This window comes from Orcinus orca, chromosome 17, assembly GCF_937001465.1.
Source record: "Orcinus orca chromosome 17, mOrcOrc1.1, whole genome shotgun sequence".
Taxonomy (NCBI): Eukaryota; Metazoa; Chordata; class Mammalia; order Artiodactyla; family Delphinidae; genus Orcinus; species Orcinus orca.
The window spans coordinates 60,074,950-60,147,038 of record NC_064575.1 but is presented as its reverse complement, the minus strand read 5'-3'; the positions used below and the strand labels follow the sequence as shown (position 1 = coordinate 60,147,038).

Sequence of the window (72,089 nt, the reverse complement as noted above, 5' to 3'; positions counted from 1 at the left end):
GTGTAAGCAATTACTTCCCCCTTGACTCTTAGCCACTGAGTTGCATGTGGTTCCCTCCAGCAAGAATGCACTGGTGCTGTTAAAGCAAAACAGTCTTGCTGCTAGACTTCCCCTTCTGGGGAGCTCTTGAAAGCCCAGCTCCCTCACCAAATTAATCTCTTCTACTTAATACGATCAGAAACATTCTAAAATATGAGTTTCACTTCATTCTGCTCTTTTCCATCTTTGAAGAATTATGAGAATGAATTCTATTAGCACACACAGAGAATACACACAAGTAAGCCTTGAAAGCTGTTTATACATATCTCCTCGACTAATTCTATGAGTCATAATACAATTCTACTATGTTACAAACATAATTTCAGTAATCATACTGCTACCTTCTAACAGGCCATAGCAGCCATGTTTGTTTTTTTTTTTACCAGACTCTAGGAAGCATCATACTTTCAACTTATCGCACTTCCAACTTGGCCACAATGAGTAATAAACTCAATTCTATTCTCTAGCCCTTTTTTTTTTTTTTTACAGTGTTACATGTAGCCATGCACCTAGAGCCCCAATCCCTTCCAAACTTCCCGAGACTCTAGATTTCTCCCTTGTTCTCCCTCCCTGCAACCCCATTTCTAACTGGATCATTGTGAGTTCCGACCATCCTGTTTTCCTTGGTCAAATTGCCTGATTAACCCTTCCCTGCTTCTCTGGGCCATTTCCTCCTTTCCTGTCGCCACAAGCATCTTTGTGGCTGATGGCCTTCCTCATTTTTCTTCTGGTAGACTAACTTTAGAGCATTGTCTAGCGTAATAGAGACTTTCTTTATATTTTGGTTGGAAGATAACTTTTACGAACACAATGTATTTCCCATTCTTCTGGAGACTCACAATAATTGGATTTTATATAAGGCTGTATCATTGCATAAACTGTACAAATTAGGCATTATCTTTACTCAGAAAAAACAAAGCTAGCAAGAGTTTCTTTTATGTGTTCATAGTTCAGTAAAGAAACAAAATTATAAAATTAATATTCATTTTTTTGTCAGTCAAAACTATTTTTCCAGTTTTACTTAGATATAGTATCGTATAAGTTTAAAGTGTGCAGCACAATGATTTGATATGTGTATATATTGCAAAATGAGTACTACAATAAAGTTAGTTAATATACATGTCAAAATTACTTATTAATATATATCTTAGGTTATACAACACAATAAAATATAACTGAACAAAAGTACTAAATTCAGTCCAGCATTCATGTTTGTCTATATTCTACCACATAAGGTACTTGGCAATGTCTGAATATTTATATACAATACTGACAAAATATTCAAATGAGAAACTAAACTTTTCACTTTTATTTAAATGTTTGGCATCTGTGATATGATCTTTGTCTCAGCCCTTCACTTTCATTCCATGGCTACTTTCGTGCAAAATAAAATCTTATGTGTACAAAAAAAGGTAAATTAGAATGTCCAGAGATGCAAGTGTGGATGATTTAGTGATTTACTGGAGCACCAAAAAATCCTGAGTTCAGGGCTTCCCTGGTGGCGCAGTGGTTGAGAGTCCGCCTGCCAATGCAGGGGACACAGGTTCGTGCCGCGGTCCGGGAAGACCCCACATACCACGGAGCGGCTGGGCCAGTGAGCCATGGCCGCTGAGCCTGCGCGTCCGGAGCCTGTGCTCCGCAACGGGAGAGGCCACGGTGGTGAGAGGCCCGCGTACCGCAAAAAAAACCCAAAACAACAAAAACAAAACAACACAAAACAAAACCTGAGTTCAAACTTCACCTTATTTTTTTCTAACAGTTTGAAATTGAGAAACACCCTAAAACTCCCCAAGCCCCAGGTTCTTCTGTAAAATAGCGATATACATATAAATATTAAATGATGGTAGAATTAAGTGCCTAATATCACAGCTATCACATACTAGGTACTCAGTAAATGACAGCTAGTGTTTTCCATCCTGAAGTTATCTTCAATTTGTATACAATATCCCACAATGAAGCACAAGATTGTCACAGATCAGGTTCATCTTAAGCTAAGCCACATTTAGCAAGCTAGAAGCCTTAACCTACATGAGTCAAACTTCCCTTTTAAAAGCCTGATAGCTTGTGCAATCTCCTTCAACTCATGAACTTTTATTTATTAAAGTTCCACTCGTAAGGTAATAGGCATAGGAGTGCCTATAAACACAGAAACATCTCTTTAATAGATACCAAATTGCTGATAGAAAAGGGGATTTAATTTCCCCTTGAAGCCAATAACTCCATCTCCCACATTTACTTTGAAATAAAATAGATTCGATCTCTTAATAGCATTTTGTGATAATACTTAGCAATTTTTAAAATGACTAAAATGCACCTTTCCCTGCCCTAAATACATAGGCTAAAATTTTTATACATTTTTATTGCAGAATTTAAGAATTTAGCTCTTATATTAGCTGCATAGATGGCACTCTAATAGCAGTTTATCTTTTTCTCACTTGGATTAACTGATACAATACTTATGCATAGTAATATCCAGTATTTCATTCTGTGCCAATAGTTTCTTCAAAGGCTGTAAGCAGCCAGGTTTTAAAATGTAATTTTTTTCAATGTAATATTCTACTATTATACTCTAATTTATTGAAAGTACATGCTGACCTTTAAAATTTTTAGTATTTAAGCAAAATTGAATGGGAAAGTGGTAAGCTTCTATATCTGGCATGTAGCTAATATGTGAGATTCCAAAAGTTTTAATAGTGAGAAAGTGTTGCAAAAACATACTCTCCACTGGTTTATTCCACCAATGGACATCTGGTTTGAAAGACAGCAATTAGATTTGGAAGTTAAGAAAAACAGCAAAGCTAACATTTGCCTACTTGGGTAAAATGTTTTCAAGTAAAATATTAAATGTCACAGACTAGTCACTCAAAAATACAATATTTTTTTTCTTCCAAAACTGCTTAAGCCCCTAAAAGAGAGTAGCTAGGACAAGGAGTAGATAAATTTCTTCTTGTTCCCTAATTTTTATTTTATTTTCACTACTCAGCATAATAAACCCCTTTCCCCAAACTACCTCCCCCATCTGTGTTCACTGACATCCAAGATCACAATTGATCACCTAAATATACATATGTGCATGCACATGCCTATATGCACATGTATACATATACATTCATCTATGAAATGATGTACTGTCTCAAGAATCATATTAGTATAAATTAAATCAAAGGATCATGCAGTATTAAGGACACATGTCTAAGGACTTCCCTAGAGATCCAGTGGTAAAGAATCCTCCTTACAATGTAGGGGACACGGGTTCGATCCCTGGTCAGGGAACTAAGATCCCACATGCCACAGTTCAACTAAGCCCGTGTGCCACAACTACTGAGCTTGCGCGCCACAACTACTGAGCTTGTGCGCCACAACTACTGAGCTTGCACACCTCAACTAGGGCCCACCTGCCACAAACTACAGAGCCCATGTGCCCTGGAGCCTGCGCACCACAACTAGAGAAGAGAAAACCCACACGCCACAACTAGAGAGAAGCCCACATACCACAACGAAGAGCCCGCACACCGCAACAAAAGATCCCGCATGCTTCAACGAAGCATGCCACATGCCGCAACTAAGACCCGACGTAGCCAAAAAAAATTAAATAAATTAATAATAAATCTTAAAAAAAAAAGACACACATCTATTTTCTCCTTCCCAAATCCCTACAAAAAGGAGGTTGTTTTAAATGACAAATCCACAAGGTAGGAGAGGACAAGAGAGGGGACAAAGCAGAAATGAATTTTTTGGAAATTGAAAAGCAGGCACATTTGAGAAAGTAAAATCTTAAACTACAATGAGGAAATCCAAGAAGCAACTCAATTTACACTGCAGAATCACCGAAGAGCTCTGGAATTGGCAGCCAATTTTTCTGGAAGTTGGGGTGAAAAGGAGTGATTAATAAGGAGGGTTAATTGAAAGTCTGCTTAAGAAACACTCAAATCTCCAGATTCCTTCCCTCGCAGTAGCAAAAACTAGTTTTACCCTTTGCAATAGTAAAATAGAGAGCTCCTGTGTATTAGGGAACACATGGGGTCTTTCAGGACAGGGTTGCTGTTCTTAATCTCCTCATTTTTAGAACACACGCAGGGTACTGGGACTCTGACCCACTTGCTTCTTGTATATCCCAGAATGCTGACACTTAGGCCTTTGCCCTCTAAGAGGGAAATAGGAAGCTTCTGCTTTGAGGAATATACACATTGTGGCTAAGCAGCCCTGCCAGAGAGCGTCCTGCAGTGAAGCTCACAGTGGACAAACCCAACCGTATTCTCAGTGTGACCTTTAAGTTCCTCAGCGTTACTTAAGAGCAGCCACCAAAGATTATCAGACACATAAGGGAAACCTCCACTAAAAGATCGAGGCAAAGTCAAAAGGCAGAAAAAGAGCAATTTAAATGAAACAGGGACTGTGCAGAGATAATATGCATATATTAAAGAGAAAAGAAAATATTATAGTAATAAAATTAGAACAGGATGCTATCAAAATGGAACGATGTGATCATTTTTAAAAAGTGCTCTTAAAATTAAAAAATATAATAGACATTTTAAAAATCTTAATAATGTGAGTTACAAGGTAAAATTTAGGATGTCTCCTATGAAGAAAAATTTTAAAGGGGAGATGGAAAATGAGAGAGAAAAAGATAAAACTAAGTTAGAGGACCAGTCCAAAGAGTTCAATAACCAAAAAAAAAAAAAAAAAATAGCAGTTCCAAAATAAAAGAACAGAGGAACACCAGAGAAAGAAACTAATTACTAAAGCAATTAAGAGATTTTCCAGCAAATAAAGTCATACGTTTCCACACTGAAAGGACCTAGCAAGAGCACACATGATGGATGGAAATAGACAACTTTGGTTATATTATCTTGAATTTTCAAAACACTAGAGACAAAGAATAATTTCCCTTAGCTTCCAGAGAAAGGAGAGAAAAAGTCACATACTCTTTTTTAGATCAGGGACTAAGTTGGCTTTATATTTCATAGCAGAAACACTAGAAATGTAAACAAAGATTATTTCAAATTTAGAATTCTATATATATCTAACCAAGCTTGTACATGTAAGATTTATTATTCAAGGTACAATGCAAAAACCAGAATCCACCCCAGTTAGTTTTAAGCCATATTGCACGGGGTTGAATGAGGAAACAGACTCTAGGTTGGGCATTCAGGAGTGAGTTTGAGAGCTTTGCTGCCAATCCAGGGCACCAAAGAGACTGCTGATTCCTCTGGTACCCAAAAGCCAGCATACTGAGGAGCTTCCATGATCAAAAGACACCTGTCCACAGGGATGCTTGCCAGCAAAGCTTGGCACCCTCCTCACTTACACCTTCAAAACCTGTGTGAATACCTCACTGGCACAAACTACAGCGTTTCTGGGACCCTGCTATGAGGAAATTTGGGCAAGGAGGTTTCTAGCTTTCCAGACTGAAGCCACACCAAAAAAAGTTTAAAATTAATGCTGAATGACAATTCACTATATCCACCACACAAAGTCTCAAAAATACATTTCCCAGGCACTTGAAGGGTATATTTCATCAAAATATGAGTTAAGCAAGAGAGAGGAAACATGATACAGGAAACAGGAGCCCCAACATGGGCAAGAAGAAGAAACCAAACCAGGTTGAGCAAGTCCAAAGGCCCCAGGAAAGTCTTTTTCAGGAAGATAGAATAAATAAAATACTTAATGTGTCCACAGCCTTGATTTTTAATAGGCAACAAATTTGAGGCTGAATTTGTGACAAATACATAGAAAACCAAGCAAATGATAAAACATGACTACTCCTGGGAAAAAAAGGTGAGCAGAAAAGGAAAGTTATCCAGGGTTAATTGTCTCAGCATATATTATCTGTCTTGGCATATGTGATATGCCCTCGGAAAGGAAAGAGAGCTAACTCCTCCTCTTCTCTAATGCTAAAACAGAAAAAAAAAATCAAGGAGTCGGAATAAATATGTTATTTAAGGCATGGAAGTAAATATTAAAAATCAACTAAAATTAGGTATGTGTAATCGCTTTAAGGAAAAAATAGGGGAAAAGCAGCAGGCAATTTCTGTTTTCTGTATCTAATCTTATACAATTATACAACTATTTAAACTATGTACATTTATTTATCTGGTAAAAATTAAAACCGGCATTGAGAGGAAGGTGGGGATTGAGAAATAGATCACAACTCTTTATATTGCTTCAGTCTTAAAATAAATCTGTTCTACAAAGGCATTCAAACATTTCCCAAACTATTCTCACAATCAATTCCTCTTCCAACCTTAGTTAGATCTGAAATAGCAAGGGCTCAAAGACTGGAAACAAGAAGACAGATGATTCAGCAGCAGCTTTAAAAATGTTCACATGCTACTGGCTTTTGAGAATTCATTAACCATTCACTAGATGGGGCTAACACACTGCAGAGAGTGACAACTAACGAAAATATTCCATTTTGTAAGTAATACACCTTTGAATTAAATTCTGTAGACTTGTTAGATGGAAATTTGAGGTTAGACAACATATTACATAAATTCTGTTATTTTGTAAATACAGAAAATTTTTGCATGTAATTAAAAAAGCAAAGTATTATTATAGAATCTTAGGTTAAAAAAAAAAACAAAACTGGTGATCATCTAGTTGAACTTTGTGATTGTGTGTGTAGGAAAACTATGGTCCTGAGAAGAAGAATTTGCCTGCCATAGAGCTTGGTACAGTGGCCAAAGTAAAGACACAGATCTCCTGAAAGTCCACCAGCCCGAGGCATATAGGCAATCAGTTTACATACGAATACATATTGTCATTGGGCTAGACACTGGATTTGAGAAAGTTATAAAGGTGAATGAAATATAATTTCTGTCTTAAAAGGAGCAAACAATTTAATGAGAAAGGTAAACGTCCAAGGGAGTTAGCAAAGCTTAGGGCGAGTTAGCAAAGCTTAGGGCGGGAGGAGTGCTGATAGAAGAGGGACTGCTATGTTTAGTGTGTAAGCTTCCAAATTAGGAATTAGTCATGGTTTCCTAGGAAATTCAGTCTTGGGAAGCATAGACTGATTCCACTGGGATATAAAGCAGGAGAGTTGAATAGATGGAAGGGCTGCCTTTAAATACTTTTATATTGAGAGACCCTATTTCAGCACTGAAATACATAAACCTCACAATGTTTAATAGCTAACAACATTTGATTAAAACAAGACTTATTTTACCTTTACCAAGATCTCTTTACCACCTAAGTAGGCAAACACTTTTTAAAGACTGATAATGCTCGATATTGATGAGCTTGCAGAGAAACCCCCTAATTCATATTCATTTACTATTGATGGGAATCTAAACGTTGTCACTATAAAATTGTAAAATATGCATGCCATTGACCTATTATTTCAATTTCCAAAACTTATCTTAAGTATTGAGTTACATAAATGTGCAAAGTTATATTTACAGATATTTATTGTAGCATTATTTATAATAAAAAATATTTGAACCTAACAGTTGTGAATTGGATAAATAAATATTATATTAATCTCTCGCTGAGCCGCTTGTCCATCATTTTATTTCCTAGGACCCATTCTTTACTCATGTACCTGGAAATAGCAAAAGAATTCTAGCAGCCACTTCACACAGTGGCGGTACCCTCCTTCATCTAAGTTGATTGGACCAGGGTTGGCCCCACTTGGCCCAAACTGGAGCTTACCTTTGGAATTTAGAATCAAAACTGAGAGTAAAAAGTCAAAGTCTGTGCATGTGCAATTATAATGTGCATATTTGAGTTCTATTATTGTAAGTACTTTCTGCCCTGTGGGCTATATCAAAGTAAGCCATTGTGCTGGGAAATGGGGTAGGGAGAGGATTATGAAGAAGATGCCTGTATAAAAGCCATGAGTGTGGAGTACGATATTACTCAAGTCCTTGCATCCAGCTTGCTCTTAGGACCACAGCACTGTTCCCCTGTTCTTGATTCTGTGAAACAGTGTTGTTTTGTTATAATATATTGATACTTTTGCATCAGTTGGCTCAAAATGTATTTTTCTAACTCTAAGTAAAATGAGCCCTATTTTAAAATGTGTATCTCCCTGCAGTGCAGTACTATGCATCCATCAGATTATACTATAAACACACATACATTGAAATGGAAATATGTCCAAAATATGTTAGTGAGAAAAGCAAATATCAAAACAGTGGGTAAAGCATGGGCCCATTTATGTGAAAACAAAACAGTACATGTGTATGTGTGTGCACACATGTGATTGTTTATCTACAGAGCAAAGTTTAGAAGGAATCATACCAACCTCCTAACGATGGCTAACTCTGGAGTTGAAAAATGGCAAAAACTGTGAGCCACACAGAAATCCCTAGGGAAAATAATCTGAAAATGCCTAGGAAAATATCTAATGTGATACAGCAAATATAAATAATCAGAGCTTTCCAAAGATCTAAATTTTATTAAAAACATGCACCTACAATATAGAATGACTGTGGCTTATTTATTCCATCAACAGTGCTCACCCTCTTTAGTTACCACTTCAGATGAGCCTATTGCTTATATCACTTTTAGTACCTCCTACCTGTGGGCAGTGCCTTATAGGCCAGAGAGTGGATTATTACCAATGACTAGAGAAATGGAAACATCACAAGCCAAATTCCAACATGTAATTACTCAGTTATGCTTCAAGGAATCCTTCCGACATATCTGGCAAGTCAAATATATTAATGAGCACTAGATTCGATGATGCAACTGCCCAGTTGTATAGGAAACATCAGCCCTTCATAAGAATGTAATTATTGATGAAATCTCCAAAGTCAAGTTGGCAACTGGTCATGCTGATTTGATCTGAAAGCTCCCAAATATACAAGCGTCTAAATGCCACATCAATCACATTCACTAGAAGAACTCCAGTGGGTCCATTAGAGACAACTGCTACCCTGAAGCCACTTGAAATATGCAAAGTCCAATCTCCCCTTAACACCCATAGCCCACCCTATGAAGGATCAATTTCTACACTCCATCACTGAGGCTCACTCTGACTAACTAAATGCTAACCTACTCTCCTTCAAAGAAGGTCATTTGAGATGTCACATTGGTGAAAACATAGATCCAATATCTTGTTCATGGAAAGGGGGGCAAAGAATTTAATTTAGAGATAAATATCTATCTGGAGATATATTTTGTTCATAGAAAGGGTGGCAAGGGATTGAATATTTTCATCAGATCTGATGAAGCTGTGCTTACATTACACATTATCATGTTGCCTGGAAACAAATCTGAAAATATTCAGCATGTACTTCTCTTGGATGTCATATCTCCATCCCTTGGTATTGAATTTACTGTGAGAATTCTGACTATTTTATTCTTTCCACCAAACCCCTGTCTTTCTAAGAGGATTATGAGGTATATTATGATAGAAGGTAATATCTTTTTTATTAATGGAAGTTTCCTTCCCTCATGTTTCTTTGTTGCCCCTACATTCTCCTAACATTCAGTCAGCAATGCTAATTTTCTATTCATACCACCTTCAAAGACACTCAGCTCTTAACCTGTGTAATTCTCTCCTCCAGTCAAGCCCGTGACATTCTAAAGAAAATGTTTCCCCTGGATACTTGACCTCTTGCGGGAAGGTGAAATATATTGTTTAAGGAGAAAGTACTAAGATGCAGAATCTGGATGAATCATCACCACTGTGGGTTCAGGAATTCTAGTAACCAAATATTCTGGGTTACTCATATGCTTTTAATTTAATCAAGGTATGCAGTAAACATGCATCCTGCATGTAGAGCACACAAAATAAGCTGTCATTGGGTTCTGTCCTTGTACCACATGATTTAAATCTTATACAAGGTCATTAAGCCATTTTACCATTTCTTAGCCCAATAGACATTTCTCTTCATGAGCAGCATTTTCCAACTGTTTCAGCCCATGAAACATTTTCATTCTTTTGACTATTTGGAACACTTTTGGGGGGGGTCAGAAAAAGGGTAATGCTAAAAACAAACTCATCCATTTCTACATTTTCTTCCCACTATACTATATATAGTAAATACCACTGTAAGATAACAACAATGAATTATCTTACGAGATTATGGAAATAATACATACTTGGAATCAGTGAATCTGGGTTTAAAACATGTTCTAACCAAGTGCCAACAAAGTGACAAGTCATTTCACTTCTCTGTGACACAGAGAAGTGTGTCATAAATAATTAATTTATTAATTAATAAATAATAATAATAATAACTTGACTGGGTACTTCATGCCAGACTCTGTCCTAAGCACTTTTCATTTATTAATTTATTTGATTCTCATTAAAACTTTATAAGTTATAACTTTTAAAATCTCACAGATGAAGAATCTGAAGCACTGAAGGGTGAGTAACTTGGATACAGTCACACAGCTGTACATGGCATATCCAGGATTTGAACTCAGGAAGTATGATTCCAGAATCTACATGCTCAACACTACTATATATCACCTCTCTCAGAGTTCAAAATGGAGTTAGTGGTAAATTTTCAAAAACTTCTTCTAAGGTTTAAATGAGAAAGTATATCTAAAACACTCAAGACAAAAGGACTTGGCAGAGTAGAAAATCAATAATATTAGTTGTCTTAATAATTTGCAATTTGATGATATACAAAATTCCTCCCATTGTCCCTAAACTTATATTTCCATCAGTCTCACTCAGTTAAAAAATAACAGAGAGGACTTGTTCGAATACCTAAATTAGTGGCTGCCCTTTACAGCTTTCATGTCTGAATGTCACCTGCTCCTAATCTTGACTCCAGTGAAAGAACAGAAAAGAAAAATTTCCTAGTCAATAGTTATGATACTGAAACCCAGCAGGACCCTGCAGGGCACCAGGGAGAGACACCCCCATCTCGTGTACCCACCCCTCTTGTTTGTAAAAAAGCATTAGCCTTCTAGGCCTTCCCTGAGTTCCAAAAAGAAAACTTTCATCCAAAAAGTGAAAAAATGCAGAAACAAAAGAAAACAGTCAAGCAAGGCAAAATAATAATAGTTTAGCCATAAAACAAAATCAAGAACTTTTAGGTTCTCCTCAATGGCTGTAGATAATATCCTAAGCCATATCCTTGAGTTGTTTTGCAGACACTAAAACCCCCCACCAGGTGGAGGAAGTTAACTGCATGCTGACCAGCAGCATGTAGACACCAGACCAGTTGGAACCATAAGTTTGATGATTGAGATTCCTGAAATATCACTCTGTTACCTTACCATCAACAAATCAGAGAATCAAATGTGCATGAGCTGATCACACACTTTGTGACCCTCTTCCTCATACTGTCTTTAAAAATCCTTCCCTAAAAGCCATTTGGGGACTTCAGGTCTTCTGAGCACGAGCGACCTTGCTTGGTGCCATGAAATAAATGCTGTACTTTCTTTCACCACAGTTGTGGTGCCAGTAGATTGGCTTCACCGCACATCGGGTGAGCAGACTCAAGCTTGGTTTCATAACGACACCAAGCTGAGATATGCTAAATAATTTGCCTCCTTCCAATATCAAGGAAATGGTAGTGCCAGAATTTTTGCTTAGTTCTTCTGGCCTGAAGTGTTCACTATATAATTCTGCAAAAACCTCAACAGATGGCACTGAGACATGGAAGCTAGGTGACATGCAGCTTCTGAATGCAATAAAAGGCACTATCATACTACACTGTACAAATGTTAAGTAGTACGGTCTAATTTGTATTTCCCTGGAAATTTTAGTGCATAATGCACTTCTGACACAAATAATTAATAACAGTTCATAAAATCCTCATTGCCATAAAAGTTACAGTTTTTATCATCCTGTTGGATTAAGGAGCAAAACATGATTAAAATTGGGGTCACTGTAAATGATGTGTCTACAACCATGACCGTTATATTTCTGTAAGTAAATTTGTACAAAATACAATAGAGAAAGAAAGAGTCTGGGTAACTAAACAAAGATCAATAACTTGGTTTAATAGTTTATTTCTACACTTCAATGAAAAAAAAATCTGTTGCCATGGAAATAAGCCATCCTTTGGAAAATAATTTTTTCCACTGGAAAAAGATACATTCTACAATTGGGAAATATTACAGAAGTTTTGTATTTCTATAGTTGACTAATTTAGCTGAATTTAAATAAAACCAAGATAACAGCTATGTTAAAGATACTTGAAAATAGTAAAAGAGTAGGTTGGGATTCCAGGAAAGGTGAAGGGACGCAGTATGGCATAGTGGTTAGACAATTGGGCACAAAACTACCTGTATTTAAACTGAGGCTTCATCAGTCATTTGCTCTGTGACTTTAAAGGGGCTACTTAAACATTCTAGGTCTCAGATTCCTCACTGATAAAGTGGCTGTGAATGATAGATGTTCCTTTGAGTTATTCAGGTCATGGCAAATTAATTCCATAATCTCCTATAAAATTATTAGGAAAGTATAGGGAACATAAACATTCTCAGTAAGCATCCGTTACTAGCAGGGTGACTTCATTTGAGTTTGAGAATAGTCAACTTCAATATATTGAAGAAGGAATGAGATCATCCAGGGAAAGTGTCTAGAGTAAGAAAATGACCTAAGAGAAATTCTTGAATAATTCTGATATTAAAGGAATGCGTGATGGAAGTCAGGTCACATGAAGAGACTACTAATGAGGAATGTTCAGAAGCAGGGGAGAATATTGCAGAGGCCAGAGTCATGACAGCTAGCTGTTTTAATAGCCAGCAAATGCTACAGAGATGCCAAGGCAAGCCCTGAACAATTCATTTTTCCACAGGATTTCTCTGAAGTCAGTGTATCTCCAGCTTTATTGGGGTGTCGTTTACACAAAATAAAATTCAGCCATTTTAAGTGTACAATCTGATGAGTTTTGGCAATTGTGTGTAGTCATATAACTGCTGTTAAAGGATAATTTTTAAACAGTAAATTCATGACTCTCATACAGGTGTAAAATGAACATTTGTCAAAGATTTTACTTAACTCGGTAATTAATGAGAGAACCAGGAAGATATTACCAGTTCAAAGGAGAATCAAAGACCAGACATATATAAAAGCCCATCAGGAAAGTTGACATGAATTTACTAATAAATGCAAAAATGACAAAACTGGTAAATGACAAGAGGGCAGTAATAAATTACTTTCCACCATACAAAATTGCATTTCCATAAGCAAGAATTATTTGCCTTATTCGTTTTCTACAAGTTACAGAGTTTGAAAAAATAGCTCAAAGAAAGTGAAAGGCACAAAGCCCAGTGGGTTATAATCAAATAACCCAGAAAGACGTGCTCTAAGCAATGCATAGTTTACCATTGAAAAAATCCAGTAATCCCCCCACCCTGGAATTTATTTTTGTTCCAGCTTTACTGAGAGACAGTTGACATAAGACATTGTGTAAGTTTAAGGTGTACAATATGATGATTTTATATATACATATAAATTTTAAAAATTGTCTTCAATCAACAGTGTGACTTGATACAGGACACAGGGGTGTGGTCATTCAGTTGATTACTGACCAGGTGAGGAAAAGCAAAAGAGCCATTTGAGCCATTTTTCTGTTAGAATAAGTTTTAGTTTCTTTTTCATAACATCTTTTTGAGATATAATTCACATAATTTACAATTCATGCACTTAATGAATACATTTCAATGGTTTCTAGTATATTCACAGAGCTGTGCAATCACCACAATCAATTTTAGAATATTTTTATCATCCTAAAAGAAATCCCATACTCATTAGTAGCCAATCTCCATTTCTCCTAACCCCTTCCAATCCCTAGGCAACCACTAATCCATTTTCTTGCTCTAATCTCTTGACTTTCCTATTCTGGACATTTCCTGCAAATAGAATCGTACAATATGTGGCCTTTTGTGACTGATTTCTTTCATTTAGCATATTTTTAAGTTTTATCCATGTAACAGCATGTGTCAATATTCCATTCTGTATCCTTGTTGAATAATATTCCATTGTATGGATATACCACTTTGATGTATCCATTCATCAGTTAGTGAACATCTGTGTTATTCCCACTTTTTGTCTATTATGAATAACGGTATGACTATTCATGTACAAATTTTTGTGTGGACATATGTTTTCCTTTCTCTTCTTATATAACTAAGAGTGAAACTGTTGAGTCATAAGGGTAACTTCTATGTCTAATCTTTTGAGGTGCCAGACAATTTTCCAAAGTAGCTTCACCATCTTACATTCCTACCAGCAAGTATATTTGTTCTTGTGGCGCCACCAGCCTCCTCTTAATTAGTCACCATCAAAATCCCCATTGCTTTTTCAGGGTACCCCTAGGCTTGGATTTCCCCATACTCCGTTTCAAATAAAGTCAGTTCCTTTGGGGGTAGCCTTGGAGCTCTCTTATGGACTGCCTTTCTGAGCTTCTGCTCCAGAGCTGGGAAGCAAGGACGGTGGCCTGATTCTCTCTGAGTGACCCCTTTGCTTTAGGATCAGGCACTGGGCCGGGGTGGTAGCCTTCATTCTTCCAGGCTTCTATCTCTCAACATGGAACTTCCACCCTACCTGTGAGCTGTGGCAGGGGCGATCGAGGCCCCAGTGTTCCCAGCCTGCTGCACAGCCCCACCTGGGATAGAGTCTCCCCACTGTGAGTGGGGACTCAGTGGAGGAAGGGAGTTCCTGACTCTTGGCCACACTGTCCTGGAATTTACCCTCTGCAACATGGAGGTGAGGGTGATGAGAAATACCAGTGGCCTGCCTTTACTGGAGAGATTCCACAGTCTTGACTAGGAACTGGGAGCAGAGGAGCCCCCATCTTCTTGGCCACACCTGTCCAGACTGAAGCCTCCATCACACCTAGCTTTGGTGGGATGGGGAAGGAAGGGCTTGGCTCAAGTGCCATAGACTATCACTCTTTTTGCAGAGATTTAGTAGATTTTCTTGAATAAGTATTTCTCCATTTTCTTTATGCACTTAGGACAATTTCCAGACACTTTAAATTGTTGGCTTTTTAAAGTAAATCTCACCAGTTATGATTGTTTCCTTGGACACAGTCCACAGACCTCACACTATCACTCTGGAAGTAGAATTTACCTTCAATTTTATTATATGTCAAGGATATAGCCGTAAGGTTGATTTTTAAATTGTATGTTCATACTGAGTCATTGGGTTTATCCTCTATAAATTCACAATTAAATTTAAGAATTAGTTTTTGTATGAGTGATGTTAAACTGACAAAATTTTCTGTTTTTGACTGATTACACTTTTTGAAAATATTTAGCACTCTTAGGCATCAATGGCGGTATATTCAAAGCTGAACTTGGAAGAGAACTTTCACTTAGTCCTATACCACATTTACTTATAATTTTTAAAGGGTGACAGGAAGTCCAAATAACAGTTAATTTATTTAAGTGAAAAAACCCTGTCTCTTAGTGAAAGATATGGAAGAGCTTCTTCAAATTTCCTTCTGTCCCAAAATGCTGTCAACATCACTCTGTAGTTTTCTAGGTCCTTTCAATTATAAAACCCAAATTAGCAACAATTTAACACTAATAGCTTACTAATTAATGCACAGCCTCCTGGGCATATTGTCTAGTCTATTCAAATAAACCTCAGCTGTGAAAAACATACCAGGGCCTATTTACCAAACTATCTTATTCTAAGGAATTCCTGTTATCAAATAATACCATGCAAAACTGGCCCACTTACAAAATTCCTTTTTTCTATTTCCTTGGATTAGCACTGCAATTATCCCCTAAGGCTAATCACAGCTAAAATTGAGAATTAGGTTAAATTTTTTCTTGATGTTTTCCCAATTCACCTGGCTGCATTTCTTCCTCAGCTCCTGGCATTCCTTTCTCTAAAGATAGTGTCATCAGATAGGCTTATCTTCACTGGAAAAATGTCTCCACCTTTCAAAATGACACCCGTACAACTGGCTTCGAGCTCTAGATACCCCAATTTCAACTGACTGGTACACTAAGTCACATTAAGCTGTATGTAAGTGGACAAAAAAGTTAACATTTTACTCTTCTCAGCGTTATTTTTATTTTATATGTAGACCAATTATTATATGCAAGGTACAAATGTAAAAAAATACTGATGCTATGAGTTCAAAGATAAATGAAACAAAAATCTGTGACTTCAGTGGAGTGATTAACTAGTGAGAGACATAGATGTGTTAATAATTTCTAGCATTTTTGGAGCTTCTGCTCTGTGCCAAGTAATGTACTAAGTGTTTGATTTACCTTATCTTTCTTAAAGCTCACAGAAACCTGTTAAGGTAGGTATGACTGTTATTCTCATTTTCTGTATGAGAAAAACTGACTCCCAAAGAGCAAGTTCACATAATCTAAAGAGAAGCCAATCCAGACTTGAACCCGCATCCATCCGTCCCCAAAGCCAGAGTTAATAGCCCTTGTGCTACAAAAACAAGACAAAACAAAACCTTATATAAGAAGAACTTACTATGTCCCAAGCACTATGTTCAGTGTTTTATGTTTTGTCACAGTTTCTACTCACTGCAGCCCTATTGGGTAAGCACCACCATTTTCTAGATTTTAAAAGAAAGGCACTAAGACTTTGTTTAATGTGCCCAAAGGCACACAACTTGGAAATGAGGGGAATTGGGATTTGAACTCAAATTGAGATAGAACAATTGGGGGACATATCAATAATCTGAAAAATTTAAAGAAAATATTTACAGAGAATATAAAAAATTATACTCATAATATTTACAAAATCCATTCATTTATTGAAAAAGCAAATACTGAGGGCCTATGAAGTGCTGATCTTTAGAGTAAGGGCAGAGAACAAGATAGTGAACTCGAAACACTTCCTCTCTTTAAAATGTGTTTCAGTCTTCTGTGGAAAAGGACAGGCAGGTAAGCAGACAACAGCGCTGGGAGGATAAACCTAGAAGACCACAGGACATTAAAGGAGGAACACCTAACCTAGATTCAGCAGAGAAAATGTGTAGGTCAAAAGCTAAAAGACACGTGAGAGTCAGGCAGATGAAAATGGAAGGGGGAAGCTGTTCTACATGGAGAGTGTGAAGGCCTAGATGCAGGAGAGAATAAGATTCATTCTCAGAAACAGGGGGAGTTTAGGACGGCTACTGGAAAAGGGTGAGAGGTAAGACTATAAGAGAACTCTGGATCCTAAAACACTTTGTGAGCCTTGGTGAGGAACTGAGAAAGTGTCCTGAGAGGAATGGGGAGCCCCTGAAAGACTTTAAGCAGGAGAATGACATAAGCAAATATACCTTTTAGAAAGAACACTCTGACTGCTAAGTGGAGAATGTGTTGGACCCTGGCAGAGTGAAACTTCAGCCAGGGAAATCAATAAGGAGACTTTTATAATAATCCATGAGAAACATAGTGATAGCATAAACCAAGATGGTGGCAGTAGGCACTGGGACAAAGAAAAATTTATTATACCTTTTATTAATTTGTTGTTGTTGGTAATCTGGTCAGATATTACACATCATTAATGGATCTTTGGCTAGGCATTTTTTTTAATCATTAAAGGTGACTAGTCAATATACTGTAGCTAGTGAGAATTTTTAGTGGAATTTTTATGTATATAAATCTTCTAAAAATTTTAGATAGCAGATGTCTTATTGATAAATTAGGGAAGTTTTCTAGCAGTAATTTGAAGTACATCCTTCATGTATTTAACCCAATAATTTTATATGCCAAATTGGGTTAAGCCAGGATTACTAGTCATATTAAAATCTATGACCAATAAAACTGAAGAACAAGAAGTCTTAAATGTTGTATGCAAGCCTTTGTCATGGTTATAAATTGAAAAGATTATTGGCTTACTAATACTTCTTAGAACATCTTGTTAGTTACTGTTAATTTCAATAAAATCTATGGAAATACCAGGCATTCATCATAAGTGACTCCATATAGTACTATAAGGCACAACCTTTAATAACATAACAAGTTAGGTTTCCTAAGGGTGTCATTTGAGAAAGTAACCTAAGAAAAATGGATGTTAATTTACAATACACTCAAGGTTGAAATATGCACCTAGAAGAGAATAATAGTTGATAAATAGCTTACTGTGCTGGAGATGCACTTTCTAATACTTTCTACTTGATTCCCTGCCTATAAATCCATTTGAGCTTTGTGATACGAGAAAATGCCCATAAGAAAAAACATCTTGGTATCTAACTTTTTCATTTTATTATATTCCACATTTTCCCACAGTGATTTAAGACTGCTTAAGCAGATAAAAAATAAGACAAAAAAAGAGTAAAGTTTGGGAAAATAAGCTAGATCTACTTGAGAGGCAGCCTGCTTAAGTTAGGCAGTGTTCACAACTTGATTCCAATACTGTCTAGTTTTGTGACTTTGGACAATTATTTATCCTTTCTTGCCTCAGTTTCTTCATCTGTAAAATAGAAATAATAACAATACCTATATCATAGGGTTATTGTGAGAATGAAATAGGATAACCCATATAAAATACATTTATAAGATAACTAACTTATAGTAAGCACTTGATCAATATTAATGATAATGTTTTAAAAATACATATATGTGACTAAATCCTCCATACTCCAATGTTCACAAGCAGAATAAATCAATTGATAATAACTATTCTTCTACCCAGGAAAGAAGAGAATGTTATAGTGGAGCTCCTCCTAGAGAGAATCCAGTGTAATGGAATGGATAGCGTCCTCAACAACATCTTTACAGTAAACACAAAAGGCTCTTTCTTATAAGGTCCATACACATAGACCAGCAAAGATACATCAAAATGTAACGCAGTTAAAAAAAATTCTATGCTAGACCGATTTGGCATGATCCCAATGAACGTCTTAATAATGGCCTAACAAAACCAAAGAATACAATGTAGCGTATCTAGAGTAATGAACTGGATATTTTCCAGACAAATCTCCATTTTTCTTAGCACTTCTAAATATTTGAAGGGTGTCCAAGAGCACTGGATTGGAGCATATATTCTCTCATAACTGATGAGTAATCCTAGGTTTAAAGGCTCTTGGAGATTATCTAAACTAGGAGAAAAGAATTGCCAGGAAGCGGTGACATACCTTTGCACATTCTAGGGCAGAGTAATAAACAAGTCCCCCAGCTAGTCTGTCTACAAAAAGGTAATGTCCTCAGCTCTGGCTTGGGAAATTGAGAATTTACAGATACAAATATTTCCAAACCTGAGTTCTGAGAACTGCTACATTGCACAGTAGCATATTAAAGTCTCTAAGTCATTGTCTGCATAATCTGTATTTATTAGTGCCAATTATGTGACAGGACCTGTATTAGGCCCTGAGAATATGATGGTGAACACTACAGACAAGACCACTACCCTCCAGAAGCTTACATGGCTGTGCTGGAGAGACAGGAGGAGGTATTAGGTATTAGGAATACTCTTTTCTTCCCTCATCTTATAACTGATACTAAATAAGACATAGGAGGCAGGCAGCAGCAGATCAAAATGTCCAGCCTGTATAGTTACAAATGGTTGGAGAGGTCAGAAGCCTTGAAGGCCATGGAAAGGAATTTAAACTTCATTCTGCGTGCAATGAAAATGGATTGAAGGCTTCTAATTGGGGGACTAGCATTACATGATTTGAAGTTTTTAAATGCCATAATGTGGCCTATAGGACTTTGGTAAAAATCAAGAGTGGAAGCAAGAAAGCATTAAATGGATACCAAGAGTTGATGGCTCAGACTAGAGAAGCAGTGAGGAAGTAGAGGAGTAAATGGATTTGAAATTTTTTAAATGCAAACACATTTGATAAAAGAGATTTTTTGTTTGTTTGCTTGTTTGTTTTTACAAAATGCCTCTTAGATGTCTGAAGTGGTTTGAGAAGACTTAGGAAGTGTTAATAGGAATGGCTCCTAAAACTCTATCCATTCACATCCTTGACAATCAAAAACAGGTAAGAAGGACTGTTCTTGCTAACACACACCACAGACACATCAATAATAAATGGCCTATTAAAATTAGAAGTTAGGCAGCCCGATATAACTTCAAACCCCACTGGGATAAAAAGATGGGAAAGATGGGTAGTTGGGTGAGATAAGGATACTCAGACTTCTAAGATCTATGGTGAGTTACAGCAGAACCATTAAAAGGCAAAGCAAGAAAAAGAGAACAAATAATGTTAAGGATGTGCTGAAGCAGAGTTTCAAGCAATAAATAAGATTCACTGGATGCCCAGACAGAACAGCAGTTGAGCATGCCAGCTGTGCAGTAATCAGAGACCAATTGGCTTTTTTGTATCTAAGAATCTATTTAAAAGGAAGACAGACTCTGTAATAGTGGCTGAAATCATAAGGAAAATGATTGCCATTTGTGTCTACAATGTGCTCAGAACGAGGTGACTATTGAGAATTTGCTACTTCATTTTCTTTTCAGTCAAACATACAAATAGCAGTCACTGAATATTAACAACACCTTTGTGTTTTATGCTCAGGAAAGAAAAATAATGGTAAAAGCTTACCGACTTTTAAAATATTTCACCTCACATATGATCTCACCTAATCCTCAAATATTCCAGTCCCTATTAACATATCAAGCTTTCCCCACCAAAAAATGGCTGGATGTCTTGATCGACAGGGCTCATGTGTCTTAGGGAAAATGCTTCTAGCCCATCTGTTCAGAGATGGTTACTTAGTTGAAGTCTCAGCAAATACTGTTTCTTAGTCACCTAACCATGCCATCTCACCTAAGATTTCATCTTTTAACCATTTCAGCCGTCCTTTTAGTTGGGTTGTGGTCCTCTGGTGAATACGCAAAAACTTTGCCAGATAATTATTGCCTTTTTTGGTCAGTTTTTAAAGACTTTTCTGACTTTTCTAATCAATTATCTAAACTGTGCCTCATTGCAGATTACTGGACAAGTACGGAGAACAAAACTATGGCAGGGGTTTCCAGTTATGCATCATCAGTGAAAATTTTCAACTGTATGTTACAATTCCAGACTACACTCAAAACGAACCACTCGACATGGTTATTGGTATCTTTGAACCCCAAAATGCACTTCTACTCAAATTCTCATAAATCAATATTAAAGTGAAAGCAAATGAACCCCAATAGTCACCAAAATTGTAAATAGTGAAAAAATTTTAAATATGTATTGTTAACTCAAAACAAACAAATGCTTCTAGAAGCATCAAAAAATAAGTCAATCTCTAAAAAAGTCATTTTTCATTTCAATTTGATATTTTACGAAAGAACCGGATAGAGATGATCGATCAAATATAAAAATTCTAAACAGTAACATGTGTTTCTGTCATGATATTGGTGTTAATAAAACAGCTAATTCATCAGGTCTGCAGTGAGGCAGGAGAACACATCTAGCTTATATACAATGTACTGGATATTGCTATGGAATTTGTAATTTGTGTGCTAACTCACACATCATTATCATCTTCCTCAATTAAGACATCTCCAAAACTTCCACTGATTCTGAATCACTCCAAAATTAATTCACAACTCAAGAAATATCCATATCATACAAGTTCTTAAATGTTCTCTACCAAAAAAAAAAAAAAAATCAATTCAAACGTGTTACTCTTCACCAGGCATAACATGTCCACTAATGAATGTATTTGGAGAAAAAAAATACGGCAAAATTAAATAAATTGAAACTGTAAGATAGTTATGGAGAAGGCCTCCCTTTACAAATATAACATATTCCAATGAATAATATCCAATCTGAATTGTTTTAATCTTATGCATTGACTTAAAGAATCAAAATTATATGGATAAGTTGTGGAGAACTCTGATTTCAAAGTTCAGTGTTTACCCATAGAGTTCTAGGAATTTTGTATGATTACCATGCATATAATATGTATTTTAGTAAACAGAGACAAAAGTTTGGAATATTCTGAGTAAACAGTATCAGAAATATCTAAGGGACACAGTTAATTATTTACACTCTATTTAGCTCTTTTCTACAGGCAAACCGTTTTTTCACATGTGAAGAGTCAGTTGGTAAAATGAGTTAAGAAAGGAAAAACCAGATTGATGAAGTATATAGAGATGAATAGAAAAGCACTGCAAAGACATTTTGGAAACATCAAAACTTTTTTGCAATTTAGGAGGTAAAATCATTAGCTGGAAGCTAGAAAGGAGATCACTTAGAGTACTCTGTCATTGAGAAGGCTGACCAAAATTATCAAAGAAAATAATTTGAGCTTTTTATGGATTCTTCTGGAAACCTTTCAAGGTTGCTGTAGAACATAAATGACAGGCTGTTTACATAATGTATGCCGTTGTCCATCCATAAGGACCTACACCATCTCAATAGTTACCACAAGAAAGCAATGTAATTCTACAGTACATTTAAAATATATGCATAAGTACTGATATATTTAGCTCTTCTGTTTAATGTGTCATCCCTTTGCAATGGTAATATAAAACATGATCACAAATTCAAATGCCTAATGTATGTACATATTCATATACTGATAGTAGGGTTGTTTTTTTTTTTTTTTTATTTCTGGTCCATGACGTTTTTTGCAGTCAACCCAAGGCATCTATCCATCTGGAGGGTTGTGAGAAGACAGATAATTAGTTCTGCCTCTGTCATAGACACCATGGTTAAGCTGTAAAGCTTCCTTCCCTAGGACCTAAGGAATTTGTATCTAGAGCAGTGTTTCTCATAAGAGCACTACTATCATTTTTGGAATGGCAATTCTTTATTGCCTATAGTTAAAACATATTTAGTGTGTCTGGCTCCTAGGTAGTAACTGTCAATAACATTCTCCAGTCACTGTGACAGATAAGAGCCTCCACACGCCCATGACCACATTTCCATATGTCCCTTTAAGGAGGAAGTACTAGCACTGATTGAGAACCAATGACTTAGAAATAGGGGGGAAAACATGAATAATTATAAAGAAAAAATGGGGGAGGGGAGAGATAGAAACATCAATGGATCAGCTTCAGGGTTCTCGTACCTCCATAAATACAACACACACGGATGACAAACCTCAGCGGGTCCAGGAGGGGCACTTAGAAACTTCCAGCAGGTATGGGAAAGCCCAGGAACATGTGTTAACACTTCACCATTCTTTTTCATGAAAAGCTGCAAGCTCTAGGAGGTGCCCCACGCCCAGCCACTTAACTTGCGGCAGGTGTGATTATGCGGAAATAAGTAGATTAGAGAGAGATAAATGTCAGATTATAGATAGGTAAAGTGTGAGCCAACAGTGGCTCCATGCACTGCTGGAGGAGAGACAGAGACAAAAGGCTTGAGAGGCTTGTTTAACCATTTATAACCTGAGGGCAAAGAGAGAAGAATGAGGAGGAACTAGAGACCGGAAGCAAACAACCAACCAATGGGCTCTAGCCATTCACATCTATGTACATCCCAGAAGTCATTAGTCCAGGAAGCCCTCCTACCAGCCAGGGCTGATTCAACTGGTATCATCTAAACTATAAAGGAGCATCTTATCTTCCCGGGCCATACCTTGCTCATCTGGAGTGAGGCATAAAAGATGTCGAACATTTGAGAGACTAGGCATTTTTACTCCAAAAGACTACACATTACCTTAAAAAATTAAATTATTGCATTATATTATATTTACTTGATTAAACTAAAAAGTAGGGTTTACCTAATATCCAATGTGATGGAATTTATAAGAAATAGCTGATCAGTTGGAGGCAAAATTACATTTTCTCTGCATATCTGACAACATTTCTATGATCACGTTTCTGTGTGAGTGAGTATATGTGTGTGTGTAATATCTATGTTTGGGATATGTGTGTGTTTATCTCTGTACAGTGTATATTAGGTACAGGAAATTTTTTGATGAAACCTTGAAAAACAAAATATAAAAGTCCTATACTTCTCTAATTCCTGAACAATGTAAACATAAATCCTGTCTTTAAGTTGGCAAAATACATATATTCCTTAGAACAAAATTTTTCAAAATGTGGCCTATTTACCCCTAGGATTTTATGGGACCTTTTTAGTGGTCCTTGAATTAAAAAATTATTTTCTTAATAACAAGACAATATTTGTATTTCCCACTGCATTTATATTTGCACTAATGGTATAAAAGCAACAGGTGCACTTATGTTTTTAGCGCACCTCAGAGTGGTGGAACCAAACTGTACTAGTTGTCTTCATAGTCTTCACACATTTGCGGGGATGGGGGGAAGACGGTTTTACTTAACAATATCCTGGATGAGCAATAATAAAAGTTATAAATTTTATTAAAATATTAATTGTATTCAATCTCATCGCTTGGGTACCTGTCTTTTTCATGTTTTATTTGACTAAATGGGAAGTGAACTGAAGCTTTCTGCAGCCTGCTTCAGTACCATGGACATCTCAAGGACAAGCACTTGGGTAATTATTTTGAGTTACAAGCTGAACTAGCCATTTTTTTTCTCATGAATCCCCGTGTTTACTTGAAAATCTGACTGATAGACAAATTGGTTATTCAGATGTTTGTGAATAATTTCTTAAAAATGAATGAATGGATCCTGCTACTATCAAGGAAATCTGACAATATTTGTTACAGATTATAAAATATGAGCTTACAGGGCTTCCCTGGTGGTGCAGTGGTTGAGAGTCCGCCTGCCGATACAGGGGACACGGGTTCCTGCCCTGGTCTGGGAAGATCCCACATGCCACGGAGCGGCTAGGTCCGTGAGCCATGGCCCCTGAGCCTGCGCGTCTGGAGCCTGTGCTCCACAACGGGAGAGGCCACAACAGTGAGAGGCTCGCGTACCGTAAAAAAAAAAAAAAAAAAAAAATATATGAGCTTACAAGCAAAAATCACAATTTTGGAAAGCTTACTTGTACCATCATAAGTTTGATAACTTCCCTATACTTAAAAAAAATTTCTGATGAAATTGGTGTGATATTAACAAAAGAGATTTTTTATGTTGTTTAACTAAATGTTTTACTTTTGGGAGATATACAAAACTAAGAAACCAACATTTTCTAAATGAACAATGCAGGACATAACAAAGTCATGCATGGATTAAAAAAATCCATTCCAAGGGCAATATAGACCAATGGGTTTTAATATAACTGACTATGAAAAGCTCCTCGACACAGTTTCAGATTCCACTTTGGAACTAACCTGTTAAGTTTTAGTGTAGCACAGAAGAATATACAAAATTATATGCAAAAGCTATTAAATGCCCCACTTTTTTCCAACTACCTATCTGACACTGGATTTTCTTCATTAACTTCAACAAAAATTTCAAATTGCAACAGTTTGAATGCAGAAGCAGATATGAAAATTTGGCCATCTTTTATTAAGCCAGATATGAAAAATTGCAAAACGCTGTCTTTATTCTCACTAATTATGTTGTTTTGAAAAATATCCTTATTATCAAAAAAGCGTGTTCTTTTGTTAACACATATTGGGCTTGAGACTGTTTTTTTAAATTGATTTAATAAATATTTTTAAATTTTTCTGTTTTAATTTCAACATGATAAATGTCAATAGATATAACCCATATCACCAAGAGATGTCTGCGGTCCTCAATAATTTTTAAGAGTGTAGAGGGGTCCCAAAACTGCTGCCTTGAAGCATGGGTCAGCCACCTTCCATCACAGCTATATTTGAAAACCTGGAACTTTGAAAACAAATATTTTAATAGTGTCCCTTATCTAGTACTTATATAAGTGATCACCACCAATTCATTGGAGAGAGGCCCATTCACTCTGTGACTCTTACTGCCCCAGGGACAGATTCTCAATCAAATCAGAGATTAAAGTAGATCATCATTTCTCCAGTGATCTTGGCTCCAACTGCAGGTGAAGTTTTTTTGCCCACGTTCACAACATTGAAAGAGGCCACGTGCTCATCTATCAGGGTCTTATTCAAGCCCCTATCTGTACCTATTCAAGCAAATACATCAAAACTTGCTCTTTATTTTACTTTTAGTCACTCAATAAAAATTTTACACAGACCTTTGTTGCCAGTTGGTAATGCTATTAACACAACAAAAATGAAACAAGCCAAAAATTAACTGCACATAAAGTCTTTTTTTAATTTATGCTGAAAGATATTTGTGATATTTTCCTATTTATTGAGCAATATCAAATGAGGAAACAATTCTAGTATATTTTTAGCTTAATTTTTTTAAAACTTAAATTTAAATACTTGTTCTACAGACATATGTAAACATATCTCATCCATAAAACTGCTTAGTATACTCAAAGCTTCCATATAATCAGTAATTATCTATCTGATTTTTTGATTAGTTTCTGCTACCAAAAGCAAAACATATGTGGCCTAGCATCATGTAAATATTGAGTGTGTATTGCTAACTTAATGTTTTCCCAAATTAATCTTAAAATTCCTATTTGTTTTATTTTTCTTCTTTTACAAATTCTTTGAGACTTATTTTCATTTAAAATATCATATAGGGCTTCCCTGGTGGCGCAGTAGTTAAGAGTCCGCCTGCCGATGCAGGGGACGCAGGTTCGTGCCCCGGTCTGGGAGGATCCCACATGCCGCGGAGCGGCTGGGCCCGTGAGCCATAGCCGCTGAGCCTGTGCGTCCAGAGCCTGTGCTCCACAATGGGAGAGGCCACAACAGTAAGAGGCCCGCGTACCGCAAAAAAATAATAATAATAAAATAAATAAAGTATCATATAAGTGGTACTGAACTGGATATTTCTCACTGCTGCCATGAAAATAAAACAGTCCTGGTTACTAAACTGGATAAATTTGACTTCACAGAATTTTTTTAAAAAAGCAGGCCCAGGACAAGTTTGCTATGCTTTGACTTCCCATGTGGTTTAGATTTCCCAGAAAGCTGTTTGTGGGAGAACTAGGAGGCCAGGTCTATAATTGAGCTGTCAATCAGATGCAATGGTGTAAGAAGATGCCATATGGCTCACTGATATTTTTCATGTTGAAAAAAATAACAAATTTTTGTATGCAGGTCCCACCAATATAATTGCACTGTGTGGAGAAAATATACTCTGGAATATATGCAGCGATGCAGGACTCTTTTTTCAAATCAATCAAATTAATTTATACTGATTAAAAACCCATTTTTCTATTCTTTTGAACCAGCAAAAAAAGTATAAGCAGATCATAGAGTTAAGGGTAAAAAGCAGTGATTTTTTTTTAACTCAAACAGTATTGCGTTTATCCCATTTGTGTGCAATGGATTTCATGTATAAAATATTTATTTAAATTAATGTTGTTCTATGTGCTTAAACTGAGATTAGAATAATAGGTATTCTATACAGCATTGCAATCCAGTTAACAAAACTACTTTGGCACAGATTTCAGCATATGTGTCCTAAAAAATTACTTCATATTTTCTTTAATTAGATCATGTTTAAAATGCCATGAGGATGCTATTTAAAGGAACTACACTATATAAGTAAGAACCACTTCGAAAGAAAAATTGTCTTTCCCCTTACTTATCTCTACTATTCTCCTTATATTGCTTCTGATTGTTCACTACTTTCCTTGTTAAGAGTAATAATAATGTGGTGCTTCCCTGGTGGCGCAGTGGTTGAGAGTCTGCCTGCCGATGCAGGGGACACGAGTTCGTGCCCCCGTCTGGGAAGATCCCACATGCCGCGGAGCGGCTGGTCCCGTGAGCCATGGTCGCTGAGCCTGCGCGTCCGGAGCCTGTGCTCCGCAATGGGAGAGGCCACAACAGTGAGGGGCCCGCATACCGCAAAAAAAAAGAGTAATAATAATGTGATCCACTGACATAGAAATCATTGTAAACTTTCCTTACTCTTAGTTTTTCATGTGTGTGTATTCACATACATAATATATATGACGTATATGATATACAATATATATATTCTATCTGTATATACATACGAACATCTCCCCTGAAGCTGAGAAAATTACATTTCTAAAATATTTACTGAGTGAAAAATTTTTGAATTTTGAGTTGATTCCAGGAAAATCAAGAAAATACAACATAAAAAACTTTATAACACGTATGGGTTTCAAAGATTACCTGTCTTCCAACTACAGGATGGAATTCAAGTTTACTGAGTTCCTTGATAATGAAAGAAAGCACTAAATAGAGTAAGTATAAGCCTAAATACAATTTTACTTCTAATATTAATAAATTGCATATACTCGATGAGAAACAGTTTTTAATGGTCTGTATGACTCTACCTCTCTGTCATCGTAAGGTAATTCAATAGAGCTGGGTAAAAAGGCTTTAAAAAAGAAAATATGATTTTCAAATTCAATATTAGGTTCACTTAACAGTGTACAGAACATGATGAGCAGAGCACTTGCCTTGCTTTTGCTCCAGTGCTTTTAAATTTTGTTTATAAAGTTTAATTTCAGTGTAATTATAGGAGTTAATCCAGTGAACAATAAGTGCCTGATTCTACATATTTTCTTGGTAACTCAGGAAAAATGTGACTATATCTTTTGCATATCATAAGGGCATAGTGAGAATCACTTAATGACAAATCCAGTTGACTATCAACTTTATGATGGTTACAAGAAAGATCCAATTTACTAAAATGTGAAATCACAGGCAATGTGTTGGTCATGGTATATGAAGTATGGTCATCGCTCAATTATTTGAAGCATAGAATAGAAATTTTCTCCGTATAAAATTATTTTTAAAGAGAAGAGCATTTCTAACAGTGATTTCTCATCATCACATTATTTTCATATTAATGCCCTTTGAAGGCTTTGAATCAAACAAATGTGTTCAAGCTTATATTGACTATCAGTATAACACTTGAGAAGTTATTAAAATGCTGTGATCCTGGTTTCTCATCTGTAAATTAAGGATGATAATAATAATCTCCTCATAGGGTTCTGTGAATTATAAATGAAATGAGACTAAACACTTAACGTGACACTTATCACACAGTAAGTGCTCAGTAAGGGGGATTAGAAAAATATTCCTGCAACATTTTGATAATAATAAAAGTGACAACAAGAATAATGACACTGCATTAAACACTTACATGGATTATCTCATTTAATTTTAAAACAACAACATAAGGTAAGTACTACTGTCACTCCTACTTTACAGATGAGGAAAATGAGACGTAGAAGTTTCAAGAAACGTGTTGAGGTCACACAGTTAATAAAAGACAGAGCAGAGGTTGAATAAGTAAAGGTAGCATCTATTATTATCATATTACTATCTCATCACCATCATCAACCCATCCTGTGATCTCTGTAGCAGACTAGGCTATAAAAATGAGTTCTTGGGTACTTCCAAAGACAATTGCCTCCCCTTGGAAGGAATCCAGAACAAGCCCACATTAAGCTAAATTCTGCATTAGAGTGGGCTGTTATACAGTTGGGAGGATTTATTCCAAGCACCTAGAAGGCACATGAAAGATGAATAGATAGAATTTGTCAGATTTTCCTTTACCTTTAAACATATTCCAATGCAGTGAAAAGAAAGAAGATAAAGTCATTTTGTCCTTACACAAAGGCATTTTGAACATCATTACAATTAACTCATCTGGTTGTCAGTCCCTAGGTAATGAAACACAGAGTCAAAGATAGGCAGGCACACCTCGCATGAAATATGGTCTGCATTGTTAATGTATGATAAATTAAAGGGGTTTTAGTGTGAGTCTACAGTGATGTGGTTGAAAATGAAATGGTTGAAAATAAAAATGTAGAGTTTACTCAAGTTGAAGTCTATAAATTGCTTTATTCAAAATTTTTCAGTCATTATACGTCCCCTGTCTATTTAATTATTAAAAATAAATGTAAAGTTGCAGTATTGGGGATATAAATTAATAAGAAATGTACATTTTCCTTTAAAAATATTTCAATAACTTATAATCATATATGTAAAATCATTTTAAAACTTTCAAATAAAAGATGAGAATTAATAATTTCACAGAAACATATTATATTATTTAAATAAATCACAGAATAACGGAATACAATAATAATATAAATACATTTTCATTACTTTTTTAAAAACCTGAATAAAATGGTCTAGGTTTTTAATAATAGAAATTTTGAACGTGCTTCAAATGACTTTTACTTTCATAATTGTCTGCGTTAGAGTCAATTTAAGGTATCGTGATTTTTCTTTTAATCCAATTTAAAAACACGACTGTTAAGAATGCATGCTGTTCATTAATAAATTTGGAAATATTCATAAAAATTGGAAGAATTAAAAATACAAGTTGTACCTGGGGATTCAACATTCCTATCGATATTTTGAAGACCTGATAAAGCCAAACACCAGTAGCGCACTTCATCACAAGACTGTTAATGGAAAATCACCTGAATATAACATCTGATGACTAGCGAAATATCCACAAAGCCATTAGGTTGTCGAGTTTTCCTGTCTCAGTACTGTGCTACCTCCTACATGACAATCACATTCCTCCCATGCTAAGTAGGAATGAGATGGAAAGCAAGACCTCCCCATCCCCAACTACTTATCAGCAATTCTTCTTTCATTTCTTGACATACTTCAGGGTATATCTCAGGTCAAGATCAGGGACCAGGAAGGATTCCCTCTGCATGGATTTATTTCCCCCCTAATTTGTCATATGTTTTTCAGTGGGCTCTCTGACTCAAACCTGGACAATCAATGAGTGAGCAGAGACAACAGATTAAAGGGAACAGGACAGGGAAGAAGGCCGGGATTTTTGCTACCCAAGAGACTGTATTTTAAAATAGGTCATTTGTGTTTGTATACTCCCAGTTAACTAGTAACCATCTTTCTAGTTATAATTATTGTTTTGTTTTGTTTTTGGGCTGCGTTGGGTCTTCGTTGCTGCACACAGGCTTTCTCTAGGTGAGACAGTAGTTGCCTCGAGCGGGGGCTACTCTTCGTTGTGGTGCCCGGGTTTCTCATTGCGTTGCTTCTCTTGTTGTGGAGCATGGGCTCTAGGCGTGAGAGCTTCAGTAGTTGTGGCATGTGGGTTCTAGAGCACAGGTTCAGTAGTTGTGGCGCAGGGCTTAGTTGCTCCATAGCATGTGGGATCTTCCTGAACCAGGGTTCGAACCCGTGTCCCCTGCACTGGCAGGCGGATTCTTAACCACTGCACCACCAGTGAAATCCCTAGTTATAATTACTTTAATTAGTGGAAACTGTTTTAATCAAATTGAATGTCAATTGAAAATTTCAGGTTCTTAGCAGTTGAGATGAAATCTGGAGTCAGAAAGACCCCAGTTTCGGTCCCTTAATATACTCCCCTTCACATATTCACTATACAACTGGGAAAGTTCCTTAGTGCCTGTGCGCCTCTGAGTTGAGATTTGTGGCTAAGGATAACAATACTTACTTCATGGGATCATTGTGAGAATTCAGATGTTTAGCTTGAGCCTTACACTTCAAGAGTGGTTATTGTTACAATTACTTCTACAGGACACCACTAATTACAACTGATTCCAGGGTCCTCATGGCAGCGTAGGAGACCTGCAAGCCTCAGTCACCATTTGCTAACCTCTGGTCACCTGTCCAAGATCTCCCTTCTCACCCAAATCTGTCATTCTCCTCTGAAAGTTTTCCTCCTTCCTCACAATAATCTGTAAAGCTAGGGGAAACTTTACTGCTAATCATTTGATTCAAGTTATTCACACTAAAGGATGAATAAGGCTTAAAAGAACTTTTGGCTTTTTTCAACGCCCAATATATAAGTGAAATATTGGAGAAATTTTTCTCTCTATGTAAGGGAAAATCTTCACTACCTTAAAAAAAATTAATTTCACAGTACTCATACATAACGATGAACTACTTACTAGGATGATTTTTAACTCCATATTTTCTGTATGGAAGAGTTCTTTATAGAGGCAAAAGTTAACCAGGAGGATAGCCGTCCAAAGAGCCACAACTGATAAATACTGTATACTGTTTTATAAATTTCACTGAAGTTGTTCTTTTATTCTCACAGGAAAATGTTAGTTCCATAAGGACAGGGATCTTGTCTGGTTTTTTTCATGGAGCCATCTGAAGCACCTAAAATAGTGCCTGGTACATAGTGGATGCGCAACAAGCATTTGTGGAAAGATTAGAGAAAATACATCATTAAACTCCTGCCCTTCTTTAGAAAGCTGCAAAAGTAAGTAAATAAATACAACCACACTTTGGTTTACTTAAAGATCACACAAAAATGATACGTCCCAAGCACTGTGTTTATGGGGCCAGCCTCTGACAATTAGTCCTGGGTTTTAATTTGGAATGTGTGACCCTAAGTAAATCACATAATTTCTCTCTGCCTCAGTCTTCCCTTCTGTAAATCAAGTATACTTCTACCTCATAGTATTGTTATTATGATTAAATAAGGTACTGAATGAGTAAAGGGCTTACAAAACTTTCCTGGCATAAAGTAAGCACCCAGTAAAGGTTAGGTGTTTTTTATTAAAACCTGAAATTTTACTAAGGAAGGCGTTGAGGCCCTTGAAGTAAATGCCAGCTAGAGCTTCCACAGCCAGTTGACAAAGCCAGAACTAAACAACTATGTTTCAGGTCAATCTGCCTGCTTTACCTCTTTATATATACTTTCTAAAACTACTTACAAGGAAAAAAAGGAGCTAAGTGTGGTGCACTCATTCTTGCAAAGACTTCTGAAAAATGCAGGATTCCCAGACGCTTTCTGGAAATAATGAGGACAACCCTGAACCGTGCCACACAAAGCAGTTAACGTAACTGCCCTAACCCTGAGTTTCGCAGATTTATACAACTGGAAAATTTTGTTCTTGAGCATTTGTGAGCGCACAGATTCCGGGAAACGAGAATCTAATATAGTAATCCTTGAAGCGCCTTCAGGATGAATGTAAGATTCAGTCACTGAGCGCCTCACTTCCTCCTCCGGTCTCACCTCCCTCCGCTCCCCGCTCTCCTCACAGCTGGCGCTGGGAACCGCCGAGGGCTGGGAGCGTGCGCGGGCGGGGGCGGGCACCCTCCGCCGCAGCCTAGGGGCCGGAGCCGGGAGGCTCGTGGCGAAGAGGCGAGGCTAGACAACCAGCGCGGGCGAGGAGCTCAGCCGCGAGCACAGCCCTCTTCCCGGACCTGTGAAGTCAGACTCACGTGTAAATCGCGAGGATCAAATCGAGGCTACGCAGCCAGCTGCGCCCACTGAGCGCACCCCAGATGTGCCCGGAGCAGCAGGTGAGTCACCCTGCCCTCCTCCTCGCTCCCGCCCCGTGTCCAACAGGTTGGCCGGGGCGCGACTCCCAGGGGCCCCGTGGATGCACTTCTAGCCTCACCTGGGCACAGCGCTCGGCTTCTCCCTTTACCGAGTCGTCGTTACTATTTAAACTCCTGCCCCAGCCCACGCCTGTTCTAGTCCTTGTCTTTTTGCCTTCCCTTCTCCTAAAATGACAGCTCTGCTGTGTACCGAAGAATGCCCCCAGAACACCTGCTCTCCGGGAAACTTGTAGCGACAGAAAAGCCTAAACCGAAGGGCGCAAAGTGCCTCAACACGTGACGGGAGCTGGCAATGGTGACCCCTAGTTCTCAGTGACTCACTGGGACTTAATCGAAAGTCATCATTAATTGTCCTCGTTTCTCAACCAGGAGGTCAAAAATTAGGGGAGGAGGGAGAATAAAACGAAGCGTGAGTGACAGACTAGAATGAGAGTGGATGCGAGCAAATGACTCGAACCCTGCACCCAGGTCACCCTCCCCCACGTGCGCGCATCCCCAGCGACCACTCCCTGGGAGGCCTATGAAACTGCGCAGCAAAAGCAGAGAGAGGAATATATATCCTGAAGTTGGAAAAGACTCAGACCCGGTTACCACTTCCTTTGCCTTCTGAACTTTTCGTTTTGGTCTCCTGCAGGCGGGAGTGAGTCTTGCCCTTCCCCTTGCTTGCATTTCTCCAAGATTCGTCGTGCCCTCCTCCACTGTAGACCTCCCTCCCCCTTCCCCTCCCCTCCCGCTCCAACCCCCAAGCAGGGAGGCCTTCAACCCATACACCTCCCGGGCTGGAGATCTCAATTACAAAGCTGGGGAGGGGGTACTGAGTCCGGGAAGGACCACGGCGACCGGCAGTGTGCCCTGCGGATGTCCTCGGCTTGGTCCACACCTGAGCAGTTCCCTGGGCGCGACCCCTCCGCTCCTCCCAGACCCGGCGCTCAGACACTTGTGCGCTGCTACGCCGCACTCGCAGCGCCCTAGCGGCGAGAGGGAGAACGAGCACAGGCGGGTGGAGAGAGTAAGGGTTCGGGGGTGGGAGGAACCCACCTCGGGAGCCCGGGAAATCCCGGACGTGCCACCGCCCCCAACTTTGTGGCGCCCTCCGGCAGCGGCGGCAAGGATGGAGCTGCCTCCCCGCGGCCGGGCGTCGCCGGACTCGCCGCTGGACAGCGCCTCCCTGACCTCGCTGGACTCCAGCGTCTTCTGCAGCGAGGGCGAAGGGGAGCCCCTGGCGCTCGGGGACAGCTTCACGGTCAACGTGGGCGGCAGCCGCTTTGTGCTCTCGCAGCAGGCTCTGTCCTGCTTCCCACACACGCGCCTTGGCAAGCTGGCCGTGGTGGTGGCCTCGTGCCGGCGCCCCGGGGCCCTGACCGCCGTGCCCAGCCCCCTGGAGCTCTGTGACGACGCCAACCCCGTGGACAACGAGTACTTCTTCGACCGGAGCTCGCAAGCATTCCGCTACGTCCTGCACTACTATCGCACCGGCCGCCTGCACGTCATGGAGCAGCTGTGCGCGCTCTCCTTCCTCCAGGAGATCCAGTACTGGGGCATCGACGAGCTCAGCATTGACTCCTGCTGCAGGGACAGGTACCCTCGAGGCGCTTGGTGGCTGGGCGGGGCAGCGGGCGCGGTGGAGAGAGGGCGGCAGAGGGAAAGATTTGAGGCTTTACACAAGCCTCGCTCAAGCCAGGTTTAAGAATACCTGTGCCCACTTCGGAGCTAGAAGGTGGGGTGGCAGTGGAGGCCGGAAAGTGTCAAAGCCAACTTCTGATTGGAAGTTTCTGAACCTTCTCCTTTTTCCAGTATGCTAATTCATTTATAAGTCAAGAGAGGTCAGGCCTGCAATAAATATTTGGTGGTTAAATAAATGAGTCCGAAATCTTATGCTCCAAAAAATGCATGTATAGGGATGTAGGTTTCAGTGGAGAGCGTTATTGTTTATCAAACCTAGGACACTAACTTTTAAAACTTGGACAAGAACTGCTTTAAATACAGAAGGCAGAAAGTTGGTTCTTTGACTGTGGATGATTGTGGGACTTTGGTGATCTATTATTTTGCTATTGCTTTGCGATTACTACCATTTCTTCATGAATACCTTTCCATTAGCCACCTTAAAAAAAATTACATATCGCAAACTTCTGTTCCTGTTACCAGAAAAAATGGGTGATAAAATGCTTTAATCTAAAGTAGCTTTGCGATGTATAAATTCTTTTGTATAAACTTCTACCATGAAAGTGCCATTTTAAAAACAATAATCCTAAATGAGAACATTTGAGTACTGTGGGAAGAAAGCCTGGGTAAAATATGAATGAACATTTTCTGCATTTTCCTGAAATAAAAAGCATGACTTCACTGCCAAGTTTAATTCTCTTTACTTCTGTATTTTAAAAAAAGTTAGACTAATCACCAAGTTGTCTTCTCTAAAAGATACTTCAGAAGAAAGGAGCTGAGTGAAACTTTAGACTTTAAGAAGGACACAGAAGACCAGGAAAGTCAACATGAGAGCGAACAGGACTTCTCACAAGGACCTTGCCCCACCGTCCGCCAGAAGCTCTGGAACATCCTAGAGAAACCGGGGTCTTCCACAGCTGCCCGAATCTTTGGGGTCATATCCATCATCTTCGTGGCGGTGTCCATCGTCAACATGGCTCTGATGTCAGCCGAGTTAAGTTGGCTGGACCTGCAGCTGCTGGAAATCCTGGAGTACGTGTGCATTAGCTGGTTCACCGGGGAGTTTGTCCTGCGCTTCCTGTGCGTGCGGGACAGGTGCCGCTTCCTGAGAAAGGTGCCAAACATCATAGACCTCCTAGCCATCTTGCCCTTCTACATCACTCTTCTGGTAGAGAGCCTGAGTGGGAGCCAGACTACACAGGAGCTGGAAAACGTGGGGCGCATCGTCCAGGTTTTGAGGCTGCTTAGGGCTCTGCGCATGCTCAAACTGGGCAGGCATTCCACAGGTATTCAGTTTTCATTGATGCCTTTTAATTTGCCATTGTTTTTAAGCATTAGTGCTTTGACCATGGTCCAAGGGAAACGACTCTTGACTCCAAATTGATACTCAAAACTACCAACTCCTATATTTCACCCAATTATGATCTCCAGAAAGGTACTGAAAAGCAAAACCTTGAGGTTGTTATCACAGGTATAGAGGACAAGCTGCCTCTCACACAATTCCTCTCCTTAAGACATTTGAGAAACAATTTAACCATACGTTAACTTTATTTTAACCCAGGTGCCCAGAAGATGTACGAAAATTAAAGATACTGTGTTTCTGGAAGGTTCTACATAAAATATGCATAAACAGCACATAAAAAGATATGCACAGATTATATGTGATATATAGGAACGTAAGCCAGTTTCTTTTCTGTGTCCAAGGAAGTATCACACGTGTTCCTTGGGAGAAGAGAAAGTCCTCCAGGGCCTTCTCTGGCTATGCAGAAAGAGAGATGACTGGGCACTGGTGGCCCTCCCATGATTTTTGAAGAAACAATGGAAATTTTGCTTTGGAAGAAAGCAAAAGACACTAATTAAATGCTTTGTCTAGTATCTGAGAATTTTCTTGTCCCTAATTGGGGAGGCACAAGAGAGACGGTAACGGGAATTCCTTAGCTGTTTGTATGTATCATAAAGCCTTGAAGATCTAAAGAACACTCTCCCTAGAAAAATCTCTACACAACACACACACACACACACACACACACACACACACACACAATTATATGTGAAAATTTTAGGCAATGTCAGAGGAAATCACACAAATCCATTAAAGATGATGCTTGCATCCCCAAGGGCAATGATTTTCAGTGGCCGGCCCAGCCGGCTGTTAGATGTTCTGGAGCACGTATGTTACCTTATGTTAGACTTTAATGAAAATAAGAATCCCTTGAAAACCTTGTTAAAATGCAAATTCTGAGCCCCAATCCCCGAGAGTCAGATTTTAGTTTGGGGGGTTGGATCCAGAAGCATATATTTTAACAAGCTAGTTTTGATGTAGGTGGTCTTGAACCACACTTTAAGAGACACTGGAGTAGGAGGCCATATTCATACGATACATATAAATATAAATAATTTGACTAGAGAGTCCTATTCCCACCTATTTCCCTAGATATATGCCTGACTGGTCACCTAAAAGGAGTTGATGGTAGTTGTCTCTCCCTATAAATATAGGGAGGAATTAACCTCAGATATGTTTTTTCCCACACATCTCTGAGGAAACTACAATTTCTCCTAATATAGTTTTAGTAGTGTATTTTCCTAGCTAGTCTCATATACCAGGGATTTGATAACGGGGTTTCCAACAACTTTTAGAAGTACCACTCTTTGTTTTCTGACACACATAATGGGATGCTTTCTTCTAGTATTTATAAACTCTTCACAGGATTCAATTTAAAAACACCCAGTAAAGAATACATTTTTTTCCCAAAAGAAAGGAAAAAGAAAATAATGTCAATGTTTCCACAATGTCACCTCTTCAAAGGTTTTGTCAGTTCTAAGGCAAGTAGAAGGATTAATAAAGCCTTAATTTATTGAAAAGATATGAACAGTTGCATAAATATTTGACAGTTTTATCTAAAGCATTACATTTAGCAAAATATAGACATAGATCACATATTCCCCTATGTATTAACTATAAATAAAAATTGAGAAGTATTATAGAATAATGGTTAGGAGGACAATGGGTGGGCCAGACAGCCTAATTTTAAGTCTTTGGTATGTAACTTCGTACTAGATATGCTACCTTTCTGTGTCTCAATCTGCTCACCTGTAGAATGGCGTAAGTATAACATCTATCTCATATTATTTTTTAGGATTATCTGAGTTAATTGATGTAACATGCAGAAATTCAGGCCACTTTGTTTCTTTACAAAATGAAATGTTTAGAATGTTGAAATGAAAACAACCTTCCCAAACACTATGCATTTCTTCATATGTTGTCAATATATTTCAGAAATGCAATTTAATACAGACATATCAAGGCCAGTATTCTAAAGATATTCTTTAAATGTCTTTTGAAGTTAAACCTCAAAGTTATATTCATTGGTATTTTAAAATAGCTGGTTAATAGTTCAAGAACATCTGAAAATTTCAAGAACAAAATTCAAAATAATGAGAGCACAAATAGTATTTTAACATATTTAAAATAGTCTCCAGTGAGTGAATAAAAATTTAAAAGTGATTCCAAGAGGCACTGCTCTGGACTTCTGAGACCGTATCATTGTGACATCATGTTAATACAACTTCGAAATGTGGATAAACTTTAATCAGTATCTCTCTAGAGTTGGAAAGATACCTTATTCAAATCACGATCCTGTAATGGGCTCCTCTTACTATCCTGAGGGTTTAGTCTCGTCAGAGGTGGGATTGGACTCTCCTGGGTCTGTCTTGCAGAATCCTCAGAATTAGCAATGGGAAATTCACCTATGCCTCATAGTGAGTGAATTCCCTAGTGGCTCCAGTCCCCTGTACCTTTTCACAATGGAGGAATAGTCTGTATTCAGGTCTATCTCCCGACAGGAAAGGAGAAATTCTATGTATTCAAGGGAGATAGTTTCCTATAGCTTTGGTATTAAGGACAAAAATTTCAATGGGTTCCATGGGAGTGCAGGAACCCCTCCTGCTACACCTCTGAGAATGTCCTCGCATGTACATTTGATGTTCTTATGTCAATTTTGTCACTGATTCCTAACTTGTTTCTGCTGCTTCACTTCATTTTCATCTTTTACTTCCTCTGACTTTCAGATAATGATGCCCCTAATTGTATTAAACTTTATCAGGAAGGTGAGAAAAACAGACACATAAAATATAAGGAGACAACATAAAACTTCATTAGAAAAGTGTGCTAAGGTGAGGCACTGAAATGCAGACCTGACCAAGAGAGCCCTCCACGTGCAATGCTGCAAAGTTTCCCATTGGATAAAGTACAAACTCCTATCAAACGTCCCCTGCCTGCCCTCCAACTCATCTCTCACCTTTCTTTTGTATAAATTGTAGGTTTTTAATAAATGATAAGTGAGTGAATGAATCTATTTATATTTTTCTATCCTTCTCAATCTGGCCCCATCAACTAGACTAAGAACTTCCTGAAGATTATAATTTATATCTATATATCCCCAGAACATTGCCCAATGCTGGAGCCATATTAAATGTGAAATGCATGTGTGTGGGTGGGTAGCAGAGAAGGAGAAGGGAAGGGAGGGAAGGACGAAGGAAGAGAGGAGGGGTGCTCATGACTGACACCAATTGTTCTGTTACAGGCTTACGCTCACTTGGAATGACAATCACCCAGTGTTACGAAGAAGTTGGCCTGCTGCTCCTATTTCTGTCTGTAGGAATCTCTATATTTTCAACTGTGGAATATTTTGCTGAGCAGAGCATTCCCGACACAACCTTCACAAGTGTCCCTTGTGCATGGTGGTGGGCCACAACGTCCATGACTACCGTGGGATATGGGGACATCAGACCAGACACCACCACGGGCAAAATCGTGGCCTTCATGTGTATCTTATCGGGAATCCTTGTCTTGGCCTTGCCCATTGCTATTATTAACGACCGCTTCTCTGCTTGCTACTTCACCTTAAAGCTCAAGGAAGCAGCTGTTAGACAGCGTGAGGCTCTGAAGAAACTTACCAAGAATATAGCCACTGACTCATATATCAGTGTTAACTTGAGAGATGTCTATGCCCGGAGTATCATGGAGATGCTTCGATTAAAAGGCAGAGAAAGAGCAAGTACTAGGAGCAGTGGAGGAGATGATTTCTGGTTTTGAATTCACTTTCAGTTTATTTACAAAAGCCTGTGTAATACTAACTTGATTGATAAAGCCTTGATATGGATGTCTGTACACTGCTGATGAGTCTCTGTTGAGTACCACCTGTGTTCATTTGGTTCATACGTTGCTTGATCTACTAGAATAGTTCACATCCCCCAAAACAGCAACACTTCGTTTTTTCACATTTGAGTCTCAAAAATATCCATTTAACGCAACCAGGCCAATATACACATGTCTGAATTGTCAAATACCAAATAATATTGCAGTGCATACAACAAAGTTAAATGTTTTACGCATCACTAACGTTTAGAATCTTTTGCACCACTAATTCTAAAAGACGGGAGTTAAACTGCATAGCCCAGAGAAAAGATAAGTGAACATTTAAGAACACACTGGACAACTTTGCCATTTAAAGATACTCTCCAAGTAAATAAATCCCTCCTTTCTCCATCAGTTAAAACTGTTGAATATAACAATTCTCTTTTCAAGAGAAAAGCCTGATTTGATGGTCATAGACTGAGTCCCTATCTTTCCTCTGGTGCAGATGACCAATCACAAATGGACTGAGCTCTGTATTCCATCATTACAGTTGGAGGTAGAAACCCAAAACTGCTTAGACTGCGGTAGAAGATTGCTACCCAAAGGCTTCGAGAGTTGTGCATCTTCATCCTCCCCACTGAGTGCATATGTGCAGTATAAAGGCGGTATCTCTTAGTATTCCATGGAAACTAGATGGTCTTTAAAAAATCTCTTTATTTATGTAGTATTCAAGTTATGTCCTTAAAATCATGACTTTGTAAGTAAAGGTGAAGTAGTGAACATCCTAAATGTATATACACTGAAATTATTAAATAGTCTTATTTCATAATATGAGAATGATATGTTGAATGATACCACTGGGTGAACTTGACGATCTTTTATTTGTTAACAAAAAATATTATGGATAGCTTTCTGACTGTTGGGGTAAATAGCAAATGTTCAAACTTTACACGCATTTTGACAGTCATTCATGATAATAATAAAATTTCTAGTCAGTTTGTTATATAATTAAAGCCAATAGCTCTACCTAAGCCTAAGAATTAGTTTATGATTTCCAATATTCCAGTAAATGAGGTTTTTAAAACTAAGAATAATTCAGATTTATCACTTTCATACCTGCCTTCTTAATGGGTATAACAGTGTCCCCAATGGGATAAAAATTGTTTCTTGGTGGGGGGACAAAAATATCTTACTCTTTTTATTCATAAAATAAATATACATGCAATACATAAACAGATATAGAGTATATCTATGGTATTAAATTTTCATGGGATGGGAAAGTAGAAAAAAAGAGCCCCTTTCCAGAGTTGCGCTATGATAAGAAATAAACATTGAGAAAGACAAATTTAATATATGTACCATACTTTATTAAATCTATTTAAGATACCCTATTATATTATGAACTACAAAGAAGGAAAGGAGGAAGAGAGGAAAGACAAAATAAAAAGAAAGAAAAGGAAAGAAAGAACAAAAGAAAGTCCAATCAATTGTAAGATGCCATTGATTGTAAAATGTGTCCAGATTTTGGACATGTAAAAATTTAAAACATGCATCTTAAAATCAATGAAATATCATATACGCTACCTCTAGTTTTCTGGTATGCATGCTTAACTTCTAAAAACATCTTCATTGATAACATGAGTTTTAGATTGTATGCTAAAATCCTTTAATCCTCTTGGCTTGTTTCTACTTCTCCCAAATATTATGAAAGAGTTAAGAGATATGTGTAGTAGTAAATATTTTCCATCTTACACAGTTCCCAGGTGCTAGAGTATGGCACAGGGCCACTTGTCCTAATATAAATATGCCATCCACAATCTGAAGGGGAAATAGAGATTAGACACAGAAGGCAAACTTATCCTGACTTATCTAGAACTCCCTCCAGTAAGAGTTACTCTGATCCAGGACTGTGCTCTGTATTCATCATGTTTTATGTCACTGTATCCTCAAAATATTCCTATTATATAATTACTATCGCTATACTCTTCTAGTTATATAGTTCATATATTTATCCATGCAACAAATATTTATTCAGGACCCATTTGTATGCTGGGCACTACAGATTCTTTGTTAAATCAGACCAAGCCCTATTCTCTTGTATTTAACATTCTATTCAAGGCTGTGAGGGGAACACAGACAACAAAGCTGAGGCACAAGAAGATGAAGTAACTTGGCCCAAATTCACACAGCCCATGCATGAGTGACAGAATCAGAGAATGAGTCCCAATCGGCTGGACCCTGAAACTGATACTCCTAAAAGGCATATGACAGATTTCATTATTCCCACACAACCTGTGCTTAGGGATTCCCTTCCCAGGCAGGCAAGCCAATTTCTCATGGGTGGAGAGGTTCAATATGCCTTAAGAAAAGTATCAGCTTATTCTCAAGGTGGAATGGAGCTTTTAAGGAACAGTTGTCACATCGTGTGGTCATTATTAGACAAAAAGAAATATTACCTTAAGAATAATAGTTGGAAAGTGAAAAAAATGAAAAAACTATATGTATTATACGTATATTTTTTCCTACCACAGAAGATTCTAAACATGTTCTCCAGAAACATGGTATGTTAGCTATAAAAATTTTGTTGAGATGTGGACATTTCAAAAGAAATTTTCAAATATCACTGCTTAGTCAACCTTGCCATTATATAAAATACTGGTGCATGTTCAACAAATTATACATATAAGCAGACCAAATTTAAGTAACAAATCAAGGCAGGAACTCTGTTAATCTTATATCCCAACATCTACAAAAACTGATGTTTGTCAAAAACCTAAGAATTATTGCTATAAAACAATATTTAATTTGTTTGGACATATAAATAATAGAATTATTGGCTTTAGGCTATTTAAAAAACACTAATTAAAAACATTTGAGTGCACAGAGGGAATGCTTAAGTACCTAAAAGAGCAATTTTAAGAAATGATTGAGGTATGTTTGGTAGAAGTGGCATCTTGTTCATGTTTTACTGGGTTTTTTTCCTATATATACACAGAATAGTGGCATTTATCATTTTAAAGCAAATTACTATAAAGCATAATGTATTAAATGCACAAAGAAGCTAATTGAGGTAGAAATCTCAGTGCTGTGTTTCAATGTGGAATTCTTGCTCTCATGAAAATCTTTTGACTAGCTCTTGCAAAAAATATACATGCTGGCCCAAGTTATCTAAGCAAAACATTATCATTGAGTAAGCTTACTGGTTTGACAAATATTTCCACTGATTCATTTTCTTAACATGAAAAGCCTGCTCTTTTGAAATATGAGCCATTAATATCTCTGCCTTATCAATCCTGCAATTCAGTCCAAGACGCTATCAGTTGGCAAATGATGTGTTCTAGTGCTTCCATTGGTGATTTCCCTTTGCAAAAGCACCCCGACTCCCGAACCTGTCTTCGAGTCATGCTGATATGTGGAATAAAAATGTCACCTAAGGAGAATTTTACTCACAAACTCCACTTGGCATTTGCTTACGTGGTGTTCTTTAGGGATAATGGGGTAACTGAGATGCTCACCATCTTCATGTCCTCTTTTGCATTGTGTTAAAATCACTCTCTTGCTTACGACCTCAACTCCATTGAGGTATTCAGTTGGTAAAACCCAAACCCTAACTAAATCCAGCCCAGTGCCTATTTGTGCTGTCCCTGCAGAGCTGATCGTGATTACAGAAAAAAACCAATGTGTGCTGACTGCTCTCATTTTACATTCATGCCTAAACCCCAAATGGGTTCTTAATGCTGCAAGGCAATCATACTGCAATTCCTGAAGCTATTCACTCTCTAGATAAATATAAACCTCTAACACCTCCTTTTGATTCCACTTTCACTCAGAAAATAGAATCAGTTAGAAAAGATTTTCCACAAGGGCCGGCACCCACATTTATCCACCTACCTCCATCTGTGCATATTCAATCTGCCTTTCCTTCTATCATGAGTTGAACTGTCCACTCTTCCCTCTAACTCTAGGACATTGCTTCAGAATGCCTTTCCCCTCTCCCTACTATACCATCTCTTTTCCCCCTCCTTAGTAGATCATTCCTATCATGAAAAAAACATAATTTAATTTTTTCCATCTTAAAAACAAAAGCAAACAAATGAACAAAAAACTTGAATCTACTTCATCCTCTGGGAAACACCCAATTCCTTGCTCTCCTCTATGGCAAAACTTCTTGAGAGCATTTTCTAGTCACTCTCTGCATTTCTATATTCACTTTTTTTTCCCTATTCTTTCTTGATAATCCACTCACATCAGTCTCCCACCACTACATCTCCTCTAAAGATGTTCTTCTCAAGGTCAGCCATTACCCTGTAATTGCTAAATCCAGTCATCAATTCTCAGAATTCATATTGCTTGATCCATCAGCAGCATTTACAAGGCTAATTATAGACTTCACTATAATTGAAAAACTTCCTTCACTTGACTTGCAGCCCATCCCACTCTCCTGATTTCCCTCCTACCTCATTGCCCATTCATCTTTTCTGGTTGAGAGGGTCAATCAGGGCTTAATCCTCAGGCCCCTCCTTCTCTCTATTTACATCACTACCTTGGCAACTCATCCTGTTTTATTGCTTGAATACCACTGATACTTGGTCAATTCCCCAATTTCTGTCTTCAGACTAGACCTCTCTTCTCACTTCTTGCATCTTCAGATTTGTGTGCATAACTGCCTATTCAATGTCTACACCTGAGCATCCAATGAATATCTCATGATTAGCACATTTAATACCAAATTATTGATATTATCCCAAAAACCTATGTCAGATCAAGTACTCTGAGAAGCTGAGGCCTAGACAGCTGATTACTGTAATTATGTGCAAGACATTTATTGTAGGGGGAAAAAGCCTGTGAAGAATAAAGAGGAGGAATCTAGAGAATATGGGAAGAACCTTCAAACCATGATGCTAATCTGACACCTGTGAAGAAGAGGGAGAGAAGAGGATTGGGTAAAAAGAGTCTCTGATTACAACCCAGTTCTAAGAAAATTTCAACAGAGTTGATGGAGAGTCCTGAGCAAAAGTAGCCCATTAAGGAGCCCCACCTCTTTTAGATATGGGACTCAGCTCAAGCCAACAGTCAACCATGCTGCCCTCAGGAGGAGATCTGAACGGTGGATTTTCACAGCCACCACAGTCAAGCCCTGGAAATGCACAGGTCTGCTTCGCCATGCACATCCAGAAGGAGCCCCTCCAGGGATTCCATGGGCCTCTCTTTCTGAATAAAAACTTAAAAAAAGGAGTCGGTAGATGAATTAGACTGTTCACTGTTGCTTTGCTCTCAGAATAGCAGCTGGTCGTCATCCTCTCCTTCCTCCTCTGTCCACAACACCCCACTCACAGCACATGATTTCCCCCAGTAAACCCTTACAGCCTAAAAAAGTTATAAAGAGAATTCTAATCTGCTTATACTTTTCTCTACCTCAAAGAAAAAGTGTATATCCTGAGAAACACTTTTATCATTATTGTGACTTAAGTGCACCATAATTAAGCATCTCTGCTGCACAGAGATGTCATTGCCATGTTACTTAATATTTTTTCCGAACAAAGAAATGGTATTAATAAATTGATATTGCACGGGGAAATTTCAAAACAATTTAAATCCCATTTTATTCATTTCTGAACTGGTAACATCATACTGACTATGACACTATTTTTTTTTTTTTTTCCGGTACGCAGGCCTCTCACTGTTGTGGCCTCTCCCGTTGCGGAGCACAGGCTCCGGAAGCGCAGGCCCAGTGGCCATGGCTCACAGGCCCAGCCGCTCCGCGGCATGTGGGATCCTCCCAGACCGGGCCACGAACCCATGTCCCCTGATCGGCAGGCGTACTCTCAACCACTGCGCCACCAGGGAAGCCCCTATGACACTATTTTAATGGGTACCATTAATAATCCAACGACTGAAAAATTCTTTCCTGTTTATATATTAATTTATGTAAAACCACTGAGGTAGATAAATACATTTAGCTTTCAACAACATGATGCAACTAAATCTGAAGTAACAAGAAGAATATGTTAACTTTTGGATTTCCTTTTCATGTTCTAAGTTGCGGGACATTTCTTCTAGTTGCATAAAAACCTTACTTTGGCTTCCTTAGAAAGTATATAGTCTAAGAGGTTTTATAAGTAACAGAAGATAATGGTAATGTGTGTATTTTCTACATTATTCTATCATTCCATACTCAAAGTATTTCCAAAGAAATAGTAGTTGAACTAAAGAAGTTTTAATAAGTTTGGTGCATACACACACACAGACTGAGAGAGAGAGGGAGAGAAAGAAAGAGAGGGAGAGAAAGAGGGAAAGAGAAAGAGAGCTAGAGAGAGAGATTGAGGAGTAAAAATTTAGGATAACAAATGTGATTTTTTTTTCAAGTTGAATACAAATTTTTTATTCTGGGTGCTTTTTAACATTTCTAACATCATAAATAGCAAAAAAAATATTGCAAAAACAATAAAAAATTTAAAATATATAATTTACATAAAACCATCAGGTAAGTATATGTCTTCATTATATATATTTTATTCATAATTTTGTTTATAGCTTTATTTTAGTATTTTTATGGTTCTAGTAATGTAAGTTGTATCCTTTATAAAAGCCTTGCAATATTCTTACTAGAAGTCAAGATAAAAGAATATCAAATCAAACTGACCAAGGATCTAAGTTATCCATGTACTGATTTTTGGTCAAAATACAGATTAGGATAATTTTCCTTTGGTGATTCAAACCTGAGACACTTGCCATTAGGCTGACATTTTTCCTTTCTTTTTTTTTTTTCAAGTGTATTCTTATTTTTTATTTATTTATTTTTTTAAACACCTTTATTGGAGTATAATTGCTTTACAATGTTGTGTTGGTTTCTGCTGTATAACGAAGTGAATAAGCTATATGTATACATACATCCCCATATCTCCTCTCCCTTGTGTCTCCCTCCCACCCTCCCTATTCCAGCCCTCTAGGTGGTCAAAAAGCACCGAGCTGATATCCCTGTGCTATGCGGCTGCTTCCCACTAGCTAGCTATTTTACATTTGGTAGTGTATATATGTCAGTGCTACTCTCTAACTTCGTCCCAGCGTGGCCTTCCCCCTCCCCGTGTCCTCAAGTCCATTCTCTATGTGTACGTCTTTATTCCTGTCGTGCCCCTAGGTTCTTCAGAACCATTTTTTTTCTTTTTTTTTAGATTCCATATATATGTGTTAGCATACGGTATTTGTTTTTCTCTTTCTGACTTACTTCACTCTGTATGACAGACTCTAGGTCCGTCCACCTCACTACAAATAATTCAATTTCGTTTCTTTTTATGGCTGACTTATATTCCATTGTATATATGTGCCACATCTTCTTTATCCATTCATCTGTTGATAGACACTTAGGTTGCTTCCATGTCCTGGCTATTGTAAATAGTGCTGCAATGAACATTGTGGTACATGACTCTTTTTGAATTATGGTTTTCTCAGGGATTATGCCCGGTAGTGGGATCGCTGGGTCATATGGTAGCTCTATTTTTAGATTTTTAAGGAACCTCCATACTGTTTTGCATAGTGGCTGTATCAATTTACATTCCCACCAACAGTGCAAGAGGGTTCCCTTTTCTCCACACCATCTCCAGCATTTATCGTTTGTAGATTTTTTGATGATGGCCATTCTGACTGGTGTGAGGTGATACCTCATCGTGGTTTGAATTTGCATTTCTCTAATGATTAGAGATGTTGAGCATCCTTTCATGTGTTTGTTGGCAATCTGTATATCTTCTTTGGAGAAATGTCTATTTAGGTCTTCTGCCCATTTTTGGATTGGATTGTTTGGGTTTTTTTTGATATTTAGCTGCATGAGCTGCTTGTATATTTTGGAGATTAATCCTTTGTCAGTTGCTTCATTTGCAAATATTTTCTCCCATTCTGAGGGTTGTCTTTTCTTCTTGTTTATGGTTTCCTTTGCTGTGCAAAAGCTTTTAAGTTTCATTAGGTCCCATTTGTTTATTTTTGTTTTTATTTCCATATCTCAAAGAGGTGGGTCAAAAAGGATCTTGCTGTGATTTATGTCATAGAGTGTTCTGCCTATGCTTTCCTCTAAGAGTTTTATAGTGTCTGGCCTTACATTTAGGTCTTTAATCTAGTTTGAATTTACTTTTGTGTATGGTGTTAGGAAGTTCTCTAATTTCATTCTTTACATGTAGATGTCCAGTTTTCCCAGTAAAACTTATTGAAGAGGCTGTCTTTTCTCCATTGTATACTCTTGCTTCCTTTATCAAAGATAAGGTGACCATATGTGTGTGAGTTTATATCCAGGCTTTCTAACCTGTTCCATTGATCTATATTTCTGTTTTTGTGCCAGTACCATACTGTCTTGATTACTGTAGCTTTGTAGTATTGTCTGAAGTCAGGGACCTGATTCCTCCAGCTCCATTTTTCTTTCTCATGATTGTTTTGGCTATTCAGGGTCTTTTGTGTTTTCCATACAACTTGTGAAATTTTTTGTCCTAGTTCTGTGAAAAATGCCATTGGTAGTTTGAGAGAGATTGCATTGAATCTGTAGATTGCTTTGGGTAGTATAGTCATTTTCACAATGTTGATTCTTCCAATCCAAGAACATGGTATATCTCTCCATCTGTTTGTAACAAACAAAGAAAACTACAGACCAATATCACTGATGAATATAGATGCAAAAATCCTCAACAAAATACCAGCAAACAGAATCCAACAGCACATTAAAAGGATCATATATCATGACAAAGTGGGGTTTATCCCAGGAATGCAAGGATTCTTCAATATATGCAAATCAATCAATGTGATACACCATATTAACAAATTGAAAAAGAAAAACCATATGATCATCTCAATAGACACAGAAAAAGCTCGACAAAATTCAACACCCATTTAGATAGAAACTCTCCAGAAAGTACGCATAGAGAGAAGTTACCTCAACATAATAAAGGCCATATATGACAAACCACAGCCAACATCATCTCAATGGTGAAAAACTGAAACCATTTCATCTAAAATCAGGAACAAGACAAGGATGCCCACTCTCACCACTCTTATTCAACATAGTTTTGGAAGTTTTAGCCACAGCAATCAGAGAAGAAAAAGAAATAAAAGGAATCCAAATAGTAAAAGAAGTAAAGCTGTCACTGTTTGCAGATGACATGATGCTATACACAGAGAATCCTAAAGATGCTACCAGAAAACTGCTAAAGCTAATCCATGAATTTGGTAAAGTAGGAGGGTACAAAGTTAATGCACAGAAATCTCTTGCATTCCTATACACTAATGATGAAAAATCTGAAAGAGAAATTAATGAAACATTTCCATTTACCGTTGCAACAAAAAGAATAAAATACCTAGGAATAAACCTACCTAAGGAGACAAACAACCTGTATGCAGAAAACTATTAAGACACTGATGAAAGAAATTAAAGATGATACAAACAAATGTGATTTTGAAATTATGGGAGGGAAAATGTTCTTTGCAGTTGTCAGTAATAACCTCAATACTTCACACTGGATATGTAGATAGATTTTTCAGTCATCTATCTAAGGAAGAAAATCAAATCTTCCTTAAAAGGTAATTTCAGTTTCTCTAAACTAGGACAATTTTCCCAAAACCATGTCTTTATACATGTCTTTGCTGTATAGCAAATGTTTTATCTAAGTCTCTAATTATTATTGTCAACTAATTCTAAATGGTACATGTGAAAATAAAAGACAGTTACAGTTGCTATGGAAACTGTACTTTGTAGGAAATTCATTCAACAGGACTTGCTCCTCAAATTAAAATAATAATAACCTTTACATACAATAGAACCACCTTGACCACAAGCATCAGGAAAAGAAAGAATAAATGAATAAAAATGTAAAAATAAATGCCATTCTTTCCTACCTTTAGCTGGACTCATAGCTTCTTTCCTCACATGGACTAATTATTATTTTAAGATTTCAAACAAAGGAAAATAGCTACTCCCTACAGAAATCTCTATGTATAAGGGTGGAATTTCTATTTTTAAGTTCAGTGATATTTAACTTTGTAATAATAATTTTAAGAAGTCTATTATCGATGGTCATTTGACAAACTCTTTAATTTGTACTCTTCTACTCTCAATTTAAATTAAATATGCTATACAATTTTTCATACAGATTAATCGAATATGCTAAAGAAATAACTCAAAGAAACCAATTTGTTTGATTCCAAAATCCTCAGTACATAAATAGACTCTATCTCTCCACTTGGCATTCATCACGTTATCTTGTAAATTAATCTTCAGGGAAATATTAGCAGATATACTTGATTCAGTTAGCAAAATCATCTTTCTCACCCATTGCTGACATGTATTTTCTAGAACTGTTTTTCAGAGCACAGAGCAAGAGTTTTGCATTCAACTTCATATGATAGCCTTTTAAGGACATTGTACATATGCTGAGAGAGGGGTTAGGTAACAGGTACTTACATGAACAGGATATTTATTATCTAGAAACAAAAAAGAATTGGGACACAATTTGTCCAATCCACGTCAGAATTGGTCAGGACAGTATAATAGCAGACTTTTGCTACCTTCTTTCAAATTTCAAAGACTGGTAGACTTGTGAGTCAAAGAATGTGTTTTAAAACAAAACACACATCTTGGAGTCAAATAAAAGTAACTTTTATAAAACAAATGCTAGAGCCCTTTTGCATACTTGTATAGTATTCCTGTTATCATTTAAATATGAAAATAAGATCTCTTTTAAAAGTAATTACACAGGGGCTTCCCTGGTGGCGCAGTGGTTGAGAGTCCTCCTGCCGATGCAGGGGACACAGGTTCGTGCCCTGGTCCGGGAGGATCCCACATGCCGCGGAGCGGCTGGGCCCATGAGCCGTGGCCGCTGAGCCTGCGCGTCCGGAGCCTGTGCTCCGCAACGGGAGAGGCCACAACAGTGAGAGGCCCGCGTACCACAAAAAAAAAAAAAAAAGAAAAGTAATTATACAGCTCTTACTCCGAGATTTGGAAACAACTTGAATTATTTCAATGTACAGGGTGTGTTATTTTTTTTAAACTGCAGATCCAAAACCATTAATGGATGATGAAATAAGCTGATTGAGTTGTGACCACTCTTTTTTTAATGGAGTGGATGGAAGAAAATGGAATGGAGGTAGAATAGAATGGAATGAAATGCGTGGGATAGGATGTGAGATAGCATAACATAGACTAGACTAGAATTGAATATATTAAAGTACAACTCACAAGTTCCAAGCAAGAACTGCACACGTTGCAAAAAGCACTGCAGATTATGAGAACAGTGGCAAAGGGACATGGAGAGGATGTGCCGGAAGCACACATTGGCTAGAGAAGGATTACTTGATCTTATTCCTTCATTTCAAAAAAATTTTTTAAACTTCAAAATTGAAAACAATAATTGGAAATTTAGCAAACTGACTTGATAGTGCCCACAGTATTTTCAAGGAAAAAAGTTAATTTATCAATATAATTCCCTAATTTTCTATAACTGCTAATAAAAAACATATTTTGCCTTATTTAACTCATAAATTGGGACAAAAGAGAAAATAAAATGGCTCACACAACTTTCCAAAGAGTTATTCCTACAGTATGTATAGAAATGGAATATATGATTTTTAAATGAAATATTGGCTGACAAATTCAAAACTATACTTCTTAGTGATAACACAATATCTAGTATTTTTGTATAAAATTAATTAAACTTTTTATGTCATAATTAAATTTATTGCTTTTTCCAGGAAAAGTCTAAGAGAGATTGTGTTGAGAGACAGTTTTCCATGTAACTCTTACACTTCTGCATATCTTGCAAACAGAAGCACTGATAGCTTTGTTCTAGAATATCTTTTCAAGGATGTCTATACAACATGAAAGTTTAGAAAATAGAGGCATTGTCTCCCTTGAGACAGAAGTATATTTGTGTGATGCTCAAAATAATAAAGATAGTGTCTCCCTTTGAGTCAAAAGTTGGACATGTTTACTTGAAGGCTTTTAAAAGATTAGGGTTCTCTAAACTCAACTGTGACACACATCCACTGCACTGACCAAGTCCACCTCCATGTCACCCCCATGGGACGTGGGAAGCAAGAGAAACATGACATTCATGCTGCCTCGTTTGCCATGAGTAATAGAGTCCTTCAACTCTGTCCCAGGAGTCCCATGACTTTTGCCAGGATCTTTGAAACTATGGCATGCTGACTTTTTAGCTTACATAAAGGACAAAATCTCAGACACCTCACCATTCTTGACAGATTGTGAACTCAAAAGTGAATTTCATGATTTTCTAAATGTAAAGTAACCACAGTTGGCTGATATTTTCTATGTGGTATTTTGGTAATAAAAATCATGTATTTAACTGGCATTTAAAGCATTCTTTATGGGCTAAACTTTGGGGGTGGGGGGAAACTAGCAATTTTGTCAACATGCCAAACATGTGTGAAGGTTTCCAGAAGTATTATTGTTATGGCAAACAAGACCCAAAGTCATCACCCCATCTCCCACATGTTCCCCAAATATGTTGCATTCCATTGAGGAGGGCATTAATAACCAAAGGAGTTTGAATAAAATAAAATTAGAAACATATTTGCATCTTATTTCTCTGTCTCAAACTTTTAATCATTGCTCTACTGAAAAAAATAGAAAAACTTTTAGAAGATCTATTTGCTATTCAAAATCCTGCATCAATAATTGAGTTAAACTTCATACCTAAAGGGAATAAATATTACAATCCATTTAACATTACGGTTCATTACAATTATTAAAATTTGGTTCTTCATTTACATTGAAAAGTAATTGTCAGATATTAACATTTATTGTGATTTTGGATTAAAGAATATTTCACATTGCTAAACAGAGGAAATTGCTATTATCCGCAGCTTATTTAATTGAACCAGAATCTTCATCCTTGACTGAAATGGAGAAATGGAAAGGAAAAAACTCAATCAGGCATAAATGGCGTGCATAGCACTATCCTTGTGGGCTCTGAACTTCCAGACACACTTACACATTAAATGAAATATTTTCTAATTCATAAGGAGGTGGTTTGAAGATCTCTCTATGAGTTTGAAGATCTCTCTATAATTAGATATTAACAAAATATTTGACATGAAACTGATTTTGTAGAAAAGGCAAACCTTATCTAATACATATGTGTGTATATGTATGTAGGGGGAGATGTTTAGTTGGCTACCAAATAAAATGTAATTCTTACTACAGCTTCTTTAGTATTTAAAAACACTGATATAAGGAAACTATTCAGAGAAACAGAACTAATAGAATATATATATGTGAGATATATATATATATATATATATATCTCCAGTATGTATGTATATATAAAATAAGAAATAAGCTTATGCGACTGTAGAAGTTGACAAGTCCCAAGATCTGCAGTCAGCAATCTAGAGACCCAGGGGAGCCAATGGTGTAGTTCCAGTCTGAATGCCAGCAGGCTCAAGACCCAAGAAGAGCCAATGTTTCAGTTTGAGTTCAAAAGCAGGGTAACACCAATGGCCCAGTTCAAAGGCAGTCAAACAAAAGGAGTTCCCTCTTAGTCTTTTTGTTCTATTCAGGACTTCAACTGATTAGATGAGACACAAACACATTAGAGAGAGCAATCTGCTTTACTCAGTCTACCAATTCAAATGCAACCTCATCCAGAAACACCCTCACAGACACACCCAGGACAATGTTTGACCAAATACCTAGGCACGCCAGAGCCCAATCAAGTTGACACATAAAATTAACCATCACATATGTAAATAAGTGAAAAAACTGGAAACCCAGATACACAGAAATTTATCCAAGGTCACACAATAAGGGAGGGATCCAAGAGGCACCCCTTGCTTTACTTCACCTTAAAATGCCTAACTTTTCCTTTCCATTATTTTGCCTTAGAGCCAAATAGAAGTAGGTGTTTTCCAGTACTATAGTAATGGAAGGCATAAGGTAATATCACAAGTAAAGCATTTTTCCTTAAAAAGGATGCTCCTGAATCTCATAGTAATTACTTCTAGGATCACCAAAGAAAACTACAGCTGACATAAATTATAAGTCACCAAAGATATTCTTTCTCTAAAGCTATGATAGGAGTATGGCCACATAATTAGACAAAGCCCACCTATCTCCCTACCCACTCATACCATAATGTTAGTGCCATTTTCCCTAATCCACACCTGAGGTTAAGCTAAGCTGAACATGGACATGAGCTACTCAAGACAGAAAAACAAAGTTGGCACAAGTATTAACACTGAAAAGAAAAAGTGTGCTATAATGACTGTTTAAGCTTCACTGTTAGTCAGATTTATCTGATTCACCAACTTATTATTAATTTTTTTGATGGTCAACACTAGAACAGCTAGTTAGTGAATGCATTAGTCAGGGTTCTCCAGAGAAACAGAACAAACTCTGTGTGTGTGTGTGTGTGTGTGTGTGTGTGTGTGTGTGTGTGTACAGAGAGAGAAAGAGAGAGAGAGATTAAGTAATTGGCTGACACTGTTGCAGATACTGGCAAGTCCAAAATCTGCAGGATAGATCATAAGGCTGGAGAGCAAGGGAAGAGTTGCAGTTTGATCTGAAGGCAGTCTGCTGGCAGAATTCCCCCTTCCTTGGGGGAGGTCGGTCTTTTCTTAAGGCCTTCAATTGATGGAACTGAGGTCCATCCACATTATGGAGGACAATCTGCTTTACTCAAAGTAATGGAAATAAAAACAAAAATAAACAAATGGGACCTAATGAAACTTCAAAGCTTTTGCACAGCAAAGGAAGCCATAAACAAGACAAAAAGACAACCCTCAGAATGGCAGAAAATATTTGCAAACAAAGCAACTGACAGAGGATTAATCTCCAAACTATACAAACAGCTCATGCAGCTCAATATCAAAAAAACAAACAACCCAATCCAAAAATGTCAGAAGCCCTAAACAGACATTTCTCCAAAGAAGATATACAGATTGCCAACAAACACATGAAAAGATGCTTAACATCACTAATCATTAGAGAAATGCAAATCAAAACTACAGTGAAGTATCACCTCACACCAGTCAGAATGGCCATCATCAAAAAGTCTACAAACAATAAATACTGGAAAGGGTGTGGAGAAAAGGGAACCCTCTTGCACTGTTGGTGGGACTGTAAATTGATACAGCCACTATGGAGAACAGTATGGAGGCTCCTTAGAAAACTAAGAATAGAACTACCATATGACCCAGCAATCCCACTACCGGGCATATACCCTGAGAAAACCATAATTCAAAAAGAGTCATGTACCACAATGTTCATTGCAGCTCTATTTACAATAGCCAGGTCATGGAAGCAACCTAAATGTCCATCAACAGATGAATGGATAAAGAAGATGTGACACATGTATACAATGGAATATTACTCAGTCATAAAAAGAAATGAAATTGAGTTATTTGTAGTGAGGTGGATGGATCTAGAGTCTGTCATACAGAGTGAAGTCAGAAAGAGAAAAACAAATACCATATGCTAATACATATATATGGAATCTAAAAAAAAAATGGTTCTGAAGAACCTAGGGACAGAAGAGGAATAAAGACACAGACGTAGAGAATGGAGTTGAGGACACGGGGAGGGGGAAGGGTAAGGTGGACAAAGTGAGACAGTAGCACTGACATATATAGACTACCAAATGTAAAATAGATAGCTAGTGGGAAGCAGCTGCATGGCACAGGGAGATCAGCTCTGTGCCTTGTGACCACCTAGAGGGGTGGGATAAGGAGGGTGGGAGGGAGACGCAAGACGGAGGGGATATGGGGTATATGTATGCATATCGCTGATTCACTTTGTTATACAGCAGAAACTAACACAACACTGTAAAGCAGTTATACTCCAATTAAAATGTTAAAATAACTAACTAACTAAATAAATAAAATACAGAGGTAAGAAAGTTATAATTTCCATGAAATATAGAGGTTATCTAAAATTTCCTTCTAAATTACATTTTAATTATTAAAAATAAAATGGTCACATAAACTTTTAATCAAATTCTGCATCCACCCTGGATGTAATCATTTGATTCAAGATGGATTGTTTTGTCTCTCAGGCTTACTTGGTCTGTCTTTGTATCAGCACACTATAAAAGGCACTAGCTATATTTTGTTTGTATTAAAATAGATGTGTGTCCTCTAAAGGAACTTACAAAATAGTTACATGGATAAACATACATCAGTTTATTTTGACCTTTATATCTAAGAAGATACTCTTATTGTGCTATTTATTCACCACGATTGCAATCTCTCTGTTCAAAGATTCTCATCTATTTTCCTTCAGAGGAAAGCTGGAGTTCTGTCATCTCATTGGCTGTGTGAAGTTGATTAACATATGGTTTCTATATAGGAAGTATTTGCTTATCTGAAGGCAATTCTCTTTCAGAATCTATCACTTTTAGCTACTTATTTCCATGTCATTCTGTCAAAGGTTACGTTTCATTGTCTCAGGCAAAATGGAAACTCTAAACTGCCAACACATATAATACATTATCATTATGTCTTTACTATTCTTTTTTTCACTCTTTGTTTAAATAAATATTTCCAGCTAGATAATCTACCAGATTGAGGCTACCATGGAGAGGAATTTGGGAAGAAAACAAGAGAACAAACATCTGTACTAGATTTTTACTCATTTCCTCTTCAGTGCTTTGTAAAAATTGACTTCCCTTTCCACTGTTTCTTCCTGATTTTAGCTTTTTTTTTTTTTTTAACCAATGGCATCCACCTCCTTGGGAATCCCAGAATTATAAGCAGTAACAAATTAGCAAACCCTACTACTCAGGACACTGCTCAATTAGAGTATTCTCTCTTATCCTGCCCAAACCGAAGTTAATACTTTCTAAAGAAAGTAGAGACTAGTTGAGTAACAAGATGTCCAACCAATGGAATGAACAATATGCAATTTGCTAAGTAATTAATACAAGTTTAAATATGTAAGTAATAAATCATAACATGTGGGTATAGATAGTGTTTAATTCTATCATTTCCTAGAATGGGAAGGCTGAGCATTTGCAATTGCCCACTATTATAGCCCTTGGATTCCATAAGAACCTTAAATATAATAGAGGATAGCAGGGCAACAATACAGAAGGAATCTGAGCCCTTTAGTGATTTTATGATACAGAGCCATCTCTCCACTCTGCTGGACTTACCTCCATCTTGTGACAAGACAGAAAAACAAATTTTCCTCTCATTTGAGCTTCTGTACCTACTAGATATATCCTAGCCAATGAAGAAATTGGTACCTAGAAGTGGAATACAGCAATAACAAAACCTAAAATATGTAACACGCTTGTGGAAATTGGACAACACACAGTGAGGAAACAGCTACTGCAGGCTGGAGAGCTGTTGAACCTGACTATGGCATGACAAACCATTTGGTAAAATGGTCCTCCACTCTTGGAAAGTTGGTTCATGTATTTCCTGAATCTCAAGATCTAGGAAACACTGTTGGAATATTTCAGGGAATTGATTTATGTTGGCTACTTGTTGTTGCTTTTCACAGTGTACAGAAGGAATGAGATTAAACTAAGCAAGAATTAGCCAGTCCGCAAGCAGAGAAGGAACAGTTCTGCTAAGAGCAGTTTTCTAAGTACTAACAGCAGTAGATATTGACAGAGTCCAGTAACTCCAGGCTTTGGAAGATTGGAAAAGTCAACTGCATCTATAGCTTAAATAGAAGAAGATAAGGCTTGAGGGTGACCTTTCTTAGTCTTCTCACATTAAGGCTTCTGTCAGACAGTGAATGGGTTTCTAACTAACCAATGCTAAATTATTTCAGCTTAACCACTGAAAGAGTGATAGGCCAAGCATCGAGACCAGGAAATAAAGAAGAGATTCTTTGTCTTACTAACTATAGCCAGACAAGATCTTTGGTTACTGTGGTTACTTTTTCACATAACTGACAGAACCAAATAGACCGAATGGTCCATGTTTTTAAGGAAATTGTATTATAAAGGAACTCACAAGCCTGGCTTGCAAAAGCAAGTAATTACCAAACTTTAAAACAACCCAAGGGCTACCCTGGTGGCGCAGTGGTTAAGAATCTGCCTGCCACTGCAGGGGACACGTGCTCGAGCCCTGGCCTGGGAAGATCCCACATGCCACAGAGCAACTAAGCCCATGCACCACAACTACTGAGCCTGTGCTCTAAAGCCCGCAAGCCACAACTACTGAGCCTGCGTGCCATAACTACTGAAGCCCGCGTGCCTAGAGCCCATGCTCTGCAACAAGAGAAGCCACCACAATGAGAAGGCTGCGCACTGTAATGAAGAGTAGCCCCCGCTCACCACAACGAGAGAAAGCCCGTGCACAGCCCCGAAGACCCAACACAGCCAAAAACAAACAAATAAATAAATAAATTTATATATATTAAAAAAAACAAATATTCTAAATCAGCCTAGCAGAAAGGAATTTCTAATACTTCTCCAAATTTTCTCTAATGAGTATGTCATAATTCTATTGTCAAACAATAAATGAAAAGGATTTGCTTGAGTTTACTTCAGTAGCTATAAAAACTCAAAAATCACTGATATTTGGAAGCATTATTTATAGTAAATAGTAATTCCTTAAGGCTTTGCTTCAATAAAGCCAGAGGACAGCTATTCTTCAAGAAGCAAGTCTAGGAGAGGTAATACATACTAACAACCAAGCATATAAAATGTAATGTAAAAAATGCTCCAAGAAAAGTATGTAGGAAATGGTATGAGAGTTTTCTAAGTGAAGAAGTTGAAGGGAAGAGCTTCTTTTCAGAAGAAACAACATGAAGAAAATCAGGAAAAATGTGTATACATTAGGGGAAAACTAAAGATAAGATCAGAAACTAGCCAGGATGAGATTATAAAGAATCTAACATGTCTCGAAATGGGAGTCTGGGCTTTATTTTTTAAGCCAGTGTGTCCCAACACGCAATCAGCATATCAGTGACGGTACACAGAAAATTTTATGTGGAATATGACAATTTTGTAATTTTAATGATGATTTATTTTAATGAATATTATAAAAACATAACCAGAACATATAATGCTTATTTCATAAATATTAGTACTTAGGATGGCATTAAATTGGCTACTGCTATTGTAATCTACCAAATGTAGAAATAAAGGCTTCGTTCACATACACTTAGAAGTGTTTCACATTTTCAGTAATTAAACCGTCCATCACAACTATGTGGAAGCCATTACTAGATGATCAGTTACTAGATTGTGAAGTGTTCATTTCTATATAAACCGATCAATTCAAAATTTTCTGGAAGTAATGATAATTTTGACAAGGAAATTTTAAACCCTGATCAGGGCAATTAAATAGATGATACGAAGAAAAGAAAACAAAGAAAAATTATTTACCATCTGTCAAAATAAATGAATCCTGTGTATAGATTAATTCATACAGAAACATAAAAAGAAACAAAGATCATTCAGTTGGATACAGAAGGCACCTTTAAATGATCTAGCTCTCAAAAGCAATGCAAGGAAATTAAAGGACAGTGGCAAAGAGAAGTTACTTAACTGATTAGCTGGATTTTAAATACCATAAAGTTTCAATTGTCAACAAGAAGTTTCTATGTCAAATATCCATATGAAATGGAAATAGGAAGTAGGTCCCTAAACAGATAGAAATTTGACATCACGTAGGAAAACACGATTCTTCCAAATGACTAAACATTTCATAGAGAGAGGAAACAAATGTCTTAGCCATAATTCATTTAACTCAACATTTTGCTCATTTTTTTTGGTATAGATTGTATAGATCAGAATGAGATCTTACCTTGCCAATAAATTTCTTTATATTTTGACTGTACTAAAAATTTAAACTGAGAAGTTCCTGGTTGCAATTGTGCTCTCAGTTCTGTGAAAGCTTACAAATCTTCCAGTCTTAAGGGAATAAAGCCATATCATTTTAGGAATATGCAAAGCCAAGAAAATATCAGGGGAAAAGAGAATCCTCTCTTCTGAATTTAATTTTTGAAGGCTACAGATATAAATATATCTTTTAATTTACTACTCCAATAATGTGATGTAATGCAATTGTATATAATTGAATGTTCTCTGTATTCATGGAAATTAAGCGATATCTTAAAATGTTTAACTTGGAATTTATTTATACTGCTAGAAAATCTTTGCTGGGTTTCTGGATGAAGATGAGCATATGAGACCATTGCCACAGCAACCAAATCTGTAAATAATATTGTGTTAGTCACAGGGAACACAATGTATGCTGTTTTTAATATTTCTGCCTTTACCCTTTGTCACTGCTAATTTATGCACAAGCTAACTCTAAATTTAATATGGGAACATTGTCCTCTTTGAATTAAAAATTAAATATAATGCAATTCTTTTTCAAATAAACTTTTTCCAAGTTTATTCCACAAGAAGCTACTTAGTGACCTTTGCTGATTATGATAGTTATTAACACTGTTATTTGAGCTAGGAAATCTTCTTTGAGATGTAACTTGGTACATTGAAAAACAACAGCCTTGGAGTCAAGATAAATCTGGATTGTAATTATAATTTTGCTATGATGACATTTTTCCTCTTAAAATAGGAATAAAAATAGAATCATTTAGGTTTGTTGTGAAGAGTGGGGATAATGTACACAAAAGGCAGGGCATATAATAGATGCTCAGTATACAATATATTCTATGATATTGATGGAAATTTTAAAATATTGATGCATATTTTAAAAATCGTGAAACATTTCATTGGTGTTATGATTCTGTTTTATTGTTCTGATATAGAATTTATAAGTTTTGGACTAAAAATCCCATTTTTCTATTTTCTTTTTAAACCTGAATGGTCAGCATTGCTCCACTAGAAAAAAGAAACCACTCTCCAACTTCTTATGTTATCCCTATGGAACAATCACAAGTCCTATCTCTCCACGGGAACATAGTTTAGGCTGAGCCTATCAAGGCCCTTCCCTCATGGACATCACTATGGATGTATGAATCAAGCCCAACAGTCAGTACCTGAAAAGACTGCCTTTCCTCAGTGGAGCTGCCAATGTCAGAGGCTGTGAGTCTGCAACTGCTGGGGGCCATCTTGTCCACCTGGAGAAGATATCCTATAAGCAGGCTATTCCTAGGAGATACCGTTGGTTTGTTTCCAGGCCACCTCAATACAGGGAGTTACATGGATTTTTTGGTTTCCCAGTGCATATGAAAGCTTTGTTTACACTATACTGTAGTCTATTAAGTGTGCAATTGCATGTGTCTAAAAAAAAATGTAGTGCCTTAGTTAAAAAATACAAAACAAAAAAGTTACAGTAGTAACATCAAAGATCACAGATCAGCAAAACAAATATAATAATAATGAAAAAGTCTGAAATATTACAAGAATCACGAAAATATGACACAGAGTCACAAAGTGAGAAAATGCTATGGGGAAAATGGTGTCAATAGACTTGCTCTACGCAGGGTTGCCACAAACCTTCAATTTGTAAAAACGCAGTATCTGTGAAGCACAATAAAACAAGGTACGCCTGTACACAAGATGAAACCAAGCATGAGCTAGCAGAGCAGTCAGGGACAGTAACATAGTGCTTAGGGTATTTGAGGCCCATAATCTAGATTTTCCAATTACATTAGCCAATAAAGGCCTTTTTGCTTATCTTCTTTTGAGTTGAATTTCTGTCACTCACAATAGGACATGATTTTCTTTCTAAAAACTTTATTACTTTTCTTTTGACTTAGATTTACAGCCAACTTGGAATTAATGTTTATGTACGGTGTGACGTAGGGTGAGTGCAGGGTGGTTTCTTTATTTAAAAAAAAAATACATGATCGTTCAAAACCATTATTAAAAAGACCCCACTGTTCTGATATTTGTTGAACATCCAGCATTCATTAAGGCATGACTTTGCTTCTCTACTCCCTTCTTCAAGCTATGGGTCTAATTCGCCTATCTTGTGTCATTGCCATACTATCTTAATTACAATAGGTTTATAATAAATCTTGATATCATCTAGAGCAAGTCCACACATTTTGTTCCCCCTTAAGATTATCTAGGCTATTCTTGGAATTTTTTATATCCATATATTTTTTGGAATTGGCTTGTCAATTCCAATTTTTTCATTTCTTGGATTTAATGAGTATTACGTTGAATTAATGTATCAGTTAGGAGATCCATCCTTAAAATATTGATTTTTGAAATCCATGAACAATCTCTCCAATTATTTGGATCTTTTAAATATTTTTCTACCAATTTTCTTTTATTGTTTTCTAAGAGTAAGTCTTGTATTAGATTTACTCTTAGCTATTTTATGTTTCTGATGCATTTTATAAATACAATTGATTTTTGTATGTTGATCTTCTGTCCGGAAACCTTGCTACACTCACTCAGTAACTATACAATTTATTTTTCACTTTCTAAACTCATAATCATAGTACCTGCTAATAATGACAGTCTCATTCTTTCTCTTGAATACTTATATCTTTGATATCTTCTTTCTTTTCGATTACTGGCTAAAAACTCTTGTTCAGTATTAAATGGCAATGGTAATAGTACATATTCTCATCTTACTCTTTTCTTAAAATGAAAACCTAATTTTTTTCAAACGTTGGCTCCAGAGAGATACTACCTATGACATTCAAAATAAAAGGGAAATGATTTAAGGAAAATATTATGGGGAGAGTGTGAAGGAAAAGGAGTGGAACACATTTAAAAAAAAAAAAAAGAAGGAAGAAAGAACATAGAACCAATTTAGATTTGGTGTAATTAGAAGTCAACAATTTAAAAAGTCATTGCCAGTTCTCTTGAACATTTTGGTTCAAGTATTAGTTTAGTATTAGTTCTCTTGAACTGATACTGAAAGTTATCAGTATCTCTTGAATACTGATAACTTTATAGTTGCCAGGCACAGTGATTTAGAAAACATAACATTTTTCCATGCAGCCTTTAGTCAACTGTTCCTAAGCAAAGATTTTTTGATCATTTCAATTACTACATTCCAGAATGCATAGCGGTGTCCATATAATCCATTCAAATAGGGTTATGGGCTTCCCTGGTGGCGCAGTGGTTGAGAGTCTGCCTGCCGGTGCAGGGGACACGGGTTCGTGCCCCGGTCCGGGAGGATCCCACATGCCGCGGAGCGGCTGCGCCCGTGGGCCATGGCCGCTGAGCCTGCGCGTCCGGAGCCTGTGCTCCGCAACGGGAGAAGCCACAAAAGTGAGAGACCCACGTACCAAAAAAAAAAAAAAAAATAGGGTAATTAAAATCACAAAATCAACCATTTTTCCTAATATTTTTCATCTTCTATGATCTGAATCTCATTTTCAACACTAAATTTTTAAACCACTCTATCTCTACCCAAATTAGGCTGAGTATCTGTGGTAGCCAGCTTCCCAGATGGTCACCAATGATCCTCTCCTCCTGGGTATCTACACATTTGAATAAGGCCGACCCACTCGCCTACCCACCCACATTAAATGAGGCTGATCTATGTAACCAGTAAGATATTTTAGGAATTGATGGTGTGTGACTCTCAGAGGTAAGTCATAAAAGGCATTGGTGCCTCCTCTTTTCTCTCTCCTTAAATCACTCACTTGGAGGGAAACCAACCACCAGATTGTAAGGAGAGTCAAGCAGCCCTATGGAGAGGCCAACGCTCTTGCCAAAAGCCACCACCAATTTGCCAGCCATGTGAGTCAACCATCTTGGATGTGGATCCTCCAGACCCACTTAAGCTTTCAGAAGACTCCAGCCCCATCCAACATTTTGACTGCAATTTTATGAGAGACTCTGAGCCAGAACCACACAGCTAAGCTGCTCCCTTCTTTCTGACACATGAATGAATGCTTACTGTTGTCTTAAGACACTAAGTTTTGAGGTAATTTGTTACAGAGCAACAGATAACTACTACAATATCCTTGCTATATCCTCCCATGTATACCAGTATTTCCTTTAACAAAACACTGTATTTTTCCATTTTTAATTGTATTTTTTCCCACAAACTTAAAGCTATGTGAGAATAGACAAGTGATCTCTTTTTCTTTTACAGTTATAAACCCAGGTTTAGCACAGTGGCTGTCTCTTAGTAGATGCTAAATAAATACATGTAGGGAGAAGGAAAAGAAGAAAGGTTAGAAGGTGGGAGGATAGGAAGAAGAGAGAAAGACACTTCTGTTTGACCAAAAGTCCTCAAGTTTTGAATCAACGAACATGGGTAGCCCTCGTATCTTTCCCACAAAAAGCATCAACCACTTCTTAAAGCAAATCTAACAGAAACCAAATGTGATTAACGTGAAGTTAATTCTAAAGTTGTTCTAAAATTAAGCCTCGATATTTTTATTTGTATTTTAAGAAACAATGATCTTTGTAGTTTAGTATAGAATCAAGTATGGTTTCCAAAAGAACCAAATGCCGAGACTAGATCAGGTGGTTCATGTTCCTTCCAAGAGAGTCCTTGTTAAGATCCCCATTATATAGAACTATGTCGTTAAATTATAGGGAGTTTTTGAATGTCACTCCTTGGAGGCCAGGGTTGTAACAGCAAGCAAATCAAAGATCTAAGGTATATAGAGTGTTGAGTGAAAAAAATAACTCTTCTAAAAGGAGATCAAAGGTTTCCCATATAACTTTAGTAAAATCAATGTTCTAAATGCTAATCAATAATAGATTATACATTTACGTTCCTTTTTATAACAAAATAACATTTATCTTATCACATAGTCATCTTCCTTACTTTTAAAAACAAATTTTACCATTGTGAAGTTGCACTTTGAACAGTTAAGTATGTATGGTTCTTCCTGTGTTTTAGTTAATTCCATTTCTGTCTGTAATATTCAGCATCAAATAGCCAAATTTTAAAGGAAGATTACCTTTTTCTAGAATAAAAAAGAGAAGTTTCAAACAATCAAAAACTAAACCCAACTAATCAGGAGCGCATTTAATTTGTAGCTTTGGGGACAAGTTTTTCTATGCTCTTCTTTCACTGTAAGCAACAATCCACATTAGATCTTAAAAGGATTGTAATCGCACCAAGTTCCAGCTAATATACCTGTGGAGTTCAAAGCAGTCCTGGAGTATAAACAATCTAAGAGCCAAGAAATGTGATTGCCATAGTGCTCTGACTTCATGAAAAACCCTTCTTTAAAAAAAATACGTTTTCCTGCAAGTTATGCTAATTCCATTTGTTTTTTATCCTCACTATTTTTATGTTACACCATTATCCAACATTTGATGTTCTGAATAATGCTTTCTATGGAGACAAAAAAATAAATATTTTAATACAATGGCTAGCTTTGCATTTGGCAGACAGGTGCAGTGGTCTATGGAATTTTTTAATGAGAATTTTATCATTATAAAAAGTAAGGGCAAAATAGCTGAATTATCTTTCCCATAGGAAACCTGACATTCTGCTCTGATTTTGTACAAATCCACACTTCTAACAACTCGCTTTGGGTGACTGAGATCTTTGCTATAACTCAGCTAATAATAGATATGAGTGGGGTATGTGAACACACCTCTGAAAATGAAAAGACCGTGGTCAAATGAAATAAGAATGTAAAAATAATTTTACTTCTCTTTTAGTTAATGTGCCCTTAACTAACATGTTTCCATAGTGTCTGTTTCTGTTTTTCTAACGAAGTGCTCTCCCATTATTTCCCTTTATATGTGAGATCTTTAGGGGAGAAATCAGGAAGGGGAAAAAAAAACTCCATTAGAGAACAGAAATAAAGATGGGAAAATAATTAAAATGCTTCTTTATTGTCTGAAAGTCTGAAAATTAATATTATAATTCTGCTAGTCACTTTGCTCTACTTGCTTTAGAGGAAGTTGTAACCTTATCTCTCTATATCATGACAAATTAAGACTCTCTGTTTTGATGAAGAAAAGCAATTTACATGCAAATAATGGTTCCAAAATATCAATCATACTTCCTGCTCACATCTAGTAATTAAAGAGATGACTTCTCCCTCTTCTATACCCTATAATACTTTTTTTGGTGGGTTGTTTTTAAATTTTTTGGCATTTTACATCCTCTCCTAAACTAAAATGTTTTTGACCTAATGACTTCCAAGGACTGAAGATAAACCCATCTCCTTACTTAATTGATTTCCCACTGGAATCCTGAAAATTTGTTTTTAACCCTTCCCTAGACCATTTGATCTCCTGTATGTTTCTTGAATGCATCAAGCTTCTTCCCACCTCAGGGCCTTTGTATGTAATATTCTCCTGGCCCTCATTCAAGGGTCTCCTTCTCAATGAAGCCTTTTCCGGCTTCACTGTCTAAAAGTGCACACTCTCCCTTCCCCCCACCCCACCCCAGCACTCATTACTCCCATTTCTTGCTTTATTATTCTTTTTGGCACTTCACTTATTGTAAGTTGTCATAATGTATTTTATTCACTTACCTGGCTAACGATCTGTATTCTACCAATGGAGGGTAAGCTCTTAGGGGCAGGGACTTTGTCAGTTTTGTTACATATGTTTCCTCAGTCCTTATAATAGTGCCTGACACATGGTAGGTGCCCAATTAATATTTGTTCTATGAATGAGGACCATGGAAGCACTAAAATGTTACAAGTAGTCCTGATATCTATGTGTCCTTCAATTTTCTCTGAACTAAATAATTAAAAGTACAACTATTATCACATGGGAGTTTGTGAGACTGTTTAATACTAAAATGCTTTTCTCACAGTAAAAAGTGTGGACTCTAAAATTCTCAAACAGAAATTACACTCTTAAATGTTTACAAGGACCAGGCATGTAAATAAGCTGAGGGATGTGGGCCAAGTGTGGACTGTAACTAAAGGGAGGCATGTCTAAAACAAATGAGGCATAAAAACAAACAAAAACAGGGCTTCCCTGGTGGCGCAGCGGTTGAGAGTCTGCTTGCCGATGCAGAGGACACGGGTTCGTGTCCTGGTCCGGGAAGATCCCACATGCCGCGGAGCGGCTAGGCCTGTGAGCCATGGCCTCTGGGGCTGCACGTCTGGAGCCTGTGCTCCGCGGCGGGAGAGGCCACAACAGTGAGAGGCCCGCATACTGCAAAAAACCAAACAAACAAAACAAAACAAAAAACAAAACAAAACCCAATAATAAATAAATAAATGAATATAAAATTATTATACCTAAAAAAAAAAAAAAAAAAAACAAGTGAGTCACAGCTGTTTAGCACCATCAGGTACTTCTCATGGGGCTTACTGCCCAGAGCTGCTAGACTGTCCATTTCTTTCAAGGGAAGTAGAAATTTGAATTTTCCCTTGAAATCTCCTGGTTCTTGAAAGTTAGCAACTACTAAGCCAATTGTGAGCTATGCCTGGTGGCCTGAATAACACTGCACAATTAAATGAAATCATATCCTCTCTCAATGTACAGATCACCTACTATCACCTACTCAGTCTGTCTGCTATTTTCACTTGAAAATTAGAAATGTTGACTTGTTGTTCATACAAACATGGAAAATAGAAAAGAGCAAATACTAAAGGGATATTTAAATAAGAAAGCAAACTCATTCATCTGAGAATTTTACTGACAATTTATAAAAAGAAGTTGAACAAACACAGTCATTTCTTGCTTAAAGACTATGTTTTAAAACCAATGGCACCAATAGATGTCATATATACATGAATAAGTTAGGAAAATTGTACAAATAATAAGCTATTGTGTGAATAAAGGGATGTGGTAAAATGCTGACTATAAGAATATGATCCAAGAAATTAAATAATTAATAACATTGCCAGGCATCTTTTATCTTTGGATCAATCAGGTTAAGAACTAAAAGTATCCATATTATGCTAATTTCAGTAGGCAATTAAAAGAAAGGATATCAACCAAATAGAATTAAGGCTTCCATAGAAAAGAAAGCAAACAGAAAGTATAGCAAACTGGAATTCAAGCTACAAAAAAGGCACGAAACATACTAGGTGGTCTGCTAGGACAAAGAAACCAAACAGCCTAATAAAAAGAAAGAGACAAATGTAGCTACAAGGAATAACACAACTGGTGGAAAAAAGTTTTCTACATGTGAAAATAAAAAGAGGCACATTAACAAACGGCAACAGAGAAGAAACTGAAGCCATCCATGACATGAAACTTTACCTACTGACAAAGAAAAAAATATCTTATAGTAAAATAATACCTTTAAGTATATAAACCACTTTACTTAAATTTTCTCCTTTTAGCCTCATGAGAAATTAGGTAGATAAATATTCCCATTTTGTATGTGAGCAAAAAAGTTTAAGTGGCTCGATGATTTTCCCAAAGTCTTCTAGCAATTTAAAGAGTCAGAGCTCAAACCCAAGACTTGTGTATATTATTTCATAATGCACATGAGTTAATTTTTTTCATATTGAATTTTTCAGACTCAATACTTGCTAAAGTAAGTATTGAAAATGTATCCCAAATCTCTCCTTCTAACCTAGACTCAGGCAACCATTTCCATTCTTTCTGATCCAGAAACTAACTACCTTGTAGGAGAAGCTATGTTACCATGGTGATTGGCTGCAGTACAGATTTATGATTTCCAGCCTCAGCTGGGCCTTCCTTGCAGCACAACAATCATTTTACTCATCACTAGTTGGCTCCTTATCCCATTTCTCAACACATAAACTAGAGCAGTTAACACTTTCCTCCCTCCTCAGCCCTCCCCGTCCTCTGCCTGCCCTATTTTCAGCAAATTAGTTCACCTTCTGCTCAGTTGGGACAATGGATGCTATTTGATATAAATTGTTCCTCCACTAAAAATATAGTTATCTTTCCCCTATCCTTGCATCTTGTTTTCCACCTACCTCAGAGGAAGAAGTGCAGCTGTTCTTTCCATCTATGCCTCCAATCTTTATTTTCCAAACTTATTCCTTTAACTAACAACTCCCTTTATATAAGCACCTTTCTCCTGTCTTACACATCTGTTCCATTTTCCTCCACTTTGCCTCCGTTTCAGCTGCCATCTCATTTTTCTCCTTTCTTTTAACACTGTTCTCATTGAACGGTAAACAACACTCCTGGCTCAGCTTCCTCACAGAGCATTGGACCTAGTAGCAGTTTAGCAAAACTTTCTCAAATAAGTAAAGGAATGAATAAGTGAACTTCTAGTTTTGGGTTCCCCAAAAAGATTTATGAGCAGACTCCTGTCTGAGAGAAGTGGTGATTAGAAAGCAACTTTGAAGCTCAAAAGGATTTCATGAAAGAAGCATCATTTACTGCTTTACTACTTGGGTTTTCAAACTGTCCATATTCTCCGTGCTGTCCTTCCTTTTACTCTCTCCACCATCACCACCCTCTCCCACCTCAAACTTCCATTCTGTACTCATCACACTGTATTATATTGTTATATTATCTGTTGCTGAATAACAATCAACCTCAAAGCTTAGTGGCTCAGCTGGACAATTCTTGTATGTGCTCCTGTATACAGTTGAGTAAGACGGTTATTGAAGGTTAGAAAAACTAAGGCAGAGCTGCAAGTCTACTTCTGACCTAGATCTTGTAGGTTATACAGCATCACTTCTGCTGTATTCTATTGGTTACAAGTGAGTTAAGGCCAGTCATAATTGAAAGGGAGGAAACTATACAAGGGCATGAACACTGGGAGGAAAAGTTCACTAGGAAACTATGCTAGATGAGAAACTATCTTTGGAGTCTGACTGCTACATATATTCAATTGTGTAAGTATATATCTTCTAAACTTAGCTATTAAAGTATAAGAATTGTGGTTTTGAGTGCCTGCCAAATAGTAAAGAATTGTTGAAGACATCAATATGTCAGTCATGCACCAAAAAGTGCAACTGACCAAATTTATATAAAACCATTTCTTGGTGTTCAAGACCATTTCAATTAGTAATGAAATTTATTGCATATGTAGAGCAGTAATGTTAAGTAAGCCTGTAAAGCAAATGATGTGGATTGAGCACAGTTTAGCAAACATTAATTGATACCAACCATAGGCCCAGCACCGTGCTTGCCACTGGACCCCAGGTGCCTGAAGAATGAATTACAGTCGGCCCTCGTGTCTGCAGGCTCCATATCACCATTTCAACCAACCACAAATTAATTTTTTGTTGCTTGATTCTGCAGGTGCCGAACCTGCATATGACGGAGGGCCAACTGTACTATTTTATATAAGGGACTTAAGCATCTGCAGGTTTTGGGCTCTGATAGGGTTCCTGGAACCAATTTTCCATAGATGCCAAGGGACAACTGTAAATACAAATTAACCCCTTAATATGTATATGCTTTCTGTTAGATCAATAAAATATTTATAATTGAAACACATCCACAACTTTAATCTTAAAAGTGAAAGTTTATTACTAAGATTATAGTAGAATCTAAAGTCAAAACCACACAGGGAATTAAGAAAGAAATACACAATCCCTCAGAATCTGTGGGGCATCCATCCATGGCAGATGCTCAAGTCCCATAGTCAGCCTTCCCTATCCTCTGTTCCATGGATCATGTAGTACTGTATGTGTTTATTGAAAAAAATCCACATGTAAGAGGTCCCCCACAGTTCACACCTCTGTTGTTCAAGGGTCAACTGTATATGTAGATGTCAGAGACGGAGAAAGAGAGAGAGAGAGTGTGCAAAAGAAAGGAACGGCAAATTCACATGCTTATACCTTCAGAAAACCTACATATTTACAGAATAATTATTCAGGAGAGATGCTTAAAGAAACCTTGTGAAACCTGACAAATTTTTAATCCATTTATCAAAAAAGATCATAGGGCTTTCAGGGCTTTTAAGACAACTAAAATGATAATGTAATATTAAGCAAAAAAAAAGGCTAATCTTAAGAACTTGATAAGTTACATAATAAACTATTAAAAACCAATATGGTTTCTAAATTCATATGAATATGCCATCAGCATATTTCCAATATGTATAATAAGCATAAGCTTAAACTACATTTTATGTTTTATAAATGTGTTACACAAAATCATATTCTCAGAAAGGATTTCCACTTGCTTGGAAATACTATTATTTGAAAGCTGAAAAGCCTGAGTATAATGTTATAGAAGAAACACCAGCTGGTAACCACACCATGCTATATTGAAATTTGCAAATGAAAACTGGAGAGGGAAGTAATATTCCCAGTGGTTGGTATGCTGAGATGATTGTGTTGCTACAAGAGAAAAAAATTAAATCTAATCTGTATATTAAAGCTAGACTGCATCATAAAAATATTTCACAAAATAATAATCATCTACATTTATCCTAAAAGGTTAAGTATTTAAAATGGAATTTATTCAAAATCTTACAAATATTCTAAAATAGAAATGTCACTTCAAGAAAAATAAAATGTCAAAAATTATTTACTTTCTTCACTTGTTCCCATCCCCTATAAAAAATTAAAATGTTTAAAATTACATTTGCCAATTTTTCATCACCAAGGTATTTCTGTGTTGCCTTTACTCTCTGGAATGCCCTTTGTTTATCTTTTTTCTTTCAGTCTCTCTCTTTCATTTCTAAAAGTTTAATAGGTTAATTGAATCTCCCTTAGCCACATCAAACCGCTTTGCATAACACATTAAAATACAGTCAGCGCTCTGTATCTGTGGGTTCTGCATCTGGAAATTCTAACAAGTTAGGATCAAAAATATTCAAAAAATTTTTCAGAAAGTTCCGGAAGGCAAACCTTAAATTTGCTGTGCTCTGGCAACTATTTGCATATCATTTACATTGTATTTACAACTATTTACATAGTATTTACATTGTATTAGGTATTATATGGAATCTAGAGATGATTTAAAGCATATGGGAGGATGTGTGTAGGTTATATGCAAATACTATGCCATTTTATATAAGGGACTTGAGTATCCACAGATTTTGTTATCCTACGGGGTCCTGGAACCAGTCTCCTGCAGATACCAAGGTATGACAATAATTGAATAGAGGGATACTTCAAAGATCTACTTTACTCAATCTAATTTAAATGGGTTATGACCCTGTAGCTTTGACAGCTTGTCACACAGTGCAAGTTAATAAAACGATAATTAAAATTGGGGGTATAAAACTAAGATTCCGAATTTTTATTTTTAATAAATACGTATGGTCCTTTTTTGTAAAATTTTATTCAGATATTTTAAATATGTGTGTTATCACCAGACATACATACAACAGATGATTAACCCTGATTTCAACAAATATTTCCTGACAGCGATTGGTATATTGTCTCTGTATGTATATTTGTCTGTTGATTATTGATTTTAACTACTTTTCTCTTTTTTATCAACTGTAGGTTGAGTCCATTTCTAACAGGACTCCTAACAATAATTTTCAGTAAAAATTGCAATAAATGCACATACCAAAATGACTGTTTATGTACTTACGTCCCTTTATC

The 72,089-nt window shown here is 37.1% G+C and overlaps 1 protein-coding gene across 3 annotated transcripts; it reads left to right on the top strand.

Moving 5' to 3' along the window:
* The first annotated feature begins 32,849 nt into the window (after positions 1-32,849).
* KCNV1 (potassium voltage-gated channel modifier subfamily V member 1) lies at positions 32,850-40,856 on the top strand. 3 transcript variants are annotated; one of them, XM_049700421.1, is made up of 4 exons: positions 32,850-32,985; positions 34,125-34,602; positions 35,443-35,972; positions 39,270-40,856. In XM_049700421.1, the coding sequence occupies exons 2-4, from the start codon at positions 34,136-34,138 to the stop codon at positions 39,779-39,781; spliced, it is 1,509 nt and encodes a 502-aa protein (XP_049556378.1). In that variant the 5' UTR covers positions 32,850-32,985; positions 34,125-34,135; the 3' UTR covers positions 39,782-40,856. The 3 variants fall into 3 exon arrangements, with proteins under 3 accessions (XP_049556378.1, XP_004283003.1, XP_049556377.1); XM_004282955.4 differs by having other exon boundaries at positions 32,852-32,985; positions 33,493-34,602; XM_049700420.1 differs by lacking the exon at positions 32,850-32,985 and adding an exon at positions 33,316-33,664.
* The last annotated feature ends 31,233 nt before the right edge of the window (positions 40,857-72,089 follow it).

Bases quoted from the DNA above. Each gene is read 5' to 3' on its own strand.
- KCNV1 (XM_049700421.1), top strand. From the start codon at position 34,136: ATGGAGCTGCCTCCCCGCGGCCGGGCGTCGCCGGACTCGCCGCTGGAC. The intron at 34,603-35,442 runs GTACCCTCGAGG...CTTCTCTAAAAG, and splicing joins GACTCCTGCTGCAGGGACAG to ATACTTCAGAAGAAAGGAGC. The intron at 35,973-39,269 runs GTATTCAGTTTT...GTTCTGTTACAG, and splicing joins ACTGGGCAGGCATTCCACAG to GCTTACGCTCACTTGGAATG.